This window comes from Chenopodium quinoa, unplaced genomic scaffold (assembly GCF_001683475.1).
Source record: "Chenopodium quinoa cultivar QQ74 unplaced genomic scaffold, ASM168347v1, whole genome shotgun sequence".
NCBI lineage: Eukaryota > Viridiplantae > Streptophyta > Magnoliopsida > Caryophyllales > Amaranthaceae > Chenopodium > Chenopodium quinoa.
In genome coordinates, this window is record NW_018744304.1 from 1,111,173 (window position 1) to 1,183,261 (window position 72,089).

General features: G+C 39.2%; 2 protein-coding genes across 3 annotated transcripts; one reads left to right on the forward strand and one right to left on the reverse strand.

Annotated features, from left to right (window-relative positions):
- Positions 1-23,028: 23,028 nt before the first annotated feature.
- On the forward strand, positions 23,029-35,784 carry LOC110695615 (MACPF domain-containing protein At4g24290-like). Of its 2 annotated transcripts, XM_021872827.1 has the most exons (8): positions 23,029-23,336; positions 23,432-23,716; positions 28,658-28,896; positions 30,744-30,945; positions 31,072-31,140; positions 31,248-31,434; positions 32,293-32,459; positions 34,597-35,784. In XM_021872827.1, the coding sequence occupies exons 2-8, from the start codon at positions 23,444-23,446 to the stop codon at positions 35,266-35,268; spliced, it is 1,809 nt and encodes a 602-aa protein (XP_021728519.1). In that variant the 5' UTR covers positions 23,029-23,336; positions 23,432-23,443; the 3' UTR covers positions 35,269-35,784. The 2 variants fall into 2 exon arrangements, with proteins under 2 accessions (XP_021728519.1, XP_021728520.1); XM_021872828.1 differs by lacking the exons at positions 23,029-23,336; positions 23,432-23,716 and adding an exon at positions 24,989-26,424.
- A 22,338-nt stretch (positions 35,785-58,122) lies between these two features.
- On the reverse strand, positions 58,123-60,209 carry LOC110695805. The gene is made up of 2 exons (XM_021873035.1): positions 59,643-60,209; positions 58,123-58,382 (listed from the first exon to the last, which is right to left on the reverse strand). The coding sequence occupies exons 1-2, from the start codon at positions 59,988-59,990 to the stop codon at positions 58,242-58,244; spliced, it is 489 nt and encodes a 162-aa protein (XP_021728727.1). The 5' UTR covers positions 59,991-60,209; the 3' UTR covers positions 58,123-58,241.
- Between the last annotated feature and the right edge of the window lie 11,880 nt (positions 60,210-72,089).

Sequence of the window (72,089 nt, forward strand, 5' to 3'; positions counted from 1 at the left end):
CACCTCTTTGTGACAATTATCAAGGTGTATGCTTGGGGTGTCATCAATACAAATGGGGCATGCTTTTTTTCCTTTGTTCTTGTAACCAGACAAGTTGCCATATGCAGGAAAAACATTAACGGTCCACATAAGAGCTGCATGCAATGTAAAATTCTCATTCTTATGAGCATCAAAAACGGAAACCCCTTCGTCCCACATCTTTCTCAAATCATCAACAAGTGGCGCAAGATATCAAAAGTGAAAGCATTACGTATTTTCACTTCATGCACAACCACGGAGGCAAATTGTAGATCACTAAAAGTACCAGCCATGTGCTGTGTTGGGTACTAAGAGTGCCAAATGGATTCATCCTGTTCGTGCACAAACCATGCCTTAAATTTCAGACTTCATCACCAAATTCCCTAAATTTCATATCAATGTTCTTCCATTGCGGGGAGTCGGCTGGATGCTTCAGCATTTTGTTTTTCTTTCTTCCCTATGCATGCCACCTCAAGTTTTTAGCGTCTTTTAGTGTTGAGTATAGACGCTTAAACCTTGGAATAATGGGAAGATACCATAACACCTTAGCAGGAGGTCCCTTCGTACCAGCATTGCAACTCTTGCGCTTGTAGCGCGACTTCTTGCATCGTGGACACTCCTCCAATTGTTCATATTCATTTCGATAAAGAATACAATCATTAGGACATGCATGTATCTTCTTATACTCCAAACCAAATGGACACATGAGCTTCTTTACATAATAATAAGACTTAGGAATTTCATTCCCGTCGGGAAACATCTCACTTAACGCGGTCAACAAAGAAGTAAAACTACTGTCCGTCCACCCATGCTTCGACTTAATGTTAAAAAGTTTTAGCACGGCTGATAGTTTGGAGTATTTTTTTGCACCTAGGATACAAAGGCTTTTTAGAAGCCTCTGATAATGACTCAAACACGTCACCTTGAAAACCACGCATCATCTCATCCACCCCTTCATCCTCGACCTTATCCACATGATCATCCTCAAATCCATCCTCATCACCATTATCAATAATATGTACATCATTCCTATATTCCTCGTCCACACGAATGCCATTGCTTCTATCATCATGCACATCATTCCCATTAACATCCCCACTGTACTCTCCTTCTTCACCGTGCCGCATCCACACATGGTATTTAAGCCTAAACCCACGAGAAATTACATGATCTCTACTGATATCAACACTATTGACCACCTTCACATTATGACAGTCAACACAAGGACAATAGAGGCAATCGACACCCATTCTGCGCTGATAAGATGAAGCCCTCTCGCAAAACTCTTGAACCCCATCAAAGAATTCCAATGTATCACGTCTACCATACATCCAGCCACGATCCTTCTCCATTAAGTAAATTGTCTCTAAACATGGAAACATATTACGAATAATGTATAATTGCTACATCTTTTATATATGTAAATCAAATTCAAACACACACCATGCATATAACATTCATATAGATACAAAAATGCATATATGCTTCTAAAGGGTCCTTATCACTCCAACCTAACCCATCCTTGAACGTTTACTCTCACTAGTGAATGTATGTCGACTTTCCAATTTTAAGGAAAATCCGGCAGCATTTCCCCCCAGTTCTCCAAGTACACAACGTAGGTAATTACTTACCCACATATGTACCCAGAGAACATGGTTATTGAGGAAATGGTAAGCCAAGATGTTCCTTAAAATTGAAAAAAAAGACATACATTCACCACCTAAATGAGAGTAAACGTTACTAGGGACTATTCAAGACTTTCTTCTAATGAGAAAGCCTTGAACGGGTATCTAGGCATATGATGATGCAACCATTTCATATATTTATTGTTGTATTTATTTGTCATTATATAATACACAAGTTGTAATAGCATGAAAAAACTTTTATTAAAACAATAAAGAGAAAGAAATATATATAGCTTAGAGAAGTTTATAATTCATACCAATACAATGGATGTATTCTTTCTAACTTCCCACTTGAGCTAAATATGTAGTCTTCAAGCTAAACTTGAACTTCAATTCACATATGAATCTATAAAAACGCAAAAAGAAAAAACAAAACAAAAAACAAAGTTTAATAAGTATGTATGAGAAATGGATAATAAATACAAATAGGGGCATATGATTAAGGAATGAGAGAAAAAATGGAGATACTCTAAAGTTAGCAAGCACATGTAAAACTATGCCTAAATTATTCTGCTTACTAGCATTTATACCTTTCTAATTACTTTCCTTGTCTTCTAAATGTGGCTTGTTGTACAAGCATCCTTGATTACACCAATAACCCAACTCTTAATCCTACCATTTACACCTAATTGTCTCAAGTTTACTTATACAATTCATCCAAACTGCGAAACTATAAGCCTTGAACTTCATTGTTAATGTTTATGACAATTATTACACAACAAACAAAGTAACATACCAAAGTTTGACCAAGACAAACACTGTTGCTAGACCCTCCCACCTCCACCCCTTCCTTTGACTTTTGGCATGGCTCGTTAAACAAAGAGATTTAAAAGTACCAATAACCAGACCCAGTACTTTAAAAATCTTAAAGTTAAAAACTAAGGTCAAAAAATATTTGAAACAATAAGGGGTTACAGCTCCTATCAAACCTATCTCATCAATAATCAATAGCATACACAACTCCTAAACTTTGAAGTAAGGAAGAGAACAATTTGTAGAAACTTAAGGAGAGCCCAAGACATTAGGCAGAGTACCAAACCAAAAAGCAAAATTACAAATTGGAAAGTTGAGACCATGATAATCAACTGCACAAACAGCCACCTTTAGGTTCACCGCAGTGCAAGCAGAGTTTGGCAAGCAACACTTCCTAAGTTCTTATAGGTACTATCTTCTAAAAACAGAAGGGTTGAAATGTACCCGAAACTGGCGCCTTAGACCAACCGTGACAAGAAGGTCGTTGTGGAGGGGGAGCAATGCGCATCTATTGACAAACCCTAGATTACAATAAACTTATAATTACTAAATTGAAAAGCAAATCCTCAAAAAAGTCAAGAGTATGAAGGAATTCATCAATGCAGTAAGTAAAACCTAAGCTAGCTACTTACCTTGAAGCTGCTTTAATGGAGGAGAGATGGGTATGGATTACGAACGTCCGGTAACTACTTCAATGGAGGTGAGAAAGCTCGCACAGCCCTTCAATGGAAGTGAGAAAGCTAGCTAGGAGATGGAGGGAGAAGAGAAGAGGGAAAATTGTGTGGGACTTAAAGACAAAGCGAAGGAATGAAGAAGAAAGACGTTGTTGAACCTAGCTATAGCAAACCCGCGTTTTTTTTTTCAAAAATGGCACCAGTTCAAACCGGTGCTAATTACCTTATATAGCACCGGTTTAAGGAGAACCGGTGCCAACTCCTTCCCGTACTTTTTTCTTTTTTTCATAAGTTGGCACCGGTTTGAACCGGTGCTAATTAAATTCTTGGCACCGGTTTTGGTTAGAACCGGTGCCAACTCTGAATTTTTAAGTCCCGCCCATTTATTTTGGCACCGGTTTTCAAGAACTGGTGCTATAGGGGGTGCCTATTTAGTTTTTTATACTAGTGAATGTAGATAATTTAAAGAAGTATTATTTTTGAATGATGTAATGGCCGAGAGCTGCTAATAAAACTTGTAAATTTGCTTCACTTATATTGTAAACCGAGGGGCATGCCGCCTGCTTCATTAGCAGTCGGCTACTCTCCATTTTGCACCAATTGAGGGGCATGCCGACTGGTCAAACTATCGGCTACTCTCCATTTTCTCCAATGTGTACTGATTCAGAGGGGCATGCCACCTGTAACTTTACAGTCGGCTACTCTCCATAAAATGTGGCCGCCTGAACCAAAACAGACGGCTACTCTCCTAGTAGTTTAAGATAACTTAGCCTTTGTTCGCCATGAACTAAACGAGGCCTATGGCCGGATGATCAGCTCAGGCGCCTTGCCGACTGATCCTCTCTATTAAACTAATACGACCTGTCCCAACATCATAGCAGGCGTCCGGCGACATCCCTCCGGATGAGATTCGTCGCAGAGAGCAGCTCCCTTTTGGGTGGAATAATGCTCTATAAACTAAGTACACGACACCTAAATGACTGTCCCTAAGGACACCACGTAGCCGTTTTGAGACAAGGATAACTCTAACACTAACCAAGCAAGTGTTAGCAGTTAACATCCGAGTCGGATGACCGCCTGTATTACTTGGGATAAGTACAGGGGGTACCTCTTGAGTTAATAGCCAACAAAAATTGGCGAATCAAGGGGATCAGCCGGCCTCCGCCGCCTGGTACCTTTACTACTCAAGCAGGAGTGGTGACGACTGGGTAATCTCAAAGATTACTCATTGTCACTCTCTCATACTTAGTATAGAACCTAAAAGGTATGATGAGTCCGCCTGTTTTTTGGCAAATAGGAACTCTCAAACCACTACTCCTACTAAGAGAACACCTTTTGAGTAAATAGCCAAGCAACACTAGGCGAATCAAGGGGACCATCCGGCCTACGCCGCCTGGTTACTCTACTACTCAAACAAAAGTGGCGGCACCAGGTAAACCCGCGTGGGTAACCAGTCATTCCCCCAGGTATGGAACCAAAAAGTTCGAGAGTCGACTGTTTTTTGGCAAACAGGGGCCCTAGAACACTTCCTACTTGATCAAAAATTAGAATTAATTGTGGCTATACTCATAAACACAATTAATTCAAACAGGCGGCTTGATAAACCAAGCGTCCAACCACCTAGGTAACGCCCAAACAAAGAAACCGCCCTATGATAAGGCAAGCCTAATATAGTTAAACTAATTGGCACCAAGCTACTACGACTAATAAGGCGGCCCATAAATATTAATTTGCAAAGCAAAGATAAGAAGACCTAATGTATTTACTATAAAATGCGTTCGGATCCGACTAGGTCCATGGAAGACTGGTCGCCAATTCTGAAACAAAGACAACCAGTCGCCTAGGGGCATAAGCAGTCGGCACCAAGAGTAGTCGGCACCTGATAAACCTCCATCCTAGCCTACTACACCCTGCAAAAATTTTATCAAAAATTTTATCATTTCAAGACAAACAAATAACAAGCTAATACAGTCAGATATGGCATTCAAGCAGATATTAAGGATCCTCTATACTTGACAAAAATAAGCATAAACAAGATGGAGAATTAGTGATCAAAGACGACCGAACAGTCGCCAAATTAATATTAACAGCCGGCCATAAAGACCGGCAAAATAGTCATAAACCTCGCCCCCCTAGACGGGTAAAGTTGATACAAGAACAAACGGCACACAGGCCAGAGAAAAGTTTGAAAAATAAAAGCTTTAAACATTAGGAGGGGTTTCGGAATCAACTGCCGTCTGATCGAGCTCAATTATGGGCGCCGAATCCTTCAAGGCATCCTCTTTGTTTGACTCATATTCAGGGGCAGGATCCTTAGGAGCATCCGCCTCCGTTGGCTGGTCTACCATCTCCTCCTCCTCCTCGCCTGAGCTGGAGTTGGCCGCCTCCTCCTCTCTTTCATCCACGTCAGCCGCCTGCTGCATGATTCTTCTATTGTACTCTTCAATACAGGCGGTGAACTTGGAATCCCATTGGGCTTAATCAGATTTTGGGAAGAGGGTCGACCAGGTCATCTTCATAATATTGGCTAAGTCCTCCATCATGGCCTGAGCTAAAGTCAGCTTCTCGGTTCAGCCTTGGCTTTAAGCTCTTCTGCGATGGCTGCCTCCTGCTTCTCTAAGCGTTCTTTTGACCTTGTCCAAAGCCTTCTGGAGACCTTCAGCTTTATGGGCAATATTTTTAAGTGGCTGCAACTCATCCCAAAGGCTTTTAACCGTCTTCTCCAGCTCTTGGTTCTGTTTTTTGGCCGCCTCCAATTCGTTTTTAATCTCTGAAGTGGAAGCCGCCTGATAATAAAGAATATCAATTGTCAAAAGTTCATTTTGGGCAATTTGAAACATTGCCTTGTCAAAGTCAGAGGCGGCCATGGCTTTGGCAGCTTTTACCTCTTTGTTTTTGGCACTAATCGGCCTACGGAGGCCGTGTACACAAAGCATAGTCTGAAAAAGAACACCAGGCGTCAGATTTGCAAAAAATAGGCGGCAGGCAAAGTCACTCAATATTTCAAAAATACTAAGTCTACCTCAGATAGGAGACCCATGATTTCGTCAAGGTCAAGGGTGCCGACTCCCTTGACCGCATCCCTCTCCTCTAAAGGGATGGCTTTCACCATAAACTTGGCCATGTTGTACAAGCCTGGTTCTATATGGCCTCCTGTATCCAGAAACAATAGGTTAGAGCAAAAGAAAAATATCAAAGGAAGAAAAATTAAACAAGGGCCGAGGGAGCCGGTTATACCTCTTGGAGGCCGGCTGTCCCTTGGGACATGCGTTTGTTTTCCCCCACTTTGTGGCGTGCGCGGCTGTTTTCAGCCGTCTGCTTCCTGGCGGAGCCAGGCGTACTCACAGCTGTCTGTTTCCGAACCTTTGAGTCCGGCTGCTGGGAAGAAGAGGGTTTGGACGAGCCCGCCTGCAAAAATACAAAAGGTTAATATCGGCAAAAAGAGAACTTCAAGGAAAAGCTCGAAAGATCAGAACTCGCCTTGGGCATCTCCTTGGTAGGAAACTCAGATGATGGCCGCTTGAGGCTCATAATGGAGGACTGCAGAAGGGCGGTCGCCTTCTTGGATGCGGAAATGTGGTCCATAGCTTCGGCTGCAAATATCCATAGCAAAGAGTTAGAAAAACTTAAAATAAATCAAAAGATGCATATAGAAGCACAAGGGGCCGGCTACCTCTGGGGGGGCGACTGCTTAGGCCACAGGCGGCTAAAAAATACTCGTCGTAAAGCCATTTAAATTTGGGGATGCAGTTCAAAGGCACCTGCTCCCGTACCCCTGTAGTAGAGTTGGCCCTAATCTCTACTTTGAAGAGTCCTCGATCAAGGATCTCTTCCCTTGATTGACGAGGAATAGGCGGCATGCTAGGGCCGCCTGCTAGAAGAGGTGGATCCCTATTCCACCAGTTGTATTGCTTGTTTAGAAATTTATGGGGATTGTAGATGAGGAAGAAAGTGTTTCTCCAATCTTTCCACTTATTTTCCTTCCCCCTAGTCATCAAATAGCCCTTGTGGCTTGTTATTTGGTACTAGCTGGTACCGCTTGCTTTAGGGGTCCGGCTTAAATAATTCATATGTGTGAACGCCTCAAAATTGGGGTCCACTCCATGAATTTCTCATCCGGATACATAGCCAAGGATGTTGAACCAAGAATTTGGAGCTAACTGCCAAAGCCCCACCTCGTACCCGTCGAGGATTTGTTGAACTGCCGGATGCAGGGGAAAACGGAGTCCAGCCTTAATGGCCGCCTAATAGCAGCCAAAACAGGCGTCCCCGTAACTAGACCCTGCGGGCCAGACGACTGTATCTTCAGCATCCGGCACAAATAAATTAAAATTCGGACCCATCACATGGTCCGTTAGAAAAGTCTCTATTCGCTCCTTTCATGGCCTTGATTCGACCTTTTAGGACGTGACAGTAATAAGGGGTGTTCAACTCCTTAAGGGAGGCGGATGGTTCTGACCAGTCGACTCCTTTTTCAACTGAATGATATAATCTCGCCTCATGTAAGCGAGAATGCCTTTCTTCCGAACTTGGAGAAAGACGGCTTGAAGAGCTGGATTCGGACTCACTATCAGAAGAGTCCGACTCCCCTCTCCCTGAGGGGGCCGACCCCTCTTCTTCAAAAGGGGTCGACTGCTGACCAGCTAAGTCAACAAAAGCATTATAAGGGGCCACCTTAACCCCCTCCTCAGAGCCCCCTATGATAGAGTCACCTGGGGTACCAGTGGTATCAGGCGTCTGGTCCAATAGCTCACTAATTTGGACTCGGAATGAAGAGCAATCAGAGTTTTCAATCCTCTTTGTTCTTTTAGTTCTTGCCATACTGTCCTGCATTGATACAAAGACAGTTGGATTCCGGGACTTGCGCAAATATTGAAGTACCGTAGGGCAGTCGGCACCCCTAGCCTTAGACTCAGCCGTCCTCGGTGACCGGCTGATTGCTAACCTACGCTGTGCCCGATGCTTTTGGGATCTTATTTTCACAAAAATAAATAAATAAATAAATAAATAAACTATAAACAAACAAACAGTTACCTAGAACTTAAGTTCTGAGAAGAAGCTTGGTCGAACAGGCGTCTAATAAAAGCAGGCGGTTGGTAAAATCACTTGTCTAGAAAATCAGAGCTCAAGTTCAGGGGTCCGAGAGTTCTCTTTCAGAAGTTTACAAAAATGTGAACAAAAGACTTGGTCAACATGCCCTTATATAGGGTTATTCGAGAATTTGAAGGGTCACGCCCTAATTCAAAAATAGGCGGGAAAAAACAGGCGGCCTATCGCAGGCCGACATCTGTCACAGACCGTCGCCTAGTTACGAGTCGACACCTGTGAGGGGCAAATGATTAGGGGATTTTCCCCGCCCAATCACAGTCCGCCACATGGACCAACAAGGACCTGACACGTGTCAAGTAGCAATTAATCTAGCATAGACCAATCGCGCCACGCCACGTGGCCTGCTATCTGCCCACTAGAAGAACGGCCACCAAGGCCCGGTTTCCGAGAAAGGCCCAATCAGCCCTAAGTTGACCTAAACCTAGTATTGGGCACGCTTCCCAAGACTATAAATACATTCATTAATCCTCAGTAAAGGGGATTTAGAATTAATTACTCTCACCTAGAGAAGCTTAAACACACGTGTTTTCTGATTGCTAGACCTGACTTAGCAATTAATTGCACTTCCTGATCAATCCTCCCTTAGAGGAACCAGATCACCCTTTACTTTCCGCACCTTTTTACTCCACATACAAGTACTAACTTGGTCGTCGAAGGCGAAGCTCTCACCACCCGGAGTCTCCGCTGTTTTACAGGTACAGGTGCACGGATCCAGCCCCGGAATTGTAACTCTCCCACAGGACATCAAAAAACCCCAAAACAGCTTGAGTTACATGTAAACCTATTTTCCGATGCCTAACTTTGTTGAATTCATAGCATGTTTGATCCTTCCCCCTAGTGCTTGTTTTAATTGTTATTTCATTCCCTTTAGTCATCACTTTACCCACCATACTTCTTGATCGAACTAGATTAACATTAGGTGATAAATAGCGGTGCTTAATCGTTTCCTTGTGTTCGACCCTTCACTTGCCTCTATACTCGTTTAGTTCCATGTTTAGGACTACAAATATCATTTGATAGAGGTATCTTAGTAACGACCTAAAATACCGCCTGTCAAGAGGCCCCAGCCACCATCAAAACCCGGTGGCCACCCGTAATGACCTCGATACAGATCCTCCTGCCAAATGGGCAGTCGACCATGGGGAGCGTCTTGGGGATACAGTGGGGCGGGGTGAGCAAGATCAACATAGGGGTAAGCTGGGTCCCCTCTATAGTCACTCCCGCCGGGCACATGATAATCGTACTGCCCATCCTCATCAGGGAAGCTGCGAACCTCCTTACCGGGCTCGAGAGGACCTTGCCAGTAAGGATAGGTAGGGAGGTTGTCCCCCCCCCCCCTCCCAAGAAGGAACAAGGTCATGCTAAGGCGGCCAATTGGGATAGTTAACAGGGGGCAATCTCACCTCTGTTCATAGCGGAGTCATACAGGGCTTGCTGCTGCAGGAAGTGGCCCTGTTGCGACTCATTATAGCCTCGTACACCGAGGCTTAGCTCTTGTATTCTCCTTGCAATATCAGCAAGCTCGAATGTACCTATAGTCTGCTGGGTAACCGGCGGCTGCTGATGCTGCTGCTCTTCCTGAACCACCTCCTCATTACCCATCTCTACCGCATCATCCCCATCAACACCAGGCACTCGCCCGCTATCTCTCAGAACTCTCCACACATTAGGGGACTAACGCGTGAGGGAAGTGAAGTGAAGCTTAGGGAGGAAACAATGGCGGGCTCCTCTAACTAACCACCTAAAAGGTTTGGGGTTTTTTGTGGGCATGATAAAATCAGAACGGCAAAGCTGGTCCAAGTTAAGGTAAATATCCCCACTACTACCTACGGTCGTGCATAGAGTTAGAAGGTTTGTGTAACCTAACTTGGTAGCCAATCTAGTGACCATCGCGCCGCAATGTATCTCCCCTGACTTTTTCCCTTTTGCTATGGCTTGACAAGTTTGCATAAAGAGGAAACCCAAATTCAATCTCCGTGCACACTCTCCCTTTGTGGCTATCCACAAGCAAAGGACCTCTTCCTTGGTCAGCTTACCTAGGTCCTGTTTACTAATGGTGGAATATCCTAATAAACGGTGCAGGATCCTAAGGGCAGGATGCCAAATCTCACTGGCTATAGAATGCCTGGTTTGAAACTCATCTTTGCCTGAAATAGAACGCCACCAAGCGAACTCACTATACTCCCCAAAGTGCTCATAAAGCGGGTAGAGGAAGTCTGCATCCGAGTGAAATTCTAGGGCTCAGTTAAACTGTGCTAGTGACATGGTGTGTTGGTTGTTAAAGAGTTGGAAAGATATCCAAAAGTCATTATCTTCTAGTGTATCAACTTGGAAAGACGAGAAAAACTCTAAGGTGGGTTCTTGGTAGGTCATAAATGAAGAGTTTACAAATGATCCTATTCAAAGGTTATCAAAAAGAATCCACAAGTCATCATTTATCCCAAGTTTTATCATATCTCCCCGATGATAATGTCTAAAAGGTCGCAACTTTCTTTTTTTCATATTGAGGAGTGGCTTTTGTTTAAGAACTTCAAGGTGGGTAGGGTATTGGGTTGGTCCGACTCTGGGTTTTAAGACGATTGCCCCGACTTTGAGGTTTTTCTCTTTTTCCCAATCCTTGTACTCATGACTCCCCTCTTTTTTCTGTTTTCACTCCTTTTTCAAAGTCAACTCCTAACTATTTCCAACCTTAACCTCCACAAACCACAATGTACCTATTTCACAGCAATAATAATCCAACAACCACAACCAAATATATCCAACAACAATTTCAACAATAGTCAACAGTTTCCAGCAATATTTTCAACAATAATCAACGAAATCTCGAAAATAACTAAAGATAACCAAAATCCTAGCTTTAAAATTAATCAAAAGAGATAAAAATAACAAAGGGATTTTGAATACCTTGACCTTTATGCGAAAAATTGTTGTTTTGATGTTGAAGATTTTGAATAGCAAAGAAATTCGTTGTGGTTGGTGTTGATGATGCCCATTTGCTTTTTTTTGGTGATGAACGAACTTTTGGATGCAAGATTGCAGCGTTGATGATGATGAATGATTTGTGGCTGATGATTGTTCGATGATGGGGATGGTTGAAGATGATGACGAACGTTGATGATGATGATGAACGGGATCTTGAGAATGGGTCGTGTGTGTTAGAGAGAGGAAGGTTATGTGGGAGGTAGGTTATGTTTGTGAGGGATGAGGGAGTTTAGGAGACGAAGCCAAAACCGTAAATTTTGGGAACCCAGATTGGCGCGACTGCGCCCGTGATTAACACGCCCACGCAATACATAGACGCGCCCGCTCCAATTCAAGCGCGCACACGGTGTTCAATTTTAGCGGATTGCGCTGAAAGCGCGTCAAAATCGCGCAGATCCCTGGATTGTGTGAATTTTTGGACCAAAACATTAGCGCGCCCGCGCTATCTTCATTTCGCAGACCGCTCCTAAATCGCGAAAAAATGTTCCAACTCTTTGGATTGTGGAGCTTTTCAAACCTTGATTTAGGCGCGCCCACTCCATAGTTTGCACGCCCGCGCCACTTTGTTCTCGCGGATCACTCTTCAGTCGCAACCAAATCGCGCAACCTTTCTGCCTTTGGTTTGCATTTGACCTCAAATTCTCAAAAAATTTCATTTTGCTTCAACTCTTAACTCTATTTTCTCAAAAACACACACAATCACACCTACATCACAATGGAGCAAGAAAAGTGTTAGATTGATCAATTTAAGTGTTTCAAAAGAAAATAAAATCAAACTAAGTTAGAGATCGGGTTGCCTCCCGGAAGCGCTTTGTTTCACGTCGTTAGCTCGACATCCTTGAAATGAAATCAAGGGGACTTGAACACATCAATAAGTGATAAATTTTCTTGTTTTGCGATTGGTTGACCCTCAAAATATGGCTTGAGACGGTGTTTATTCACTTTGAATGGAGGGTACTTGTCATTGAAGATCTCGATTGCACCGTATGGGAAGACCTTGGACACTTGGAATGGGCCGCTCCATCTAGATTGTAGCTTTCCGGGAAAGTGCTTGAGCCTTGAATTGTAAAGTAGGACCATTTTTCCTTCCACGAACTCTTTCTTGGAGAGCTGCGCGTCATGCCATGCTTTGGTTCTAGCCTTATACAAACTTGCGCTATCATAGGCATGTGGAGCTCTTCTAACTCATGAAGATCTAGCAACCTTTGTTCACCCGCGGCATGGAGATCAAAATTGATTTGCTTAATGGCCCTATTTTCCTTATGCTCCATTTCAACCGGGAGATGGCAATTCTTCTCATACACAAGCTTATAAAGAGTTGTCCCAATTGGAGTCTCAAAGGCGGTCCTATAAGCCCATAATGAGTCAATGAGCTTACTAAACCAATCCTTCCTTGTTCTAGCAACGGTCTTCTCCAAGATGAATTTCAACTCCCTATTTATGATCTCCGCTTGACCACTTGTTTGGGGGTGGTAAGCAAGGCCTCGCTTGTGCGATACGCCATACTTTGAAAGAAGCTTGTTGAATGTATGGTGCTTGAAGTGTGAACCTCCATCACTTATGATTGCCTTAGGAACACCGAATCTAGGGAAGATGACTTTCTAAAACAAATTGACAACCACCTTTGAGTCATTGGTGGGAGATGCCATAGCTTCCCCCCATTTGGAAACATAATCAACGGCAACAAGAATGTGCCGGTTCCCTTGAGATGAGATGAAAGGGCCCATGAAGTCAATTGCCCAAACATCAAAGATTTCGAGCTAAAGGATCGGATTTTGAGCATCTCGTCACGCCCTGAGATGTTTCCCGTCCTTTGGCACTTATCACATGTCTTCACAAAGGACCAAGCGTCCTTGAACAAAGTCGGCCAAAAGAGCATCGATTGCAAGACCTTAGAGGCGGTCTTTTGGGCACTCATGTGTCCATGACAAGGGGATGAGTGGCACATTGAGAGCACACTTTGGAATTCTTCATCGGGAACACACCTCCTCAAAGCCCATCCACCCCTCTTTTCATCAACGTTGGATCATCCCATATGTATTTCTTGGCTTCATACTTAAAGCCTTCATTGTTGTTGAGGAGTGAAAGTTGGTGATATATCACTACATGCAAGGTAATTGATGATGTCGGCAAACCAAGGGGTTTCCTTGGCATCAAGAGCATATAGCACATCGTCCCTTAAAGCATCTTCAATCGGAAGGTCATCTTCAATCATTCTTGTGCTTCCCAATCTTGAAAGATGATCGGCTACCACATTCTTAGCTCCCTTCTTATCTCTTAATTCCAAATTAAAGTCTTGAAGGAGAAAAACCCATCTCAACAACCTTGGCTTTGCCTCCTTCTTGCTCATCAAGTACTTAAGAGCCGAATGATCGGTGTACACTATTGTCCTAGACCCAATGAGATAGGGCCTAAACTTCTCAAAAGCATGAACAACCGCTAGGAACTCTTTCTCAGTTGTGGTGTAGTTCTTTTGCGCATCGTTGAGAGTCTTGCACAAATAGGAAATCACATGTAACCTACCCTCTTTTCGTTGCCCTAGAACCGACCCGATGGCCTCATCACTTGTATCACACATTGATTCGAACGATAGCGACCAATTGGGTCCTTGTACAATTGGAGCGGAACAAAAGGCTTCTTTCAACCTAAGAAAAGCACTCAAGCAAGATTCATCAAATACAAAATCTTTATCTTGTTGTAGAAGAGATGTGAGGGGCTTAGAAATCAAAGAAAAGTTCTTGATTAAGCAGCGATAAAAGACGCCATGACCAAGGAAAGACCTCACTTCTCTCACATTTGTGGGAGGGGGAAGCTTCTCAATCACATTAACTTTTGCACCATCAACTTCGATGCCCAATTGGGAGACCATATGGCCAAGAACAATACCAATCTCCACCATGAAGTGGCATTTCTCCAAATTGAGCACCAAGTTGGCACTCTCACATCTTTCTAGACAACGAGATAAATTCAAGAGGCACATCTCATATGTACCTCCGCCCACAGAAAAATCATCCATAAAAACCTCCATCTCTTCCTCAATCATGTCACTAAAAATTGACATCATGCATCTTTGGAAGGTAGCCGGAGCGTTACAAAGACCAAATGGCATCCTACGATAGGCAAAGGTATCGTAGGGGCAAGTGAAAGTGGTCTTTTCTTGATCCTTTGGGTCTATTGGGATTTGGAAGAATCCCGAATAACCATCAAGAAAGCAACAAAATGCATGCTTTGTGAGCCGCTCAAGCATTTGATCGATAAACGGTAATGGAAAATGGTCTTTGGAAGGGTTTAGGGTAAAAATACCCCTAAGACACGTGGCCCAATAAAGGCTTGCCACGTGTCAAGTTTGCAATGGTCAGCAAAGGCCCAATCCCATTGCGACACGTGTCATTGTACCCTAAATGAGGTATAACTCTCCCCTACTATAAATAGTAAGGGCAGACCTCATTTATGGGGATCGAATCATTTTCCAACCACCAACCAAACAAAAATCCCCTTGCAAACGCTCTTAAATCGAGAAGCATTTATTGTCTTATTTCCTCATTAAGAAAGATACTAACTTAATCTTCGGAGGCGGAACACCCCATCCCCAGCCGGAGTTTTCCGTTACTTGTGCAGGTATAGGCAAAGGAAAGAGAATACTAGGAAATTGTAACTCTCCTGTAGGACAGATAAAAAAAACCCCCAAACAGGAAGTATTAGCATTCAATTGGCGATAGGCAATACACATACGCCAACCCGTCACAAGGCGGGTTGGGACCAATTGTTGCTTGTCATTGACCATTACCGTCATCCCGCCCTTTTTGGGCACTACTTGAACCGGGGACACTCAATCACTATGAGCGATTGGATAGATGATCCTTGCTTCAAGCAACTTAGAACCTTCCTTCCTTACAACCTCTTGCATGGAAGGATTAAGTTTCCTTTGCCTTTGCCTACACGGCTTAAAACCCTCCTCCAAATAAATTTTATGCATGCATAGAGAGGGGCTTATACCCTTGAGGTCCTCAAGGGCATAACCCAAAACCTTTCTATGCTTTTTGAAAACATTAAGCAATAGGGAGGTTTGCTCATCCGTGAGGCTTGCATTGAAAATGACCGGAAAAGATTCATTTGCATCTAGGAAAGCATACCTCAAGCCCGAAGGTAGAGGTTTCAAGTCCACCTTCGGTGCTCCCTTACCATTGGAGACCTCTTCCTCTTCCGCTTGGAAGACTTCATAAGTTGGGAGTATCTCTTGGTCGGTTGTTGCCTCCACTTTGTCATCAAGCATCTCCTCCTTTTGATCACCTATCTCATTCTCATTCAACAAAAAATTCTCAAGTGGATCGTTAGAGGCATTCACATGAGGGTATTGAAATTCATTCATCAAAATTTCAAAAGTATCTAACCTAAAGCATTCATTATGCGGAAGGTTGTTTCATGACATTGTTCAAAACAAATTCAATAGAGTTACCTTCAAAGTCATTTTACCTTCTTTAACATTAATGATTGCTTTAAAGGTAGCTAGAAATGGTCTACCCAAAATTATAGGAATCCTCTCATCCTCATCCATCTCTAGAACATAAAAGTCCACCGGAAATGTGAACTTACCAACTCTAAGGGGAATGTCCTCAACTTTCCCTATGGGCAATTTAGTGGACCTATCCGCTAGTTGGAGGGTGATGTTGGTAGGTGAAAGGCCTCCTACATTGAGCTTTTGGTAGACCAAGAAGGGCATAATACTTACACTAGCGCCTAGATAGCATAACGCCTTTCCTAAGTGAATCTCATTAATGGAACAAGGAATGGGAAAACTACCGGGATCTTACAATTTTGTTGGAAGCTTGCTAGAGAGAATGGCACTACAATTTGCGGTCAAGTTTACAGTTTCAAATTCTCTCTTCCCATTCAATAGGTATTTTAGGAACTTAGAGTAGTGGGGCATCTCCTTCATGGCATCCACAAAAGGTATCGAAACATGCAAACCTTTGACTACTTCTAAGAACTTTCCAAATTGGGCATCAAGCCTAGACCTAGCAAACCTTTTGGGGAAATGGCAATTTCTCATTCCTAGGTTGTCGATTTAGGGGCAAAGGTGTTTGATCTTTGTTACTCTCTTTCGTTAGCTCCTTCTCTTTTTGATTCTCACCCCTCTCATTTTCTTTTCCTAGGACCTCACTCTCTTTAGGTGGCTCATCCTCATCCTTCTAGTTCTATCCTTACATTGGAACTCTTCTCATCATTTGACTCACTCTCAAGGACTTTCCCGCTCCTAGTAGTGATAGCATACATAGGTTTGGGGTTGACACCTTGATTAGGAAAAGAGGGAGAGGAAGAAGGGGAGGATGAAGAACTAGGTCGGGCTATTTGAGAGATTTGGGTCTCTAGCATTTTCATATGCGCCTTAATTTGCTTCTTTTCCTCAAAAATCTGGCGCCGTCTGTGGGGAGAGTACTTTCTAGATGACTTCAGAACCTGTACTGCCAGGTAGAGGTAGCCAACCTGCTGGTGAGGCTGAGGTCCACTCGAACCAAGATACAGCCGACAACTATGAGGTTGAAACTTACACAGCCGCCGATGGTTCTTTTAGAACCAAGCATACTGATCATAGTTCATTTTGAACTGATCATAGCCTTTATGTAGCGAGTGGAGAATGATGTCAATTTCCATCTCGGTTGAATACCCAGCATCTAGCCTTTCCATGTTCTCAAATAATCCAATCATTTTAAGAACATGCGAGCTTACCGACTCTCCTTTATTGAGCTTGCTCTCAAGGATTTGCCTGTGGGTTTCGAACCTTTCAGTTCGGGCCTGCTCTTGAAACATATTCTGAAGCTCAGAAATGATCTCAAAAGTCGTCTCCTTTTCAAAGAAGGTCTTTTGAAGGTCCGGAGACATAATGGCCAACATGATGCATTTGACATCCTGATTGGCACTTTGCCATCGGTTAAGGGCAGCCTGGGTGACCTCCTCATTTGGAGCTCCAGGCATTTCCTCATCAAGGACGTATTCCTTTTGCTCTTGCATGAGAACAATACGCAAATTTCTTTGCCAATCAAGAAAATTTGGCCCGCTCAATTTCTCCTTGTCGAGAATTGAGCGTAAAGAGAATTGGTTGTTGTTTGAGTTACTTACAGACATTGTTCTACAATTGAAAGAATTTGAAATGAAAAACCATTCATATGATCAATAAGTTTGAAATTTAAAAGCGTTCATGCAAATTTTCAATCTTATTGAGCATTTTATCCACGCATTAATAATTTGTCCCTTTTAGGCGAGAATAAAATGATTCCGAGATCCCAAAAATCAAAAAGTGATGCTTTGGCTTGTCTTAACACTAGATATTTTAGGGTAAGTAATCCAATTACTAATAGCTCTAAGCTACTCTCAGTTTGATAAAATGTCGCATCTAATGCATTCTTGACAATTTATCTCTTTTGCCACGACATCTAAGGACTCCTTACTGATATCGTTGAGCTTAACCACGACAACTTGTATACCTAGTATACCTTACGTTCCTAGGGAAGTAGTGATGCCTCGCTTTGGCGTAGCCCATCACGTACGCACATTAGTTTGGTAAGTGTTGTTCTTGGAACGACAAATTTTAGCTCAATATTTTAAGGGACCTAGGGTTTCTATGTTGGTTGATTTAAGTGAACTTAACTAATCATCGCAACATTTGAAATCCTAAACATGCATCTATCATTCACAATATATATAACAACAATATATAAGGCATAACTTTGATGCATTTGGCAACTAGCATGACCCCTTGAAATCTTCAAATCTTCAAGGGTCTTCATCTTGGCTCGTCTTCATCGAAACGCAGTCTTGAGACATCTTTGCCAAAATAAAATTACTAGCTACTAATACTAAGAGTAATCTAACAAAAATACTTAACGGTACGCAGACCGTATTTAGATTTAAAAAAATACATAATGGAACGCAATCCGTATTTTCTATCCTAGTCGGGTCCCACTAGGTTCCATTTTTCTCAAAACCTGTTTTGAAACAATCTTTTATTCACCCATTCACTATTTGTGAATGGCCCATGCATTTTACGAGATAAATCAAGTAAACACGCAAAACTAGTAACTAACTTAGGTGGTTAATCCGATTAACGCGCCTAATTAAAACTACTCAAAATTGTTTAATACATTATGTATTACTAAGGTGCAATTTGTTCACATAATTAGCTAAGCTTCCACTAAATTCCGCATCCAACTTAATTAATCCAATTAATTAAGCCAGTTAACCCAAATTTGTCAAAATCAAAAATTTTGCAAGAGCCGGAAAAATCGAGGTCTAACCTCGTTAAAATAATTACATAAATATTTTAAAACGGCAAAAAAAAATTTCGCAAAACACATAGCCCGAAATTAAGCCAAAACTGCCCACTCGTATCCTAGCGAACTGTGCACCATGGCTGCTAGGCAGCCTAGTGTTGCGTGTGGTGCTGGCTGCTAGCAAGCACGCCTAGCGCAGCATGCTCTGCTAGCTAGCACAAGCAGCACGCTAGGCATGCTACGCATGCTAGCTGCTTGCTGACGCAGGCAGCAGTGAGTTGGTTGGCTGGGGCTTGCTGCCTCACTGCCCAGCAACAACATAAGCTCGCCAGCAGCCTGAGGCCCACGCACCCAGCATAGGCAGCACGCAACAGCAGCCCTTGCCACACATTGCACATCAGCATCATGGCTTGGCCCCTGTGTGCACCATAGGCAGCCACATGCGGGCTGTTGGGCAGCCCGGCTAGCCTTGGTGACGCTTGGGGTTTTGCCTCGATTTGCATGCATTTTTCTCAGGATTTTAATCCCGATTTACGTGCGACGTAAAATTAATCTAAATTTATTTTAATATTAATTTAGGGCAAAATGAAAATAAAATAAGTCTAACTTAATTAAATTCAATTTTAATGGTGCACAAGCCTAAATTTCCAAAATCTCCTTGGAACATTTTAGGTCTTTCTTGATGCTTAAAATTGAAAAGGCTATGTCCATAATTAATTTAACCAATATGTAAATTAATAATGGACTTGACAAATAGGGAGTTGGAAAAATAAATTAATCATCCAATGATAAAATTTTCCAACTTTTATACTTGTGTAAATTAAAATAACAAGATTACATCTTCCAACATGAAGATTTATCAACATTTACTCACAAGCATTTGAACTCCAAGGATTTTAATCAACCAAATATGAAAAATCCAAAATTAGTTCAACATGAAATTTAGGGTTAAAGTTCCAATCATTTAAACATTTAAAGATTAGATCTTTAACATACTAGGAACTTAAATTTTACATATTCACAACAAGTATTCACATATTAATGCAATTTATTTGCATAATTGTGAAAAACAAGTTTATGTGAAAAAGAACATATCAACTTAAGCACATATTATAACTCCATAATCATGCTTAAAAGATATTTAAATTGCAGTAGATTAGGGATGCAATAATGCATGTAATCTACCCTTGACATGCTTGCATTAATCAAGGCACAAAAGATTTAAAATTTTCGTTGAAAACGAAAAAAAAAACCTCAAAAAAATGGGTTTCTGGTTCGAATTTGGCTTCTGGACAGCCCTCAAAAGGGTTGAAACTGATTCAGAAAATGTCGATTCCACTCAAAAAACACTATTTTTGAGCCAAAATCTGGGTTCGACAGCCAAAACGAAAAATACGAGTTTTAAAATTAATTAAAACAAGCTTCTAATCCAATTAGAAAAGCAAAACCAGAATTCAAATCTACTTTAAAACACCTTAATTAATAAATAATTGCAATAATTAAAAGGAGCGCGGCTCCGATACCGCTGTGAGTTTCGTAGTGACCCTTACTACGCGGAAGGAAACCCACCAAGACCCGCCCCGATAACTAAAGCAATTAAAGCATGCAAAACATAATTAATACATAATTAAAAGAAGAAGGGATAAAGAATTATACCCTAGACGCGTGCTTTGCTCGCTAAAAGAGCTCTTACTTCAACCTCGCAAATGCAAGGCCTCCGACGGTTCGTACCCTTGATCCCGACCCGATCGTCCTAAGTCCCGAAGGTTAGTCGGGACCCGAACAAAATATAAACTTTGGAGTTTTACAAACTTAAGGTATTCTCAACAATGGAGATGCCTATATAGTTCCACTCAAGTGTGTTCTTTCCCAAATGCCAAAGCCTTGGTATTTATAGGGAAATGAACCCTTGAATTTCAATCTCCCACCAATGTGGAAGAATTGGTAAATGTGATCATTTATTTAATTCTAAATTAATTAATTAATCAAAGCAATCACCATGCAACAAGTGGCAAAAGGGTAGAGAGGTTTGAGTGAGGACCATGTCCCTTGGGGGGGGGGGACCATTGCCTTGCTCCCCAAGGCATGGCTCTAAGCCTTGGTCCCCACCTTTCACAAACCGGCATCACCAAGGCAGATGGGCTAGCAGCCAGCTAGCACGCCAACACGCACCAGTTTGCATAGCCCCCAGCCAGCACATGCGTGCTGCTAGCAAGCCACGCATGCTGCTGTGCTGGGCGAGGCCCCTCGCTGTTGCTGCTGCTGCTTGCTGCCTGGCGCTACTTGCTAGCTCGCTGTGCTTGGTGCTGCCATGCGAAGGCATGCACGCAAGCACACAGCTATGCGAAGGCACGGTGCTGCATTGCGAGGCTACTGCGATGGTGCGATAGCCCTAGGCATACACTCACGCACACACACGCAAGTGCCTAGCACTGCGATGGTGCTGTGCTTGCGCGATGGCAAACATGCCAGTGCCTAGCACTGCAATGGTGTTGTGCTGTGTGGAGGGCTGCGATGGGCGATGGGCGATGCTAGGGCGCTAGTGCTAGCTAAGTTGGGCCTTGTGATAGCACCAGGCACGCAGCACTTGCGAGTGTGTCTAGAACGCATGATGTGCCTAGCACCCATGCCTTGTCTAGCACACATGGTGCGCCTAGCATTTATGCCTAGCCATGTATTGTGCATGCTAGCTCGAGCTAGCCTAGCGTCCACATGGTCAGGCCATAGTGGTGCTACAGCTACGCTTAAACTTGTTGCTTGTGATTTTGCGACGCTCGGTCTCGACGCCCTAGGCTCGATATCCGACGTCTGTGTTCGTAAAACTCCGATGACTCATTGAATACTTCGGATTAATTCGTCGTCTCGGATCGGTTGTTCGATTGGGTTCGACCCGAAGGGTTCAGTTAAGATTAAGCTGTAATATTATTTATACCTTAATATTACTAATCGGAAGCGACCTCCACCTAGGCATTTCGATCACTTAACCTTACTGAAGAATTAGCTCTGTAATAATTATGAACCATCTATCAAAATAATACACTTGTTGGAAGGACACCATTCCTTTCACTTTAGGCCTTCACACTTTATTTCCTAACATTCTTACACTTCCCTTCCTCATGACCGAACTGCTTACACACATTGCATTTAATGGGTTTCCACTCAAACTCCACTTTCTGCTGGCACAAGCTTCCCTTATTAGATAGAAACTTAATCATGTTAGTTAATTCACCATCAATATCTACTTCAATCAAGAAATGAACAAAATTAACCCTCTCTTTCAATCAAGTAGCATTATTGGGTTTAACAAGCTTGCCAATTAAAACCAACAATCTTCTCCAAACAATTCTTACCCTAATATTTCAAATGCATACCAGGCAATAGAACCCAGACAGGAACCTTAGTGAATTCCTCACAATTCACCTCCATCCCATCCTCCCATTGCTTCATGAAAATAGGGCGATTATCAAACAACATATAAGACGCACTTAATGCTTTTTACTTTGATTCCACATTCAAAAACCTAATAAGGAACACCCCTTTCTTAAAAGGAATGACCTATCAATGTTCTTAGCCCCCCACATTCTATTGCAAAAACCCGAAAATGAGTTCACCTAAGGATTACCCCCAATCACAAAAGTAACAATACCCATATTCCAATATGCAATTTCACCAAAAACATCATCAAAAGACAATTGCAGCATAGAATTGCTAGAAATTTAACTTTCAGAAGAAATTTAGCTTATTGTATATGCCATGTAACTAAAATTGGTCAAATCAAGTAAACTTTTCCCCAATAAAAGAAGTATAAATAGATTCAACCTCGAGAAAGAAATGAATCAAAACTCGTACTCCTTTCGTCCCTTTATTTTTGCCCCATTGCCATTTTTTGGGTCAAACTTTGCAAACTTTGACCATAAATTACCGTTAATATATAAAAGATAATATAGTCATGGGCGGTCTTGTTAGATTCGTGTTATTGTACATTTTATTAATATCACGTTTTTATAATTTTTACGTGTATGGAAATAAAAATATATACGTTTTATGACGCATTTTGGAAACCATGCACAGTAAAATGGGGCAAAAAAATAGGGACAGAGGGAGTAATCCACAGTGGCTAGCTGCATATACATGTAGTTAAAGGTTGCCACGTCATTATTTCTCAAGGTACATGATTAAAGCTACAACCTTTACAATGGCAAGCTACTTTTTTTGTAATTTTATTACGTCCCACAGGATGACATAAAATAAATGTATTAACAAATACATAAGATATATTAAACAAATAATATAATAGCATTGAGTGAAGTGAAACTACATAACTATATAAAGCTATGTAATTTGGCTTAGTTACAAGAGGTTGTAGCTCCACAATGGCTAGCATGTAGCTCCACAATGCACAACCATCGTGGATGCTTTAATATTCATGCTTTTTCAATATTTTCATCCTTGATCCTAGATTTGACCATCCCAAGATTTGACCAATCTATCCCCCCTTTCTCACTCTCCCCCCAAAAAATCAATAAAAAAACACAAGTAAAGAACAACACCAACTCTTTGCAATCTTTGGTGAAACACATCAATTACTATGCAGCAGTTAGCAGCCTCTTCCTTTCTTCAACCCCTTTTTTCTTCCTGCTAATGTCTTCCCAATTGCTAATTTAGGGTTTCTTATCTTTCTCTCTCCTTTTTCCGCCATTCTCAGGATTCGAGCTTTATTGTCTCTATTCTCCTACAAATCCCTAATTTTGCTCCTCTATCGTTTTCCCCAATTCATATTCGAGCTTAGATTTTCGCAGTATTACCGCTTCAGTCCTCAATTTTCGGCTATATTACATAGGGTTTGGGTATTGAAATTCACTTGAAATGTTCAAGGTTGAACTCTAAGAAGTTGTTAAATTAATAATTTTTTTTTTTTTTTTTTTTTTGCATGAAATTGGAGTATTTTTGAGTGATGCTTGTTCAAATGGCATTGAAATTACCGGCTGCGAAAGCAGCTGAAGTGGCGATTGGATCGATTGGCCGTGGATACGATATTTCGGCCGATCTTCGGCTTAAATTTTGTAAAGGAGATACTTTGGATTCACATTTGATTGTAATTGATGAAGATCATAGTCAAGAAATTGCTTTGCCCGGTGGAATTAGTGTACCTAATGTACCTAATTCTATAAAATGTGATAAAGGTGAACGGACGAGGTTTAGGTCTGATGTTCTGTCTTTTCAACAGGTACTGCTGCTAATTTTATTGTTTTTCTTTGATTTGCCCGCCTCAGAGTGATTGAGCTTGTTTTGTTGCTTGCTTGCTTGCCATTATTTGGTTGTGTAAGAAGTAGTGACACTTTCTCAGTAGGTATATTCCTATAGAACACGGTAAGTGAAAACGTCAACCAATTATAATTTAATTTTTACTGGAATTTAATTCATATGTAAACCTTATTAATTTTACAGTATTATTTATGTTTTCTAGTGTTTGGATTCTTAGGATTGGTTTGAAATTTATTATTTGTGCAGTTGTGTTCCCTTGTCGCGAAGTTTAAATATGGGTAATGATGGAGGAATCTGGTGAGATTATGAAAGTTAGTGAACAAGAACTAGTAACTTTGTCAAGCTTTTTCCTTTTCCTTAAATTGGATATGGAGATTTCAATCTCAGCTTTATTTCCTTTATTTCGACTGCTGTCTGGTTAGTAGGGGTGAAAGTTCGGTTTTCGGTTTGGATTATGCCCCAAATCGAAACCAAACCGAAATAATTCGGTTTTAGTGTTTTCAATCCAAATCCAAACCGAATTGAAATTCAGTCCAATCCAAACCGAACTGAATTTCTAATACTGAAACCGAATCCAATCCATAAACCAAATTTTTTTACATTTTTTGAGGAAACCGAAGTTTTTTTACTTAATTTCTTTATGTTTGTGATATTTCTTAGCAAAATTTATAATTTTAAGGACAAAATAACAAGATCTAATAGATAAACCGTCTAAAATATTTAACAAATTCAACTTTTACAGGCTCAAATTTGCCAACCAATATTCTCAAAAATAATCGAGATACATCATACATAAAAAAAAAAAAAATTAAAAGAAAATAAAACTTCAGATCTTGTACTCTTATGCTTCCTCGCATACAAGTATAACCTTAATGAAATTAAGTCTTCGTATTCATCTTCAACATCACCCAACAAATTGAAAAAAAATTGATATATATTTAAATTATAGGAATACCCATTGAATGAAAAGAAGAGAGAGAAGATTGTATTTTATGAATAAAAGGAGAATAGGAGGGACGGCATGAGAGAGAAAGGAGGGACAAGATGAGAGAGTGATGATAGAGAAAGGCTGAATGGGGCGGATGAAGGACAAAAGGATTTTAGGGTTTCTAATTGTTATATATATATATATATATATATATATATATATATATATGTATGGGAAGCTATGGGCTTTAAATTGGGCCTTGTTTACACACTTTACAGATTGAGCATGCATATATGCTAGTAGTATATTTCGGTTTGGTTCGGTTTTTCGGGTTTTAAGAAGCCCAAAACCGAATCCAAACCGAAAAACCGAATTGGCAATTTTTCCAAACCGAATTAAAAAAAATCCAATCCGAATTGTTAATTCAGTTTGGTTGGTTCGGTTTGCGGTTTTTATCCGTATTACTTTCACCCATACTGGTTAGTAAAGGAGTTTAAGAACGAACACATGCTTTAGTTTTGCACCAAATCAGAAATCTGTAGTACGATGAACTTATGATTATATTCATGACAGTTGTGCTTACGACATGTGATTACCAATTTCTACTAAAGAACATAATCATCAGACCCACTACACTAGAGTAGGTGTTTTTATATAAATATCCCAATTACAGGAACATACTCTTGAAAATAAGAAGGGCCAGTTTTTATTATGCATGAATCTAATGAACAGACTAATGAGGATTATACTTTCCATGTATGGTAGTTTAAGAGAGTGTGTTTGTTTATAAAATTGCTCTTACCACATGCTTTACCAGGAAGTTTGTCCTACAATACTTGGCTGTCAATGTAGTATGGCCAATTAATATTTTATATACTTTTGGTCTTTTGGATGAGACGTAGTATGGCCAAATATTACCCATTAAGTATAGCCAAGGAAAATGAGCAGTTAGCAGCCTAGCAGAACATATTAAATATAGAAAATTGAGATCAAAGAGTTAACTAAATATTAGATCAACTGCTAAGATTATGAAGTCACTTGATGTTGAAAGAATCCAGGGATAAGCTTTTTCGCAAAAAAAATCCCCTCATTTAAAGAAATAAAGATGAGAGTTGAATATTAGCTGCCGGCTTCGTTTACTCCAGCAGAAGAACATTTCATATATTTACATTTTTTGCTCATTTAAAAATTTCTGCATTGTTTTTTTCTATTATATGGTAACCACATGATGATCCACATGAAGGTGGCTGCCGTATTGCTTAAGCTATAGCAAATGCGTCTATTATCTGTCAGTTGGCCACTTTTTAAAAGGACTATGTTCAGTGTACCTTGATAAAGCTTCCTTGCAGCTAGTCGAGTTGCCTTACATGATGGGGTTCATGTTGTCAATTTCTAAGTATAAGTTGATGGATGTGAAACGATTTCCCTGATTGGTGATGGATTTGAAATCCCCACTTTTTTGTTGGCTGAAATTGATGTCCATGTAAGATCTTTTATATTTTGCAGGCATTAAGTTGATGACACTTAAATTTTTTTAATCCTGTAGAAATATGCGTCTAATCATCTGAGCATTTTCCTAATTCATTCAACTTATATCTCCTCACAAACCACCTGTCCACCTCCATCTCCTTTCCTTGCTGATGCAAAAAACAGTGGAAAAAAGCTGGAAATTGAAAGGGGATGTAGAATGATTGCCTTTATTGGTGTTGGATACATCAAACTTATGTATCTCTGTGAACAAGGTCAGCACCATAATCTTCCTAATCCAATTTCTACTGCTACTTGATGGTGCTTTTCGCTGCTGCAAAGATGTCTGATATTGGAATTTGATTACGCCAGCTTCTTTACTTTGGTATTTTCATGACCTAGGTTTGTAGTATATACACCTTAACTGAACTTAACCAAATATTCTGATTAACTAGTGAAGGAGTTTACTGAAAATAAAGGTACATTTAGGGTTGAAATAAGTGCACCCTGGAAACAAAGGTTAAACGAAGCTGGCTTTGCACTACCCTAAATTCTTGTAAAAAATGAGACTTATTTTATCTATAATTTTGATGCAAAACCCTTGCCCTCCTTCTCGCCAAAAAAGATATAGTGTTCACGTATGCAGTATGCTGTTAAAATCTTGGACAGCTATTTTGCTTTCACTTGAGCCGGTTATAAAAAAGCTAAAAGTACACCAAGGAGTTTCAAACTTCCCTGTGCCTAAGGCGTGCCTCGGTGTGGTATGTTAAAGTGAGACGCATATAATAAGCAATATAAAAAAACTGTTGTGCGCCTTTAGTTGTGCCTTGGTACGCCTTAGTGGCCTTCAGATCGCCCATGTGCCTTAGCCGTGCGCCTCCATGGGCCTTAGCTGTGCGCCTCCATGAGCCTTAGTTGCTCCTCATCAAAATCGCCTCGCCTAGACCACAAAATGCGCATGACCCCTTGTGCCTCGCGCCTTATCTTCAAAAACTGATTTTGAGATACATGAGTTTCATGTTGTTGTGTTTCTCATAAATGAATGGTATTTGTTTTTTGCAACTCCTTGCAATTCTTGGTATGGTATTTAGTTATTTCATTTTGATTAGCATTGCTCAAACATATGCTAAAATAAATATGTTTATTTGTCGAACATGGATATATAACTATGTTGGAGCTTCAATTGAACATTTAATTCAAAAATAAGACATAGTATTCAAACATGATAACCTACTTCCTCCATCCTTTTTTAGTTAACACGTTTCTTTTATCAAGTTTGCCACAACTTTACTGACAAATATCTCTAATTTTCGACTTGTAAATATTAAAAGTTGATATTATGAATATGTACTGGAGACCGTTCTAACAAAGTCCCACATAGCTATATTTCATCATAACTATAAATCACAAAGTTAGTCAAATTAGAGTTTGGGAATAGTGTCAAATGTCAAAATGTGTCAATTACAAAAGAATGGAGGAAATATTAGGGGTTGTTTGGTTGGACCTTTTGCAATGGGTTGGAATGGAGTTAAAGTCCATTCTATTCATTTTATTGTTTGGTTAGTCTTTTTAGCTATGAAACCTCATACCAAGAGGGTTCTAATTCTACTTTTTCCTCCTGGAATCTCATGCCACCTCACCCCGTAAGATTCAAAGTCCATTCAATTAATGAGATTTAGAAACCATCGAGCTTATAAACCAAACAACTTCAGATTAATAGGGAATGTATAATCCGTGCCCCCTTAGTATAAGATTCCATACCAATTTAATCCAAATTAACGAACCAAATGACCCCTTAAATTGTGACCAAAGAAAATTCTAAAGATCCCACACAAGCTTCAATGTTAAGACTTTTATTGATCACACATTTTACTTCAGGCTTCTAATCTAACATCTCGTGTGATTCACATTGAAGTAAATACTTCAGATAAGGAAGGTGTGCAATGAAGTACTTCAAATTGAATTCCCCTTGTGTTTGCAAATTGGAGTATTATTTGTATTAGATATATTGAAGAAGCATGCTTATCATCTTTAAACTTTCTTTTTCAATTCAGAAACTCTGAACATATCCCTGTTATTTCATAAATAAGTGCTTCCCAATATGGTATCTATGGTATTTAGGTTCAAAACAGTGCTAAAGATACTGGTTGAGAAGAATGAGATTGGAGACCTTATAGCATATGAGAGGAAAAAAAAAGTTTCAGTTGATACATTTATTGATCCTAAACATAGGGACTTGTGTTTAGCGACTGAAGTTTTTAGATACTCGTAATACCGCCATTGAATGTCAATTGTATTTTTATATAAATATTTGATAAATCATCTGTGGTTGCCACGTGTAGCATCATTGCCTCTTAATATGTATGCTGACCAGCTATCATATCTTTATGGATGATTTGTTTCTCCTCCCCCACCTCCCCTCCCTTTTGTGTGCTAGAAAAGAATATGACATGCAATGTATTTTATGGCCGTGTTTAGATTTTTCATATTTCCGGGTTATCTTGGCAGATGTCTGAACAGTTCAACCAAGAGATATCATTAACTGGTAAAATACCCTCTGGCCTCTTCAATTCTATGTTTGACTTTTCGGGATGTTGGCAAAAGGATGCAGCCTACACAAAAACATTGGCTTTTGATGGGGTTTTCATTACCCTGTATACTGTTGCTTTAGAGAAAAGTCAGCTAGTATTGTGTGACCATGTAAAACAAGCTGTCCCCTCATCATGGGAGCCTGCTGCACTGGCTAGGTAAAGTCATGTTCATTTATTATGCTATCATCTCTAGTTTGATAGGTGCATCCTTTTCACCTCGAAATACTTCAATTACTTATTATATTCAATTACTTATTAGATTCAATTCAAATTTATTGTTAGCTTGATATTGAACTTGAGTTTTGTTCAGTGGATGGACATATATGACAATGCCCATGGTGAATTTAGTTTTTCTTCATAAAAATTCATTACTATCTACAGGGTTGATATTGGGGGTTACAGAATTTTTGTAAGATAAACTCATATTTTGGGACAGATTGCATGATCATGGACATTAGCATGGTACTTTCTTTGCAAAATTCAATTTAAACTTTATTTTCGTTATTATCATTTATTACCAATAACCATATGGCCTATACATGTAAATTTTGTTTTGAATTATATTAATTAGCCTTGATATGAAGTTGTATGATTATATTTGTGGGGATGTACCTATATAAAATATCAAACCTTTGATAGTTTAATATATGGGTTCTTCTAAGGTGTACCCTTGTATATTTTTCTAAAATTCTATTATCATTGTGACTGTAAAAGTGTCTCGGTGTTGTTATCTCTGTAGTAATAAATTTTGTTAGTGTATCTCATTTTAAGAATTAAATTTCACGTAATTATGCTAAACTCCTTGTTTAAAGTGTGAGAAATTCAGGTCTAACTTCTTATCTAAACTCATTTTCCCAACCTACATAAGAAACCTATCTAGTTTTATTGTTTTATTCCCAAAAGTACTATGGAAAATTGCAAGACATTTACAAAATGGAGTTTATTAACAGAGAGATATCCCTAATCATAAGGGTACCATAGAGGCTTTTAATAAATGTAGGGTACAACGATGATATATGATAAACACAAGGGTATGTTGTAGAAAACCCCTTATTTTCTTTATCAAAGGTAAAAAAATAAAACAGGACAAAAGTCTGTTTTGACCACTGTTGGCAAGTGCACTGTCCTTTTTGAGCATAATTTTGTCATTGTTATTCATACTAAGCAAGCTCATTTGGTGTAATGATTGTATGGCCATGAGTTTGGATTTTGGGAGGATGAAGCTTTGAGTTAATTGTTTAATCGAGAACACTTTTCTACTATATTTAGTGACTTATCACTGTAGACTTATCTTAAGAAAGGCATTTTGCTATGCTTTTTGATAAAAGGTTTTAGTGAGCTATGTAAGTTTTTGAATTAGAATAAAAACAACATATGCTTGCTGATCTTTTCTTTTAAATGATGAAAGTTAATATCAAAGTGAATTCTGCCCTCCACTTATTAACATATCAAAGTTAATACCAAGGCATTTTGAAAGTGGTTTTTATTCCATGATTTGATGTGAAAAAAAGGTATTGGAGGTTTATAATAAATGGTCACATTGGCCCCTGTTGAATTATTCAGAGGTTACCTTACCTTACTTATATGAATAAAAGAGATACGTTCAACCCTTCATTTCTGATTCATTAGAAAGCCAAAAGGTTTGAAACAGTGTCCCAAACAGATCTTTCTCTAGAGTTGTTATTCCTTTTTCTACTTGATAATGTCTTGTTTAAAGATATTAGTTTACATATAGTGGCTACATTAAGTTTTTTTTCCTCCATGGCATGCTTTCTTCAAGGCCTTATCTTATGAAGGCCACCTTTCAGTTGGTAACATCTATTTTTGGGTTGGAGTCCTTGGAGGGCTTATTTGATTTTAATTAGAATTTGAGTTGAAGGATTTCATTAAATTGTGCTAGATTTTTTATAAAATCATTCCTTGGTATAAGTCAGATATTTTTCATGATGTGTTCTGCTACTCCATGATATCAGCCTTTGACTTGTGTTTCTGAACTACTTAAGGTTCATTGAAATGTTTGGGACACACATTATTGTTGGAGTAAAGATGGGAGGAAAGGATGTTGTATGCGTAAAGCAACAGCATTCATCACACCTTCAACCTGCTGAAGTGCAAAAAAAGTTAAAGGAGATAGCTGACAAAAGGTTTTTAGATGCAAATGGGCAGTACGACATGAATTCTGGTCATATTTTTCAGGATGGAAAGGTTTTCTTCTCTATCATAAAATGTTTTAGTGTTTGGTTGCATTTTGATGTCTTTCTTGCATTATTTGAGCTAAGTGTTATTTTGGTTGGAAAAAAGTTATGTAACTGATTGATACTATCTCTGCAGTTTGATGTTCGGGAACAACGTCTGAGATTTGCTGATATGAGTCCTTCTTGTTCATATTCACACAAGGAGGTATTTGTGTAGTGCAATGTGCCTTGGTATTATGGTCTAAGTTTCTTTGATGGTGGAAAATCTTAAAATATCCAGTATGTCTTTTCAACCTTTTTCATTTGTTCCAGGACATTACTACCATCTGTAAGAGGAGAGGAGGAAATGATAACAGGAATATTCCTCATCATGAGTGGTTACAAACTGTACAATCTGAGCCAGATGTAATTTCCATGTCCTTTATCCCGATCACATCTCTATTGAATGGTGTCCCTGGGAGTGGGTTCTTAAGCCATGCAATAAATCTTTACTTACGCTGTAAGTTCATGTAGCATTTGATCTTATCACTTTAATGCTGTTGGTTGATTTGTAAGAAATAGATTTATGTGAAGTAATATGATAATCATTTTCCAACCCAATCATTGCTGTGTCGAGGCTAAGTCAAGGGGAAACATTGCCCTAATCTTAGCAGATCAAGGTAGGCTACCCTTGCTTTCCATTACCTGGGAAGTTATTTAGCTGGATTTTTAACTTTGTTGGTGTTACCTAGCTGTTTGTTGAACTCCCCCTCCCTAATTAATATATGGCAGGAGTGCTTGCTCTCAGAAAAGGTTGCCTTGTTATTTGCTTGACTCAAAAAATTCTGCGTGTATGCTCTCTACGAGATACATTGTTTATAAAGGTCAATATAGAAAAAAACTGACATCAACTCTCCAATAATTTTTGTTGTTTTAATATTATTATGACTTTTGAAGGAGTAATTTATAAAGGAAGCGACTGTTTAAAAGGATATAAATGGTATCTAAGCTTGGGAGATTTGCTTAGTTTTTTCATTTTTTTTTATTTTTTTATTTTTTTAAATTGTAGATTTTGGGTGCATGAAATGATAAATTCCTAGTAATTTCGATTATATCTAGGGGGTGGGGCACATCTAGCCTATTGCAATGTTGAAATATGCAGCAAAGATTTTCATTTATTCCGGAACTGAAAAATGACTTTTAAGTTTATTTATGTGCTCGGTGAAGATCATGGTTTGCTTAATCCAAGTTAAATTATACCATTAGAAACCTATCTAACCTTGTGTTGGTTACCTATGAGCAGACCAAGGCTTATTATATCAGTTGCTCATGAAGCTGTTTAAAGTCTTGTTTTTTTATTTGTTTGGTATATTTGCAGACAAACCACCGCTTGAAGAGCTTCATCAGTTTCTGGAATTTCAACTACCAAGAACATGGGCACCTGTGTTCAGTGAGCTTCCCTTGGGCCCTCAACGCCGGCAACAAAACTATGCCTCTTTACAGTTCAGTTTCATGGGCCCAAAGCTTTATGTGAATACCACACCGGTACTTTTTCTTGACCGTTTTTAGTCTTCATCTTTATGTGATTTGAAAGCAGACATTCTTTGCTTTATAGGTGTTTAACCATCAGGGTTATCGTTTTATTTTGCATTTACAAACCCGGTGGGGTAGCTAAAATTTACTTATCAACAAACAAGTTTTGAAACAGGATCTTAAATTAAATTGTGGATCACTGGAGGTTCACCATCAATTCAAATAGGCGCCGAACAAATATTTCATGTTAAGAAGATAGGATACTAAGCATTTAATGTTATACTCCACCCGTCCTTTTTGTTTGCATTATTTGCTTTTTCACAGTCTCCAAAAAACAAGTTTGACCTCTGTTAACTTTAATTGTGTATTAGTAAAAGGAAAAATTGGTATTATTAATCCCAACTTTCGATTAAACCTGAATACCAACTTTAGGGGGTATTGACTTTTATCGGGCCTAACCGGTTATCAAACCTGTTATAGCAAGTTAATTGCCACGTGTCTAACACCCTATTGTTAAAAAAAAAAAAAAAAAAAAAAAAAAATTAACTACCCCTACACCGCCGACAACCTTCCCCTCCTTAGCCCCACTGCCAGCAGCTACACCCACGAACCACCCCCACTTCCACTGTCGAAATTTTTCCCCTCCCTAGCCATAATTCCCGACAGCGACACCTTGCCCACCCACGAACCCCACTGCCCAACCACAACCACAAACCTCCACCTAAAATCCCTCCCAAAACCCATACCCGTCGAAGATGGCTAGCTTTCTTGCTTGCTTTCCACTACCTGTTTGAAGTTTCGCACAACCCACAAATCTCCCCCGCACGGAAAGGGTAGGTTTGGGTTGGGCGGGCGACAAAAGCAGGGGTGAGGCTGGGGCTGGGGCTGGTTCGCGAGCAGGGGTTGGGGGTGGATGGGAGTTCGTGGGATGGGGTTCGCGGGCAGGGGTTTAGGTTGGTGTGGGGTGGGGTGGGGTTGCTGGATAGGGTAGGGTCGCCCACCGGGTAGTGGTGGGGGGCGGATGCGGGCTGGTTGTTTTCCGGTAGGGGGGCTGGCTGGGAAGGAGAGGGGTGGTTTGGTTTTTTTTTTTAGTTTTATTTTTTTGGCTATTTAATGTGTGACATGTGGCAATTTATAAACTATTAAATAAGAGAAAACTCCCATTAATCTCACAAATAAACAAAATAAGTTTATTCTCAACTAACAAAAGGGAAAAGCTGAATTTTAAATTATAAAATGTTGTACTGATGGAAAAAGTGAAGGAATGTGTTAGAAGGTTGGTAAGAAGGTGAAGATGGTGGTCGGTTTATTTTCGGTTGTGGGTTGAAGGAGGAAGGAGATGGTGATTGTGGTCGGCTTCAGTAGTACTCCGTTCACATATGGGAAAAAACAGAACTTGGGTTGGGTTTAAAGACTGTCAATTCTCTTGGTAAACGGATGTTACATAACTTTTATACCTTTACAGAAATACCCCAACTAAAAGCACGTAGAGTGACCAAAAAGCCCCTCGGTAAACAAAATTTGTTAATCGAGGGTATAAACATGAATTCGCTAATTAGAAAAAATCACCTTTTCTTCCGGTCATTGGTCATTTGTTGAAAGAAAACACCCCCAAAAGTTGGGATTACTCAAGAATAATCGATAGTTAGTATTAATTAAAGTAAATGGCCCAAAGTTGGGATTAATAAAACCAAATTTTCCTTGGTAAAATTATAATAAGTTGATTTTATGTAATCTTATATTCAAATGAATCTGTATTTGGTTATCGATTATTAAAACCCAGCTTTTCGCACTCATATATAAGCATTCTATAATACTCTCTCTGTTTCTGTCTTGTATACTTCATATTTGTTTCGAATCTTGCAACTATTCACATTTTAAGGGAATCTTCAAATTATTTCCAACAAATAAGACAAAACATAATTGTGTGGAGTCTTGTATGATTTATATCAATGAGTGCTTTACAAAAAAATATCAAATTTTAATTTAGTATTATGTAATAAAGATATTAATGTTTAAAGATGTGCATTGACTAACATGCTGTCAAGAACAGGACTGTTTAATTGTAGTTTTCAGTAAGGCGATTTTAAATTTACTCCCTTGGAAGCAGGTGTTTCTTAATTTGTCTTGCCTCTGAATTTGGTTGCAGGTTGATGTAGGTAAGAGGCCTGTGACTGGCCTACGACTTTATCTTGAAGGTAGGAAAAGCAATCGTGTGGCCATCCACCTGCAGCATTTGTCATCTCTTCCTAAGATTTTTCAATTGAAGGATGATTCTACCGGAAATTTTTTGCAAGAACAATATGACCGGAGATTTTATGAGAAAGTTGGATGGAAAAATTTTTCTCATGTATGCACAGCACCGGTTGAGTCCGATGAAGATCTTCCAATTGTAACTGGAGCCCAGCTGCAAGTTGGTGATTATGGTTTCAAAAAGGTACTCTTTCTTAGACTCCGTTTCTCCACTGTTCTGGGAGCCACACCGGTAAAAAACTCAGAGTGGGATGGATCACCAGGTTTGGGCCGCAAGTCAGGGCTCATATCAACCTTAATTAGCCAACACTTCACGACTGTGGCAAAACCGCTGCCACAGCCAGCTGATGTGAATATCAATTCTGCTGTTTATCCTGGTGGTCCTCCTGTTCCAGTTCAAGCACCCAAGCTTCTGAGATTTGTTGACACCACAGAGATGACAAGAGGTCCACAAGACACTCCAGGCTATTGGGTTGTTTCTGGTGCAAAACTTGTCGTTGAAAAGGGTAAAATCTCACTTCGCGTGAAATACTCTTTACTTACTCCTATTTTACCTGACGAGGATTAGTCGGAATAACTGCATAGTAGTCTCCTTACTGGAAATTGGGTGAAAATCTCTGGGTTAATCATTTGAAGGAAAATTTGTTGTGGAGTAAATGAGGTGGAGTTTTCACGATTGCTTGTGTAATTTTTTTTGGATGCAAATCACCGTGCAACAGAATGTGAAAGGTGGTGGGCATTATCGGCAATTTTTATGGTGATTGATCCGTGAACTTTTGGTTATATCCTTTTCACTTCACCCAACCAAAAAAAAAAATTAAATAAAAAATTGTAATTGTAATGTAATTTGTTAATCTTCATTTATAAAAAGGATAAAAGAGGCCGGGTATTTGCAATTGAAGTGCTTGTGTGTATGCTTGACTCTGTTAACTATCTTAACTAAGGCTGTCTTTGGTCCAAACTAAAATCAGACTGGAAATTGATAATTTAAGACTTAGAGATCAGACTGAACATTGGACCTGAATCTTGTTGAATTGTGTGAACCCTTATAAAAACCTATATTGAACTTATAGGTTATTCTCTCCGTCTAGAATAATCGACATGTTTGAGTGTTTGACCTCTTTTCACTTTTTATATTCTAACTTTTACTCTGAGGTTATTAGTAACGTATTTAAAATAAATTTTATTATGAAATAAATTTTACTTTTACTCTAAATTTGTTAGTAGCGATGATGTGGTGAGTTTGGATGGAAAAGACTTGACCACGAGTGAATGTTTTAAATATCTTTGGTCGATCATCTAGAATAATGGTGACATCTATCAAGACGTGGCCCACAGGGTTGGGGTGGCTTAAATGGAGAGCGGCCACGAGAGTGTTATGTGATCGAAACATTTACTTACAGTTGGAGGGAAAATTCTACAGAACTGTCATAAGACCAGTGTTGCTCTATGGTACTGAATGTTGGGCTTCTAAACAAGGAGCACATTAAAAAGATGGAGGTTACGGAATTGGGGCATGTTAAGGTGGATGTGCGGGAACACTCTGAAGGATAGAATCAGAAATGAGGTTAATGCAAGAAAGTAGGCGTGGCAGGCATTGCAGTTAAACTAAGGGAAAATCGTCTGCATTGGTTTGGGCATGTGAGACGGAGACTCGAGGGTGCACCAGTTTGAAGAGTGGAAGAGTGGGACCATGAAAGGGTTAAACGAGGGAGAGGAACCGAAAATGACTTGTTTGGAAGGAGTTAGGAAGGATATGAAGTATATGGATTTGCATGAGTATGAGGCATTAGGTCGTAAGGGATGGAAGAAGAAGATTTTTTTCGATGACTACACGGAATAATCACTTTTGGTTCATTAGCCGACCCCAATTACGGGATTAAGGCTTTGATTGATTGATTGTTAGATATATATAAAGAAAGTTAAACTAGTACAGTGGCATATGTGTCTAGTTTTAATGTGTTAATTATTCTAGGAATTTTTTTTTTCAATTTTTTGTAAAGGTAAGGAGGACTTTGACCATATCTCAATTCTCATGGTTTTTTGGTTCAGTATTTGTGGGCCATACACTTGGGAGTCGAGGGGAGGGTAAGGGCCCCCAAATACACTCACTTGGTAAAAACATTACTACCTCCGGTTCAATTAAACTAAACAACATGCAAACCTCCATTAATCAATTTAATCTCAGCAATCAATTAACCTAAATCCACAAATTAATCTCAATAATATAATCAATCAAGTATGCTTTACCCAAACCCTAGCAAGAGGATCTACTCACTAATCATCATCATTCAACCAAACAAGTAATTACAAAGCATTAACCAAAATTGAAGAATAACTACACTAATCAAAGCATTAAGCAACAAAACTAAATCAACATGAAATTAAAGAAAGGAAATAAGAGGAGAGAGAGTGTGTGAGAAATGCTCATTGATTGATTATGAATCGGAGATTTTCAATACAATTGTCATCGTTGAATCTTCAAAATCCAAATTCTCTCTTTGATTTTCCTCACTTTCTCTTTCTAAAACTACTCATTATCTAACCCTAGATCTAGAGAAAGAAACTCTCAACTAAGCTAATTATGTGGCAAAATATCAGCTAAAACTTATTACAAAATCGAGCTTTAAAGTATTTATAAGAAGTGGGAAAAACGAGCTCGAAACAACCCGAGATGCAGGGCTGCGCACCCCCGCACGCCTGGGTTGCTCGAAGCTCGGCAGCTACCGTCGTGCGCTTGCATCATGACCCTTGTGCGCGCCCACCGAGAGGATATCTTCCCCTCGAGTTATGAACATGCATGAGAGCGTAACATCTTCATGATAGTCACCAAGTATGGTAGTCCCTAAATGCCATTTTTGTGGATTCAACACCACTCGACTTGAGAGCGCAGATTAAAAATGCAAAAGCTAGAACTTGGAGCTTGCATTTTTTGTTGATTCTTGAGTTCTCCGAAGGTTACGAGATTGTGCCACGAGACTCGTTTGCCTCGAAAAACACCAAGATAATATCTAGAGAATCAATCATAGCCTACAGACAATGAGAAAAGAACAAGTAAAAGAGAAAAGACGAAAATAACCCAAAGCACGAAAACACAAAATAACCAATAATGAAGAAACTAACGAACAAATGAATAAAACTAAGCAATTATTAAGAAAGAAAGCTATAAAAAGAAGGGGAAAATAACCGAAAACACTACCATATGTGTGCCTTAAATAATACTCATCACAATCTTTCCTGTGATAGGGAGACTTTTGGATTCTAATGATCCTTCCCTATAATAGGGGATTATTAAGGCCGTATACCTTACCTTATTAAAAAAATTTAAAAAGTAGCACACTTGTTTAAGGACTAGTGAGAGTTCGAAGGAGTTGTTGTAATTTGTGTAGGGTTTTGTAGTGACCCTCACTACGGCGAAGGAAACCCCCCAAGACTCGCCCCCAGAATTAATGCAACTAATACAAGCAAAACATAATTAAAACATAATTAAGAGTAAGGATAAGAAATATACCCTCGATGTGTGCTTCGCTCTTACAACGAGCTCTTACTTCAACCTCGATAATGCGAGGCCTCCAACGGGATCGTACCCTCGAACCCGAACCGATCGTCCTAAGCCTCGAAGGTTAGTCAAGGCCCGAACAAAATATAAACTTGGAGTTTTACGACTTTCAAGGTATACTCAACAATGGAGTTTCCTTTAATCTTCCACTCAAGTGTGTTCTTTCCAAAATACCCTAGCCTTCGTATTTATAGGGAAAATAACCCTTGATTTTAATTCCCCAACCAATGTGGGAGAATGAGTAAAAATGATAATTAATTTAATTCTAAATTAAATAAATAATCAAATCAATCACAACACAACAAGTGTCAAGGGGAGAGAGAGAGTTAAGTGAGGACCAAGAGTAGGTGGGGGGACCATTGCCTTGCTCCCCAAGGCTTTGCCCAAGGGTTGGTCCCCACCCCTCACAAAACCGCCTCCAAGCATTAGGTGAGCTGGCTGCTTGCTTTGCTGGCCAGCTAGCATAGCCAGCCTAGCATGCACAGCGTGCATCTGCCAGCACGCATCAGCCAGCCCTCCCAGCACTTGCGTGCTGCTAGCGAGCCACGTATTGTGCTGGGCGCTGGGCGCTGCTTGGCGAGATGTTGTGCGAGGCTGTCAACACTGGGCATAGGCACATGCACGCACACACAGGCTCAGGAACCCGCATACGCATGCTTGGCTGCCCGGCTGCTGAGCGTAGGCTAGCATTGTGCTGGCGCTTAGGCCACGCACATGCGCATTGCGGAGCATAGCGTGCTGCTTGGTGCTGCCATGCGAAGGCAAGCACGCAAGCTAGCACGTATGCTGCTGCGATGCAAGGCATGCACGCATGCCAGCACACGGTGCTAGCGATGGTGCTGCCATGCTAGGCATGCATGCATGCTAGCGATGGTGCGCCTAGCACACCTAGTGTGTCTAGGCTTGCGCCTAGCCATGCTTGGTGCATGCTAGCTCGAGCTAGCCTAGCATCCACATGACTAGACCAATGTGGTGCTACGGCTATGCTCGTACTTGTTGCTTGTGATTTTGCGACGCTCAGCCTTAACGCCTTAGGCTCGATATCCGACGTCTGTGTTCGTAAAACTCCGACGACTTATTAAATCCTTCGGATTAATTCGTCGTCTCAGATCGGTTGTTCGATTGGGTTCGACCCGAAGGGTTCAGTTAAGATTAAGCTGTAATATTAATTATACCTTAATATTACTGATCGGAAGCGGCCTCCACCTAGGCATTCCGATCACTTGACCTTACTGAAAAATTAGCTCTGTAATAATTCTGAACCCTCTATCAGAATAATACACTTGTTAGAAGGACACCATTCCTTTCAATCTCCCACTTGTCCTTCCGGACAAGTGTGCATACAGTGTATAGCCCATTTCCTATGTCGCTTAATGTCTCTTCGTGAACTATAAGGTAAGATTCATCGTCATCCTTAGTACGTTCAGATTTCTAAAATCCATCTGAGCACGGCCATGCATTTTCACAGTTTCGCTCTTCGAGCGGCCTTGTAAACAACAAAGACATTTTCCCTATTGCTAATAGGGGGGATATTCCCAGTCTTGCATTGTAAGTTTCTCTTACTAAGAGGACCTAATCTCCCGAGTGTTCCCGATATGATCCCTAGTTACGGCAGACGTTAGGCAACATCAAAGAGACTAGTAGTCAAACAAGAAAACTTCACAATACTCATGGTCGAGGAAACGAGTTCCGATAGCTATAATGAGAAATGTACTTATGACAATTTTGAATCTCTTAAATTAAAGTACTCTCATAGGTGTATCAAGTGCAGTTCCAAACTGGCACCTGTGCAAATGATTTATAACCATCATGTCCTTGCAGCACAAGAAACGGTGCTGTAAATCATACTACACACTAATCTCTGGTGGTCATCAATCGTCCATCATTTAGATGACCTTGATTAGGGATAATTTTCGATTTAAATATTCAATGTTCACTTAACAAGTGTTTCTTTATCCAAGACATGGTCTTGATACCCTGTTTTGAATATTTCCATAAATCGAATGGATTCATTATTTAATTCTAAACCACAATTAAATAGTAATGGAGTGAATGGTAATTTTTGCCTAAAAATTAATTACTCCATAAATGAATGGTTTCAATACAGTGTCTTACATTAAAACCTCTAGTTTAATTAAAACACATGTACAGGGAATTTCAAAGCCAGTCTCCGACGTGCTTGATTCCCATTGCCTCAATGTGCTTGTTGTGTTTCACTTGAGGCAGAGGTTTAATCAAAGGATCAGCCACATTATCATCCGTGCCGATCTTGCAAATTCTGATTTCACCTTCGGATTTCCATTCCCTTATCATGTGAAATCGTCTTAGGACATGTTTGATTCTGGTGCTCTCTTGGCTCTCTAGCTTGAGCGATAGCTCCATTGTTATCACAGTAGAGATCTATCGGACCCTTGATGGAGGGTACAACACCAAGTTTGCTAATGAACTTGCGAATCCAAACAGCCTCCTTAGCGGCTTCTGAAGCAGCCAAGTATTCGGCTTCAGTTGTAGAATCTGCAGTGGTGCTCTGCTTGGCACTCTTCCAGCTAAATGCTCCTCCATTCAGATAGAATATTTACCCTGACTGTGACTTGAAGTCGTCTCTGTCAGTCTGGAAGCTAGCGTCGGTGTAACCTTCAACAACCAGGTCTTTGTGGCCACCATAGACCAGGAATTTATCCTTGTTCCTTTTCAGGTACTTCAGGATATTCTTGGCCGCAGTCCAATGCACCTCTCCTGGGTCCAGTTGGTATCGGCTCGTAGCACTCAGGGCATACGATACATCTGGCCTGGTACATATCATGGCATACATGATCGATCCAATTAGTGAAGCATATGGAATCTGATCCATTCTCTCTCGCTCAACATGTTTATGTGGACACTGTTCTTGCTGAGAGTTACGCAATGGGACATGGGTAGATGCCCTCTTTTAGCATTCTCCATGTGGAATCGTGCTAGTACCTTATCAATGTAAGTACTCTGGCTCAATCCAATAATCTTTTTAGATCTATCCCTGTAGATCTTGATGCCCAATAAGTACTGTGCCTCTCCTAAGTTCTTCATTGAAAAGCACTTTCCCAACCAGCCCTTTACGGACTCCAGTAATTTTATGCTATTTCCAATGAGCAGTATGTCATCGACATATAGGACTAGGAATGCGATGTCACTCCCACTGACCTTCTTGTAGACACAAGATTCATCTGGATTCTTATTAAAACCAAACTTGCTGATGGCTTCATCAAATCGCAGATTCCAACTCCTGCTAGCTTGCTTTAGTCCATAAATGAACTTCTTAAGCTTGCATACCTTTCCAGCGTTGCTTGGATCAACAAAACCTTCTGGCTGTGTCATGTACACAGTTTCTTCCAAAATCCCATTTAGGAAGGCGGTTTTGACATCCATTTGCCATATTTCATAATCGTAATATGCAGCAATCGCTAGGATAATCCGGACAAACTTTAGCATTGCAACTGGTGAAAAGGTTTCATCATAGTCAATCCCATGGATTTGTCTATAACCTTTCGCCACCAGTCTAGCCTTGTAGATCGATACATTTCCATCTTTGTCTGTCTTTAGTTTGAAGATCCATTTGCAACCAATGGGTGTGTAACCCTCGGGCAAATTCACCAAGTCTAAGACTTGATTTTCAGACATGGAGTCCATCTCGGATTTCATGGCTTCTTGCAATTTAGCAGAGTCGGGGCTTGTCATAGCTTGCTTGTATGTCGCTTGCTCATCTCCAACCATAACTAGGATGTCTTGATCATTGGTTAAGACAATACTAAGGTATCTGTCTGGTTGAGATCTTTGCCGTTGCGACCTACGAAGGGTAATGGGTTGAGCATTTACATTGTCTGTTTGATTCTGACCAATCTTCTCAGTTTCTTTTAAAGCACTTAGATTGTCAGTTTTATCAGGTTAACATTGTTGCTCGTCCTCTCGAACTTCATCGAGTTCCATTTTCCTCCCACTTGTCATTTTGGAAAGGTGTTCCTTCTCCAAAAAGACACCATCACGAGCAACAAACACTTTGTTCTCGGATTTATTGTAGAAGTAATACCCTTTGGTTTCTTTTGGGTATCCCACAAAGAAACACTTATCCGATTTGGGGTGAATTTTGTTGTAAATTAATCGTTTGACATATGCTTCGCATCCTCACATCTTAAGAAAAGACAACCTAGGAGGTTTCTTAGTCCATAATTCATATGGAGTCTTTTCAACAGCTTTTGACGGAGCTTGGTTCAGTGTTAGTGCCGCGGTTTGTAGCGCATGTCCCCAGAAAGAGATAGGAAGCTCACTAAGACCCATCATTGATCGAACCATGTCTAACAAGGTTCGGTTCCTCCGTTCCATTGAGGAGTTCCGGGAGGTGTCAACTCTGAAAGAATACCATTTTCTTTCAAGTGATCGTCGAATTCATGGCTCAAATATTCGCCACCTCGATTCGATCGAAGTGCTTTAATTTTCTTGCCAAGTTCATTTTCAACTTCTTTTTGAAATTCTTTGAATTTCTCAAAGGATTCAGATTTATTCGAAATTAAGTAGATATAGCCATATCTACTAAAATCGTCGGTGAAGGTGATGAAATATCGGTAACCTTGTCTTGCGGGTGTTCTCATTGGTCCACATACATCCGTGTGTATTAGACCTAATAAGTCACTTGCCCTTTTTCCCAACTTGGAGAATGACTGTTTTGTCATCTTGCCTAATAGACATCCTTCGCAATTTTCAAACGACTCCAAGTCGAATGAGCCAAGAACACCTTCTTGTAGAAGTTTCTTGATGCGTTTGACGTTAATATGGCCAAGACGACAATGCCACAAGTAGGTTTGATTCGACTCAATGGTCTTAGCCTTTTTTGGCGGTATCATCAATGTTATAGACTCCTGGGCACATAAAGACCATTTTCTGAATATGCCTTACCATATAAAACATTATCGAAATAAAATGAACAACTATTGTTCTTAATTCGAAATTCAAAACCTTTGGCGTCCAACGCCGATATAATTTTTTTTTAATTTTTTTTTTGGTAAATAGAAGAATTTTATTACCAAAAGGGAGAAGATTACAACTTACAAGGGTAGCTAAGTTGAAATCTACAAAGAAACCAAAGAAACAAACCAACAAACACCACAAGACTCCAAGAGCCAAACAACCCCAACTAGGGAGAGAGAACCAAGGCCACCTTCTAGGAAGGGTTCCAAGGTACACCCTACCTAAACTAAACCTGGTCTATTAGCCCCTTTGTGCCACCTTCTAGGAAGGGTTCACCAAGGGAAGACAACCTTATGCAAAACAAAAACACCAACTGCCCAATAGGCATACAACCAAACAAAAAACAAAATCACAAAATCAACAACTGCCTATCCTTAACAGAACATCTACAAGCAACTGAAAACACAATATCCTTAAACACAACATCAGCAGACTTTGATGTTCCCGTGAAAATCACAACATTTCTCTATAATCAGATGTGGTAGACTGATTCAGCAAAGCATATAGCCAACAACCAATTTTTTAACTCTATTCTTTCTGCATTTCTTGGCTATCCAGTCCATCTCAACATCAAAACAGCCAACACCTCTCTGAAATCCAAACAACCCTAAAACCTGAAACCAGATTGTTCTGCTGTAAGCACAGTCGAAAAACAGGTGTTGCACAGCTATAAGCTCTGATTTCATAAAAAACAGACAGGGTCACAAGGAATATTCCAATGATGCAACCTGCCTTTAGTAAGAAGCCTGTTTTTAATAGCTAGCCAGGTAATAAACAAGCTTTTAGGAGTAGCCCAGTTGTTACATATGACCCTTCTCAAAGTGACTTTAGGAGCTTGAATCATGATGACATTGTACATTTTCTTAATCTTGAACCTACTCCCCTGCATCACCGAATCCCAATTACCAAAATTATCAATTATACCCCTGCATTTCAGAATTCTTTTGAGCACCCAGGAGCATTTCTTAGGAATGGGCATACCCCACCAAGGCTTATCTTTGAAGTAATAAGTATGGACCCATTTAACCCATAAACTATCAGCTTTGTGAGCTAAATCCCACAATAGCTTAGTAATAGCAGCCATGTTCCACTCTGGAAGGGAAATCAGGTTCCACCCACCACTGACTTTGGGGAGGCAGACTTGAGACTAGGAAACCAGAGATTTCTTGGAAGGGTTTGCCTTCCCAGTCCGCAGAAACACCCTAAATCTAGACTCAATCTCTTTTAAAGTTTTCTTAGGAGCACAAAGATCTGAGCCCAGTAGGTTTGAACACCAAACAACACACTCTTGATGAGCTGAAGCCTTCCAGCATAAGAGAGGTTTCTAGCAGCCCACCCATTAATTCTAGCAGTCACTTTATCAATCAAAGGTTTGCATTGAGCAATGGTTAACTTTTTAGAAGAAAGAGGGACTCCAAGGTATTTGAAAGGAATTGAACCAAGAGCAACACCCAACATAGACCTGAGACTAGCTTGATCAATATCATTAATACCCCCAAAATACACTTCACTCTTATCAAGATTAGCTGATAGTCCAGAGGCCTCAGAGAATTTAGTAACTTGGAAAAGGAGAGAAACAGAACCCATATCAGCCCTAGAAAACATCAACAAATCATCATCAAACATAAGATGAGTAAGCTTCATCTTCTCACATCTGGGATGATAATTGAAGTCTGGATTCAAATGCAACTCTGACAAACATCTGGAGAGATACTCCATTCCAATTGCAAACAAGAAAGGAGAAATGGGGTCCCCCTGTCTAAGACCTTTCATGCCTAGGAAAGGAATAGTAGGAGCTCCATTAATCATAATGGAATAGGATACAGTAGAGATACATTCCATAATCCAAGCAATAAACTGCCTAGGGAAACTAAGCTCTGCCATGACTAATTCCAGGAACCCCCATTCAATTGAGTCATAAGCCTCTTTTAGATCTATTTTCAACGTACATCTAGGAGTAACATGCTTATGACTGTAACCCTTAATCAATTCTATTGCAAGAAGGATATTATCCCCAATATGCTTACCAGGGATAAAACCAGCTTGAGAGTCATCAATAACCTCACCAATAACCAAGGCCAACCTTGCTGTTAAGATTTTGGAGATCAGCTTATAGAGGACAGTACATCAAGCAATTGGTCTAAACTCCTTAGCATACGAAGGATTTTGTACTTTAGGAACTAAAGTAACAGTAGTACAGTTCCACTGTTTCATCAATTTATCAGTAATGAAAAATTCAAGCACAGCTTCATAAACATCATGCTTTACAATACTCCAAGTCTTCTTAAAAAAGAGAGAATTGAAGCCATCTATACCTGGAGCTTTTGCTATATCAATCCCATTAAGAGCTCTGTCAATTTCATCAGTGGTAACAGGAGCAATAAGAGAATTTTGAGATTCCCGAGACAACTGCTTACCCCTCCTTACTGTGTTAATATCAATACAGGGAAGACAAACAGCTTTAGAACCCAACAACTTTTTATAGAAACTAGTAAGCTCTCCCTCAATTTCTTTAGGGACTCTAAGCAAATCATCCTGCTCAGTGTATAGGGTATCAATCCTATTCCTGCTTTGCCTATGCTTCATTACAGAGAAAAAGAACTTACTATTTCCATCTCCAAGTTGAAGCTAGTCAATTCTAGATTTTTGCTTGTAAATACTCTCCTGTATACCAAGCCATTGTTTGACAGTTGCAATAGCTTCCATTTTCGGAACATGGAGATCAGTATTATTCACATCTTCAGAAATTTGCTGTTGAATATGAAGGAGATGATTATGAGCAACCTCAATCTTAGCATTAACATCACCAAACTGCTGAGTATTCAGATGCTTCATAACATTCTTAACTTGTTTCAGCTTATACCAAACTCTATTCATTGCTCCCCCCCTGCTATAAGCATGCCAAGAATTCTCAATAGTGTTCAAGAAACAACTATGAACAACTAGACAGTTCATGAACCGAAAAGGTCTCCCTTTTCCAGGTTGAGAAGAAAATATATCATAAGCAATGGGGCTATGATCAGAAAGTGAGGGAGGGAGAAAGATAGCTTCAACATGACCATAGGTGTTTATCCAGTCTTGATTAACAAAGCCCCTATCAATCCTCGAGAGAGTCCTAGGGCCAGAATGTGCTTTGTTAGACCAGGAATAGAAAGCTCCCTTACTTTTTATTTCAACAAGAGCCAATTCATCAATGCATTTCTTAAAATCCCTTGTCTCATAGTCAGAGACAGCAGCCCCATTCAGTCTATCAGCAGAAGATAGGATAGAGTTAAAGTCACCTGTACACAGCCAAGGAAGAGCACTGGGAAGATTCTTAAGATCAGACCATAACTGTTTCTTATCATGAATAGTATGAAGGCCATAAACAAAAGTGACCAATAACTGGGTCTGCAAATCCTTCGAGCACATTAAACAATGAACAAGTTGATCTGTAGAAAACAGTATATCAAGGGTAAGAGAGTCAGCCTTCCAACCAACCTAGATTCTTCCTCTAGGAGAGTTAGAATAATTGCAATACCAAGACCAAGCAACCCCAAACTTTTTCTGAAGATTCTTACTATTTTTCTCCTTCACTTTAGTTTCAAAAAGACACACCACATCAGAATTTTGCTGGAAGAGTAGCTGTTTAACCACAACTATCTTCCCAGGGTCATTAAGACCCCTTATATTCCAAGATAGAACAATCATGACCCTAGAGAGGGATTACCATCACCCCCGATAGGATTATTATCTCCAATTTCAAGGATCTTTGTCTCCTTCAAACTCAAAGGCTAACAAGAATTGGAATTGCTAACAGGATAAAAAATCTGCCTATCAGCCTTCTGTTTGGTCTTCTTAGCAGCTACTTACCATTCCTCTGGTTTTTGAACCTGTGGTGCTGGTGTAACTTCAGTAGTAGCTATACTAACACCTACCTTGGCATTAGGCAGAGGGTCAGTCTGTTTTGGAACCCACACCTTCTTCTGAGCTGGTTTTTGTCCAGGCTGACTAGCCCCGACTCCCTGTTGTTGTGCCTTTTTTACAGGAGCAGAACAATCATGCCCTACCTTATTACACCTTTTACAGAATGGTGGGCGCCATTCAAATTGAACCTTAAGCTCAACCAACTCCCCAGCAGGATTTTCAATACACACAGAATCTGGTAGAGGCTTTGTAACGTCTATCTCCACCAGAATTCTAGCAAAGGATACTCTCAATTGTCTTGAAGTGCATTCATCTGCACATAAAGGGAAACCTAGAGTACTTCCAATTCTACTTAGGGTATCAGCTCCCCAACAATTCAGAGGCAAGTTAGGTAGTTTCACCCACAAGGGAATAATTCTCAAAACCTCTGAATGAAAATCAAACTTATCATTCCAAGCCTTAATTATAGCTGGCTTGCCAAAAAACATGTGAAGACCAGTACTTAGTATTATGTTTTTATCATGAATAGATTTCATATTGATAATAAAGTACCCCTCATCATGCCAGTAATGTCTGGTGTACTTACACTTGCCCAATTTTCAGCAATAAAACGATGAACAACAGAAATTGTAGGGGAATATCCAATAACATAAAAAATCAAAGCCTTACCCCATTTCTTACTCCCATCTGAGAGCTCAGAGGCCTCAAGCTTAGCAACAGACCTCCCATCTACAATTTAAGAGGCGACAAAAGATAAAGTCACTCCCTTAGCATTCAATTTGCCTCTATAAGTCTGATCTTCAGGCATTACTTTGGAACTTTCTCCATCTCCTCAGGGCCCTTAGAGCACTCCTGAACACAAGTAGCAGGTCTAATCGAATTTTCAGCTTGATCAGAAATCAATGGAATAGTAACCGCTGAAACCCTCGTTACTATTCCATTGGAATTACCTTGAATTTGAGAATTAGAGCTTATGTAAGAGCTTTCCAGCCTCTTTAAATCACCTCGGGAAATCATACCAGCAGCTAGATTGACTAGATGAGGGGGAGGAGTCACGAGTTCATCTTCTTCAGCAATCGAAATAAGCTTAGAAGAAACCCCTGATTTCCCCAAATTATCTAAAATTCCACTAACAAAAGCTTGATTAGGGTTTTGCGGAAGAGGATTTGATTGTTTTTTCTTGCGAGGCATGGTGAAACTTAGGCTAGATGAAGAAAACCTACCTAGCAGAAGGAAACCACCATGGGACAGCTAGAGAGAAAAGTCAACGAATGTTTTAGACTTTGATTTGATTCCCCAACGCCGATAGTGAAATAATGTTTTTGGTAACTCTAGGAACATGATAACAATTGTCAAGTATAAAATAAGCCTAGAGGGCAATGACAAACTGAGAGTTCCAACGGAGACGACAAACATTCTTGCTCCATTGCTGACCCGTAGCTCGACTTCTCCCTTCTCTAGCCTCCTATTTATCCTTAGTCCTTGAGCATTGGAACAAAGGTGTGAGCCACATCTGGTATCTAATACCCATGATGTTTTGCTAGCGAAGTTTAAGTCTATAACAAAAATACCTAATGAAGAAGCAATAGTGTCGTTCTTCTTATCTTCCTTGAATTTGAGGCAGTTCCGTTTCCAATGTCCCTTCTTCTTGCAGTAGAAACATTCTGAATCGGATTTGGAAGAGGCTACCTTTTTGTCCTTGTTGCCCTTGGCAGTCTTAACATTAAATATTTTAAGGTAAGCAATCCAATTGCTAATAGCTCCAAGCTACTCTCAGTTTGATAAAATGTTGCATCTAATGCACTCTTGACATTTTATCTCTTTTGCCACGACATCTAAGGACTCCTTACTGATATCGTTGAGCTTAACAAGACAACTTGTATACCTAGTATACCTTACGTTCCTAGGGAAGTAGTGATGCCTCGCTTTGGCGTAGCCCATCACATACGCGCATTAGTTTGGTAAGTGTTGTTCTTGGAACGACAAATTTTAGCTCAATATTTTAAGGGACCTAGGGTTTCTATGTTGGTTGATTTAAGTGAATTTAACTAATCGTCGCAACATATGAAATCCTAGACATGCATCTAAACATTCATATATAACAATAATATATATAAAGCATAAATTTGATGCATTTGGCAACTAGCATAACCCCTTGAAATCTTAAAATCTTCAAGGGTCTTCATTTTGGCTCGTTTTCATCGAAACGCCGTCTTGAGACATCTTTGCCAAAATAAAATAACTAGCTACTACGGCTAAGATTAATGTAAAGTACAAAAATACTTAACGGTTCGCGGACCGTATTTAGATTTACAAAAATACATAAAGGAATGCAGTCCGTATTTTCTATCCTAGTCGGGTCCCACTAGTTGCCATTTTCTCAAAACCTGTTTGTGAATAGCCCATGCACATTACGAGATACATAATTAAACACACAAAACTAGTAACTAATTTAGGTGGTTAATCCGATTAACGCGCCTAATTAAAACTAGTCAGAGTTGTTTAATCCATTATTTCTAAAATGCTTACGAAATTAACTAAGCTCCCACTAAATTCCGCATCCATACTTAATCAATCCGATTAATTAAGTCGGCTTAACCCATTATTTGTCAAAAATTTGCAAAAATCGAAAAAATTGAGGTTTTAACCTCGATAAAATAATTACATAAATATTTTAAAACCGGCAAAATTTTGCAAAATACATAACTCAAAATTAAGCAAAATAGCCCACACTCTTGCTTAGCGGGTGCGCACCATGGCTGCTAGGCAGCCCATGCCTTGTGCTATGGTGCGTGGTGCTAGCATGCAGCGCCCAGCACAACAAGCCACGTTGCTAGCACCAGTAGCCTGCCTAGCATGCTACGCATGCCGGCTAGCATGCTACGCATGCCAGCTAGCATGCTGGCGCCTGTCAGCAAGTGGTGCGTTGGGTTGGCGCTTGCTGGCATGCTGGCCACCAGCATCCTCATGCAGCCCAGCATCGCAGCCACTGCCCCACGCACACAACACTTAGCATCCCTTGCCACACTGCCTTGCACACTTGACGCTCAGCCCTTGCATGCACCATAGGCAGCCTACATGCGGGCTGCTGGGCAGCCCGACTAGCCTTGGTGATGCTTGCGGTTTTGCATCGATTTGCGTGCAATTTACTCGGGATTTTAATCCCGATTTATGTGTGACATAAATTAATTCCAAATTTTATTTTAGAATCAATTTGAGGAAAAATAAAATAAAATAAGTCTAACTTAATTAAATTCAATTTTAATGGTGCACAACCCTAAATCATCCAAAATTTTCTTTTGAAATAATTTAGGTCTTCCTTTATGATTAAGATTGAAAAAGAGCTATGTCCATAATTAATTTAACTAATATGCAAATTAATTAATGGATTTGACAAATGGGAGTTAGAAAAATAAATTAATCATCTAATGATAAAATTTTCCAACTTTTATACTTGTGTAAAATAACAAGATTACATCTTCCAATATGAAGATTAATCAATTTTTACTCACAAGCATTTGAACTTCAAGGATTTTAATCAACCAAAAATGAAAAAATCCAATATTAGTTCAATCATGGAATTTAGGGTTAAAGTTCCAATCATTTAAACATTTAAAGATTAGATCTTTAACATACTTAGGAACTTAAAATTACACATTCACATCAAACATTCACACATTAATGCAATTTATTCGCATAATTGTGAAAAAACAAGTTTGTGTGAAAAAGAGCATATCAATTCAAGCACTAATTACAACTCCATAATTATGCTTAAAGATATTTATAAAAAGCAATAGATTAGGGATGTAATAATGCATTTAATCTATCCTTAAAATGCTTGCATTAATCAAGGCTTAAAAGATTTAAAAATTTCGTGAAAAACGAAAAAAACCCCAAATAAATGGGTTTCTAGTTCGAATTTGGCTTTTGGACAGTCTCAAAGAAGGTTGAATCTGATTCATAATATCGATTCCACCCAAAAAACACTATTTTTGAGCCAAAATCTGGGTTCGACAGCCAAAACGAGAAAATACGAGTATTAAAATTAATTAAAACGAGCTTCTAATCCAATTAGAAAAGCAAAACCAGAAAATAAATCTTCTTTAAAACGCCTTAATTAATAAATAATTGCAAAATTTAAAAGGAGTATGGCTTCGATACCGCTGTAGGGTTTCGTAGTGACCCTCACTACGCGGAAGGAAACCCCCTAAGACCCGCCCCCATAATTAATGCAACTAATACAAGAAAAGCATAATTAAAACATAATTAAGAATAAGGATAAGAAATATACCCTCGATGCGTACTTCGCTCTTACAACGAGCTCTTACTTCAACCTCGATAATGCAAGGCCTTCAACGGGATCGTACCCTCGAACCCGACCCGATCGTCCTAAGCCTCGAAGGTTAGTCAAGGCACAGACAAAATATAAACTTGGAGTTTTACAAATTTCAAGGTATACTCAACAATGGAGTTTCCTTTACTCTTCCACTCAAGTGTGTTCTTTCCCAAATACCCAAGCCTTGGTATTTATAGGGAAAATAACCCTTGATTTTCATTCCCCAACTATTGTGGGAGAATGAGTAAAAATGATAATTAATTTAATTCTAAATTAAATAAAGAATCAAATCAATCACAATGCAACAAGTGTCAAGGGGAGAGAGAGAGTTAAGTGAGGACCAAGAGTAGGTGGGGGGACCATTGCTTTGCTCCCCAAGGCTTTGCCCAAGGGTTGGTCCCCACCCCTCACAAAACCGCCTCCATGCATTGGGTGAGCTTGCTGCTTGCTTTGCTAGCCAGCTAGCATAGCCAGCCCAGCATGCACAGCGTGCATCTGCCAGCACGCATCAGCTAGCCTTCCCAGCACTTGTGTGCTGCTAGGGGAGCGAGCCACGCATTGTGCTGGGCGCTGGGCGCTGCCTGGCGAGATGCTGTGCGAGGCTGCCAGCACTAAGCGTAGGCACATGCACGCACACACAGGCCTAGGCACCCGCATACGCATATGCATGCTTGGCTGTTGGGCTGCTGAGCGTGGGCTAGCATTGTGCTGGCGCCTAGGCCACGCATATGCGCATTGCGGAGCTCAGCGTGCTGCTTAGTGCTGCCATGCGAAGGCAAGCACGCAAGCTAGCACGTATGCTGCTGCGATGCAAGGCATGAACGCATGCCAGCACACGGTGCTAGCGATGGTGCTGCCATGCTAGGCACGCACGCATGCTAGCGTCTAGTGCTAGCGATGGTGCGCCTAGCACACCTAGTGTGTGTAGGCTTGCGCCTAGCCATGCTGGGTGCATGCTAGCTTGAGCTAGCCTAGAATCCACATGGCTAGACCAATGTGGTGCTACGGCTATGCTCGTACTTGTTGCTTGTGATTTTGCGACGCTCGACCTCGACGCCCTAGGCTCGATATCCGACGTCTATGTTCGTAAAACTCCGACGACTCATTAAATCCTTCGGATTAATTCGTCGTCTCGAATCGGTTGTTCGATTGGGTTCGACCTAAAGGGTTCAGTTAAGATTAAGCTGTAATATTAATTATACCTTAATATTACTGATCGGAAGTGGCCTCCACCTAGGCATTACGATCACTTGACCTTACTGAATAATTAGCTCTGTAATAATTCTGAACCCTCTATTAGAATAATACACTTGTTGGAAGGACACCATTCCTTTCACTTTGATCAAAATGATAATAAAAAAAATATGATTAATACTCCTTCCTTCTTTTCTCAATTGAACATCATTTTTTTCTTTTTTATTTTTATTTTTGGATATAACACAATATATAGATACATCCATTCTCTTTTTGCCACTCTCTCTGTTTTTTTTAAATGCTACACTTAGGTCTACACATTTACCGAGGTATACCTTTTACTATCAATATCTTTAATTAACTAGTAGTAAAATTTTCTAAAAAATTATTTTTAAAAGCACACATTGTGACTATATCCAAGATTACTATGTTGCCCTTAACTTAAGTGGAACGAACTAACGAACTCCACTTCTATATTACATGCTATGATTAAAGGTTGGGACATATACAATTTTGTAAATTCCTTTCTCTCCCTTTTTATTGTTTTGTATGCTACTCATCCGTGTTTAAATAAATAAAACAGGACTTTTACGGAATTTTTGAAAAGTTAGTTGAATTTATTTTATAATAGGATAGTGAGGTATAAGTCTGAGGAGAGAGAGAAGACAATAAGGGATTTTGTGAGGACCATAAGTTAGTAAAAATTAGAGAAAATAATATTAAAAAATAGAGAGAATTTATAAAAAAGAAAATGTTTCATTTATTTAAACACTCTCACAAAAATGAGGGGGCTGTGAGGAATCGAAACCCCATCACCTAGGGGAAACCATCCCTACATCTCCTCATTCCTCTTTTAAGGCCAACTTATGGCACGTTAGTTTTTGGGTAATATAAATTTGTAATAAATTATTACTCATTCAAGCTAAGCTCATCAACACACTCTGTTTTTTCATCTATTATATTAATTTAAGATTGTTTAGTCATTTTATTATTTTATTTTATCTGTAACAATAATATTATTTTCACTCACAAATGAAGGCTTCACTTGAATCTTAATTTTCCAATACTTTATTTAAGACTACCAAGACATGTTTACTTCAAGGTTACGAAATTCTTTTGTTAGTTCTTTAAACTTGGTATGACATATGCCATGCCAGGCCATGATATGTCAGCAAAAACAAAGTAGGACTTAGTGCTAGTCTTGTTCTAAGAGTTTAGCCAGCTAAGTTTAGTTAGCATAAAACGATTAATAATCCTTGATATCTAAGGTGGTGATAGCTAGTGTTTGGTTAAACTAAATATTACCCACGTTTTTTTTAGTAGACACATTTCTTTTATCGTGTTTGCCAATGCACTATTTAACGATTAATATATCTAATTTTTGACATTATAAAATTGTAAAAAGTGAATTTTATTAATAAATATACATTGAGACGATTCAAATAAGATCTCACCTGATTTTGAAAGGAATGGTGTCCTTCCAACAAGTGTATTCTTCCGATAGAGGGTTCAGAATTATTATAGAACTAATTCTTCAGTAAGGTCAAGTGATCGGAATGCCTAGGTGGAGGCCGCTTCCGATCAGTAATATCGAGGTACAATTGATATTACAGCTTAATCTTAACTGAACCCTTCGGGTCGAACCCAATCGAATCACCGATCTGAGACGACGAATTAATCCGATAGGATTTAATGAGTTGACAGAGTTTTACGAATACAGACGTCGAACATCGAGCCTAGGGCGTCGAGACCGAGCGTCGCAAAATCACAATTGATAAGTATGAGCGTAGCCATAGCTAGGCTAGGCTAGCTCATCATAGGCACTAGGCGCGCCATAGCAGCCCTAGCATCATGCCTAGGCGCTATCGCAGCCTTAGCGTGATGGCTAGGCACCATGGCTGGCTATCGCTAGCACCAGGAGCGCCAACACAACCCTGGCATCATGCCTAGGCGCTATCGCAGCCCTAGCATGATACTGGGCGCCATCGCAGTCCATCGCAAGCCAGCAGCATCACTAGGCGCACCATGCGTGCCCTAGGATGGCTGGGCACCATCGCAGCCCAGGCAGCATCACTAGGCGCACCATGCGTTCCCTAGGATGGCCTGATGCCGTAGCAGCCCTAGCATAATGTTGGGCGCATGGCAGGACCACACGCACTAAGCACAGCTAGTGCTAGGTATTGGCGCATGCGTGGTGCGTGGTGCTTGGGCGAGGCATGTACGTGCATGGTGCACGGTGCATGGCCGAGGCTGATGCGTGTGGCTATGCGAGTGTGTGCGAGGGGCTAGCAAGCTAGCAACTTCAAGCCAAGCATGCGTGGCTTGCTAGCAGCACGCATGCTAGGCATTGCGTGCGAGAGAGGCTGATGCGTGACGCGCATGATGTGTGAGTGTGGTGCGAAGCGAGAGGCCAGCATGCGTGGCTCGCTAGCAGCACGCATGCTGGGCCATGCGAGCATATGGTGCAGCGATGATGCGTGGGATGCTAGCACCAGCGCCAGCACGCACCAGCCAGCACCAGCGCCAGCACGCACCAGCCAGCACCAGCGCCAGCACGCACCAGCCAGCACCAGCGCCAGCACGCACCAGCCAGCACCAGCGCCAGCACGCACCAGCGCTGCTGCTGGGCTTGTGCTAGCATGCTGGGCTAGCTGGCACATCTAGCTGGCCAGCAGCCTTGGTTGAGGCAGTTTGTGAGGAGAGTGGGGACCAAGGCTTTGTGAAAGCCTTGGGGAGCAAGGCATTGGTCCCCCTCCACCTCTCCACGGTCCTCACCTAATACTCTCTCTCCTTTGACACTTGTCGAATTGTGATTGCATTTATTTATTGATTTATTTTAGAAATAAATTAATTAGCAAATAAAACATTCTCCCACATTGGTTAGGGAATGAAATGCAAGGGTTCATTTCCCTAAAAATACCAAGCTTGGGTATTGGGAAATGAACAACCTTGAGTGGAATTAAAAAGGCAACTCTAAGAAAAGAGTAAACCTTTGATTCGTAAAACTCATAGTTATTTTGTCCGGGTCTTGACTAACCTTCAAGACTTAGGACGCTCGAGTCGGGTCGAGGGTACGATCCGTCGGAGATCTCGTCTTTTCGGGATTTTGAAGTAAGAGCTCTTTGGGAGTGAAGCACGCGTTAAAGGTATAATTCTTGTCCTTAATCTTGTTTGATTAAGTTTATTACGCTTGTTTAATTGCTTTAATTAAGGGGCGGGTCTTGGTGGGTTTCCTTCCGCGTAGTGTCGGGTCACTACGAAACCCAACAGTTTTATTGTAGCTATAAATCTCAAAAGTTAGTCAAAATGTAGTTTATGAATAGTGTAAAAGTCAAATGGTGTCAACTAAAAAAATGGAAGAAGTATGATTTATAACCAAGTAATTGGCACATTGATAATTATAATATGATATTGAATCACACTTACTAAATCAATGGAATTACATCAAACCACACCCATACAAACATACTAAGATAAGCTTGGTTTAGTGGGAAACCTTGAGGTTGGTGTTTGAATTGTCACTAGAGAAACTTTGAGTGTGGGGATCCTTTACCCTTCCCCCTTACATTCAAAGTGTATGATTCACAAATACTAGTCCCAAAAAAACCGTAAGAGTTGAGGTTTGATCAAATTCCTTCACCAAAAAAAAACATGTATTTAAAGGCACTGATATATAAATACAGATTGAAAATGGTACAAAAAAGGAAGGGTAAACATCGTATTTTAAAGTAACAGTGAAAGTGCAGAAAATACAAGTTTATCTTGGTGATGAACAAAATTTGTTTATCACATGCTATTTTTATAAGTAAACTAGTTTTGTGCCCCGTGCGATGTCCGGGTTAATTATTAAATTTTAAGATTTTTTTGTTTTTTTTAATTTATATGTCAAATTTTAAAACATATTATTGATACAAACAGTGTTATGTAAGAGGCATATATCTCTTTTGATTTACGATATTATAAAATAACTTTTCTTCCTAAAAAAGCTATCTGTATTTTGCTTACTTGACACCATACGTGTCATATTAATGTATAATTATCGACGATATTAGTTAGATGGTATTTATATTATTTCAATGTACTACGCATGAATTAATGATCACTTAATAATAATATTTGTACCATAAAGATATATATAACCATTATTGGTTTTAGTATCTACAAACAACAATATATAATATAATATAACAATGATATTCGATTGTGAGGTTTTATTTTTAATTGATTTAAATATGTCATTAATTGGTCATGTTTTGAACTACTTTTTAAAACGAACTTTATGATGTAAATATAACAGATTATAACATATTATTTTTTAAAAGTTGTAGCTATTTTATACAGATGAAATATTTTCGCTGATATATGGTATCATGTGTGTAAAACTAATTCTTATTTGTTGTCTACGTGACGTGACACTTGGCAAAAAACCGAAATGCCAAGTTTCAATGTCTCATTTTAGTTGATTAAACAATGTAATAAATGAATCCGGTTTTGTACAGATTTTTAAAATGAATCTTATGATATAAAAATAACATATTTATAAGACATTTTTTTTTTGAAAGTTTCAATCTTTTTTATTCATATAAAAAATTAGAAGTCCTATCGGAAACAAAACTCTAAATAACTATTTTATCCTAAAAACTCTATCTTAAATTCAACTTTTTTATTCTAAAAAGTCTATCTTAAATTTTCTTATCTAGTGTCAGAGGTGTCATATTAAAACTTATATGTCGCCTACGTGTAGGACACTTAGTGAAAGTTAAAACGCTAAGTGTCGTTGTCTCGTCGTCTAGCTAAAAGTTTACCTTTATATATTAGTTACTAGGTTTGTGCCTGGGCGATGTCAGATGGTTGATAAGATAAACCTTTTGGATTAAATGTTAAATATAGTCATATAATCCCTTTTGATAATGCATGATATTTAAACATACTAAACTGAAAATATATTTTATTGAACTGAAATTATTTTTACTAAACTGAAAGTATTTTACCAACACTAAAATTATTTTTCCTGATTAAAATTTATTTTTACTGATTATCTATTATTTTTGTAAATAAATTAAATATATTATAAATGGATCTTATTTTTATAAATTTTTTACAAACAAATTTTATGATGGACATAGAACTGAATTATAGGATATTTATTAAAAGTTATGATTAATTTCGTATATATGAAATATTAAAAGTATACTGATAATAAAACTTTATAAAACATTTTTATCTTAAAAAATCTATCCAAAATTCGCTTACTTAACATCATATGTGTCACAATAATACTTATTTGTCACTACGTGGCATGACACTTGGCGAAAAACTGGAATGCATGTGTCGCTGTCTCGTGGCCTGGCTGCGAGACCAGCTTTATTTATTAGTGATATAATAAATAAGTGTTTCGCCAAAAGTGGGCTCCACAGTTGATGGTAATTGAATAAAGTTGTTGATTTATTTACGAAAATGTCATACAATAAACATTTTTGTTTATCTTCTAGATAAATTGTGGCTAGCTCGAGAAAGTATGAGAAAATAATACGTGCACATGTATGTTATACTAGCAATCGAAAGAACGATGGGAGTTCCAGCGAAATCCTTCCCTTGGATAAGGAAGAAGAGGAGCAGGTTGAGCTAAACAAGTTGGATACTTTTGTCCTGGCATTACTACCGAGTAATTTGCTGCGTATGTTGGCATCACCTGTTATCATTACAAATCATATACTTTTCTCATTAGTTTTGACTTCGCTTGTTTACAAGTCAGGTTTATAATGGAGTAAGTGTTCTTCTCCTGAAAAGGTTGAACTAATGCTACCAAAAGAAATTTTATTAGGAATTGATAAAGAGTAGTGTGCTAATAGAGTGATAGATGAGTTTTGATGTCATAGAGCGATTTTTCGAGATTGTTGAGTTTGGTGCATATTTGTGTTTTTCGTGTGTCTATACATCATTCTCAACAAGTAAACATAAATTACTTTTCAAAAAAAGGAAAAAAAAAAGTTAGCATAAATTAGTAAAAATAGTTAATAATTCGCATCATATAAGCAAAAGACTAGAATGAAGCAAGCCTATGCAAAAGGAGATGCGTTGTCCCCACTAATAAAGATTGGACAAAATCTGTTAGTTGTTATTTGGTATTGTTTCAGATAAAACTTTCATATTACGCAGTTAAATTTAATGGAAGAAAAACTCCTTAAATTGATTTTACAAATAATTGTCTAATATGAAGTATGTACTACTTGGTAGGGAGTCCTTATTATGTGGACTCAATTAAGTATAATACTTAGTCTAGTGAAAAAGTTTTATCTCAAAACAATTTTGGGATAGGGAGTGTTTTATACTTTACCGATACTTTAAAAGAGCTTAGTTTGCTAACCTAGGCAAATTTAACTTATAAGAGAGTTAGAGCCGATAATGCCCTTCTCCTTACCTACCAAAAACAATATGTAATGTGAACCCTAGTCATAAGAAATATATATAAGGACTATGAGAGGTATTCTTCTTAAATACATGGTATATTCACTAATGAAAATAGATGGTTAAGATCAAGGGGATCTCAGAGGACGAGGGGAGTACCAAAGATGACTTGATGGAATGAGTGGACTGTGGACATGAAGTGGTTTGGTTTACATGAGCATATAATTACATGGATAAAAGGGACGAAAGATCATGGTAGTGAGTAAAGGTGATAAAATATGTATAGGTTCATGACTTCATGTTGCCGTTTATATATTTGCGCGCAATAGATGAGTAGTGTTAACCAAATTATGACAATTTTTTATGATGAATACACTCAAATATGATTCTTTAAATACAGTATGTATAATGAGTTATTTTCTCATTCATCCCACCAAATGCTCTTATTATTGATTTGAATCATACTCTTCCATTATTTATTTTCCTTTCATTTCTCTTATGATACTAAAGAAACTAAAAATTAAAATAAAAACAATGAGCATACCACATTGTGATGGTTTCTTGGTTTAGCCGAAGATCCAGACTCAATGCTGCTCCCATCCTGAGAAGACGATGATGAAGTAGAGGAGAGGGAAGGATCATTAGTTGGCCTATATAGGCGCTGAAGAATAGCCATTACTAGGAACATAGATATGAGTATAGCAGTTGCTACAAACCCAAATGAAATGGCATAAAACGATGTCGTTCCCCATATATTTTTCCTCGGTCCTTCTTGTTTGTAATTATAACTCTGTGTTATTTGAGGAGGGTTTGCTATATCTGTTGGAATATCTGAACTACTTGTGTAGTAGTTCCATGCCCTTCCTCTTCTTCCACCATCAAACTCGTTCATTTTATATGTATAACTATCTTTGTACAAAATTATTTTAATTAATAAAAATAATTATGATGAAATAAAATACAATCCTAGCCTATAATCTTATATTATCATGCAAAAATTTGCTGAAAGAAGTGATTGATTTTAGTTATGTTTTAAATTAGGAAGGACTAAATTAAATAACAAATTTATTAAGGTGTGGATTGGAACAAAGAGAAGAAGAAGAAAGCAAAATGTTGTGAAAAATAAAGTTGAAGTAAAATGCAAAAATTGTTTGATTAAGGAAGCATTTGAGTGTATTTAGCTAGCTAGATATCTTATCTGAGGTTTTTAAAGTATCCGAAATGCCATATTAAAAATGTAAAGCTAAAGTTGTTTAATACTTCTAATATAAGATTTGATGATTTAAATTAAAAACGGATGTTGTTACTTTATATGGTCAGTATCACATTGTCATATGCTTAGCTTAATCAACAATGTATCTTTTGTTCCAAATAACAACAAAAGCTGGAGAAGTTAGGGGAAAGAGAAATAAAATTATTTACAGAATACAAAACTAAGTTAGGGAAAAGTGAAATAAACAGAATACAAAACTTAAAGAAACTACTTTGCCTTCGGGAGTAAATGCTATGTGAGTCCGGGTACATGGTGAGACATATTTACCTAATTAGGTTAGGTCCCGTAATTTTCAATAACTACTCTATAATTATTAACACTATATTTAATTATAAAAAAAATCAATTTAAGTTACTACTTTGTAAAATGAATTAATTATGAAAGAGTATATTATTAGCAAAATAGATAATTTAAACGGAAATTTCACCATATACCACTGAGTTTAAGCTTAATTCACCGTATACCACCAAAAACTTTCTAATACACCATATAACCTTCAGTTTTATGGAAATGTCACAACATGCCATTAATGACCAACGGAGGTTAACACCGTTAGTCATTAAGGTTAATAATGCCACGTGGCAGCTTGTGATTTGTTCCCTTCTAAATAATTTAATTTAAAAATAATTATTAGATTAATTATTGAAAAAATTAAAAAAAAAAGAAAAAAAATCAACCACCACCAACGTTCCCCCAACCATCCACCACCAACGACACCCCCTGCCAGCCACCGCCAACGAACTCCCTCGCCGGTGCGGAATCCGACCAGGACCTCCGCCGACGCTCCTCCCCTTCCCCCGAACTATCGTGCCTCCCTCGAAAACCCCATTGAATCACCTCAAAAACCCCCCTACCTCCCTCGAAAAACCGTCCCCTAAACGCCGGCCGACGTCGAAACCCCCCTCCCTCGCGTCGGCAAACGAATTCGCAAAAAGGCCCGATTAACCCCTCTAACCTCCATCCAAGCCCCGATTAACCCCTCTAACCTTCGCAAAAAGGCCGAAAACCTCCATCCCTTCCCCAATTAACCCCTCTAACCTTCACCACGAAACTTGCCGAAAACCACCACCATGAAACCCCAAAACACCAAAATCGAAACCCTAGATTTTGGTTTTAGGGTTTCGGCATACGTGGTGGTTCAATGGGGTGGAGATTTCATCGGGACAGGGCGAATTCGTTTGCCGACGCGAGGGAGGGGGGTTTCGACGTCGGCCGGCGTTTAGGGGACGGTTTTTCGAGGGAGGTAGGGGGTTTTTGTGGTGATTCAATGGGGTTTTCGAGGGAGGCACGATAGTTCAGGGGAAGGGGAGGAGCGCCGGCGGAGGTCCTGGTCGGATTCCGCACCGGCGAGGGAGTTCGTTGGCGGTGGCTGGCAGGGGGTGTCGTTGGTGGTGGATGGCTGGGGAACGTTGGTGGTGGTTGATTTTTTTCTTTTTTTTTTTAATTTTTTCAATAATTAATCTAATAATTATTTTAAAATTAAATTATTTAGAAGGGAACAAATCACAAGCTGCCACGTGGCATTATTAACCTTAATGACTACGGTGTTAACCTCCGTTAGTCATTAATGGCATGTTGTGACATTTCCATAAAACTGAAGGTTATATGGTGTGTTAGAAAGTTTTTGGTGGTATACGGTGAATTAAGCTTAAACTCAATGGTATATGGTGAAATTTCCGTAATTTAAAATACACATATATGTATATTTATATATATTTCACTAAACCATTTCTTCTTTTAACCAAATGAATATCTTAAAACTATGTATCTAATTCGTAAATAGATTTACTTTTTACACACTATTAATCCATTCCCTCTAACGCGGTACTTATTTTTCTTCTCAATAATCAACTGGCTTAGAAAAAAATTCATATCTTTCCTAGCAAGCTTTTCAAACATAATTAAATACACAAATATTTTAGAAAAAATTAATCCTTGTTGTAAAAATGGTAAGAGTAGTATATAGCACTATGTATGTCACATATTATGTTAAGAATTTGATTTTCATTTTTTTAACTTTAGCTTGTGGTATCAATATATATAGTGCAAGGATACATTAAATCTTTTTAATCTTCTATTTATATATAATATTTGTTTCCTAAATAGTGTTTTTTTTTTGACACACCAGAAAATGACATGTATCATTGCTGGTGTGTCTTTTAGTATATAGTTATTGATTAGATGTTTTACACAATTTTTGGAACATTTCGACATTTGAATTTAGATATTGGATTTTTTGACTTATAACACCACAAAAAAGTTGGAAAATAGATTATGATACCAAAAAATAAAAAAGAAAATTATTACAACATCACAAAAAAACCAAAATAATGGATTTCACCAATACTTAACGGATATCATTCAAATATTCCTTTGTTGCACATAATAAGAAAATGAGGTAGTACAGATCGGAGTTTATGATTTTTGTTATTGTTTGATAAAGTGTGAAATTAATTGTGAGGTGCCTCAATTAATTAGAGTTTCTCAAATGTCTTTGGAAAAAAAAAAAGCTTTGTAAAAATATTTCAGAAATTGTTGGCACAAAAAAACGGGAGAACACATTTTTGAAGAGATGTATAGGTTTGGAACATGAACATACAATCATATGGACAAATAGGATTTGATTTTGGAAAAAGGGTGTGTGTTTCGGGAGTTTTTGAAATCCCTCGGGATACAAGTTGTGAATATGTCTAGACGGCCAGAGACAACTGCAAAACAACGAATATTCTGGTTGACGGAATATTTGCCTCCGATGGTCAAGTTAGTAACCGGAAAACGAAGATATTTAGATAGAGAAAGTAGAGAGAAGTTAGAGCACTTTGTATGCCTTTTTATGATATGTTTCAATCCACCCCTCCCATCATTAATAATTGGGGTATTTATAGGGGTGGGGATGTGTGCATTCTAGGGTTGGTACCCTAAAAAGGAGTGCACTAATTGGCGGTGCAATCAAATGAAGACACATTTCCTTTGGGGGCGCTGTTTCGATGCTTCTCTCGAGAATTGGGCCTCCTGATGTAATGGAGGCCTTTTCCCATTCAGGTGTTCTCATGTTTGCCACATGTCATCTTCTTATTAGGAAACATGTTGCCTTCTCATTGGGCCATGTGTCACTATAGGATTGGACCACGTGCAGGGATATTTTTATCCAAAACATTTGCCCCTCAGAGGGGGTGACTTGAACCACTTGGGCCACCTCTTCTAAAGTTTTGTTCGTACACCAATGTTTGAGTGCTCGAATGCTTTTGACTATCAGCTGGAAGGGGCGGACTTTAACGTCCATTTGAAATCAGGAAGCGCTCTTTTGGGCCAATCGCCTTTGGCTGTTCGACTGATCTCCACTTGAGCTCAAGCTTTGGAATCAGCTGGACAGGTTGTGCCGTCTAAGATAAGGTAAGACACCCGTCTTCCTTATTTTTCGGACCAACGATTTGAATCTGCTGACCTAGCCGTTTCTTTTGACTGACCGTTATATTAACCGTACACCTTCACCATCTTTATTGATGGAACAATTTAATAACCATTTGGGCTTCTTAGGTTAACTTTTTGAAAAAGAGACGTTTGGTCTCTTGGGCAAGAAAGGTGACTTTACCATTTTTCTCCCATAAATTTACCTATATATAGGACTTGTTTGACTTCACAAAAATACTTTGGATTTTGTGTTTTCTAGAGAGAAGTCAGAGCTTTTAGAGAGAGAAAGTGATTTTCTTCCCTAATCTTCAAGAGCACCACAGTGTATTGAGTTTTCCGGTCAATTTCTTGGTGTCGTGACTTAACCAAGACCTTTAAACTTCAAACTTTCCAAGTTTTCTACTCGTACAAAGGTAACCGTCTGTTTCTTCTTTGACTTTTTCTTTTCATATACTTATTTTATTTTTTTGAAACACGAACTGGCACAAAACTCGGATTCGTCCATATCTCCTCATAAGGTCGGCCGTTCGCCTGGGATTGAGGAGTTTAGAGTGGATGGGGCCGACTCCTCCTCTCTTTGGAGCGGCTCCATTTCTAGTGCGTATCAACTCACCCCCATCTATTCTTCTCTATCCCTACAGTCGAACATGGCGCGTACAAGAGCTACGTACGACCGAGGTGCGGCGAGAAATTGAGACAACATCCCTACCGATCCCTTGATCCCCATGAATCCGGACGATACGGACGTGGACTTCAGCAGGAGTGCCTGCTCGGTGGTGGAGGTAATTGTCTCCTCGTCCGAGAATAATTTACAAGGGGACCCTTCTAGGTCTTCCATTAGAGAGGTAGGGGCATCCGGCTGAAATCTGGAACAACGCCCTTCACGACATACCAGCTCAGCCAGGCTGCTATCCAAGCTGCCATCTTCTGAGAGGCACCCTTCTACAAATCGGGCGGACTCTTCATCTTGCCGAGGAAGGTATTCCCTTCATATTGGTGCGGCAGTTGCGACCAACCTGTTATCTCGTGATGGTCCTCCTTCGGGAATTCAGGCCTAAAGGTGAAAAGAAAAGAGGCAGCTTGTTGAGCCCGTCCTAGGCTCAAAAAGACCTTGGTGCCAGAGACCATTGTGCTTGTTGAGCCCGTCCTAGGCTCAAAAAGAGGCAGCTCAGCCGAAGCTACTAAATTGGACTCTGTGCCATCCTCTAAGTTAGGTTCGGCTAAGGACCTCGAACCACAGGCTGCTGAATAAGAGGCAGAGAATCTGGACGCTGATCAAGCGAACGATGAGCCTAATGCGGTCAACCTTAATGACCCTTATGCCTGCTCGATCGGCGATGTGGCTCTTGCTTTTCTTCATTCAAACTTTAAGGACCTTAAAAAGTTCCTCAAGTTTAAGAGGGGTTACCATATTCAACCGCCGAGGCGTTTTAGCTCGGTGGCCGCCAGGGAAGGCGAGGGGCCCAGGAGTAAAAGTTTCAAGATGTACTACGCTTTTTTGGAGGTGGGCCTCCGCCTTCCTCTTCATTGATTCGTCCAGGAGGTGCCGGACGAATATGATATTTTCCTTTTCTAGCTGGTGCCGAACAGCTGGGCTAACTGACAAGAGTTGAAACTAGGGTCGTTAGGCTAGTCTTCCCAAGTCAACAAAATTTTTAACCAAATCTACTCCTAGTATAGGGGCAAGTCCAAGTCGATCCACGAGGAATGTAGGGTCATTTACTATAGTCTATGTGTTAAGCTACTTCAAAAAGAGTGTATGAATATGTAGTCAAGTAAGCTAATCAAACAAAGCAAGTAATAGAGGCAAATCAATCACAAAGATGCGAGGGATTAGGTTCCACATGAAATCATGATAAAGGTGTCAAATTGGGGATTTAACCAATAAGTGTTGCAAGGACTAATGATAATTGCGTTCAAAGTGTTCAAAAGACTATCTAGACTAATTGTCAAGATAGGTTTCCTCCATGGATGACAAATTAGTAGAATCACAAATCAAACAAGATGAAAACTAATAATCTCAAATCGAGTGGTCATGTCATCAAGATCATCAATGCAATCAAGTTTAGAATTCTAGGTTGATCAATCCTACTATGCTAAACACATGCACAAATTCATTAATCAATTTAATTACGACAAAATATTGATAAAAATCCCCAAATCAACATCAAACTACCAATCAAACATGCTTCCCCTTCACCCTAGCTAAAAGACCTACTCACTAATCATCATAAATTATAGAAACTTAACAAAGTTAATCATCATCATTATCATAGTTGCAAATCAAATCAAAAATCTAATTAAACCAATTGAAAAATTTCAAGCACACAAAATCAAATTGAAGTTTCATCAACAACAAGTATTAAAAGCAAAGATTGAAAACAAGAACAAAGAAATTTACCAAACTTGAAGATCAAAAGAGAATCAAACTTGAAATAGATTTAATTGAAGATCAAATGATGGAGTTCTACAACTTCTCTCTCTAAAAATTAAGGTAATGAAGTATTAAAAGTTGGTTTCTAAAAAGGGAATTACAAGAGTATATATAAGAAAATAAGAAAAGTGTGTTGTGCGCGCCCTCTCCATCTAGCTGCGTGCCCATGGAAATAAGGGTACGGACAGCCAACAAACTTTGTGGGTTGTCGGGGTAAGTTCTGCGTCTGTGTCAATTGTAGGCCGCTTTTGCGGTATCTAGGGCTGCGCCCACAGCGAGGGCGCGTCAGATGCCCTTCTCTCAAGCTGAGCCAGGGGTGCGCGGTGTCTCCAAAATTGCGCGCCCTCTCCAATTGGGAACAATGCACCAAGATATGGAGCACCTGCGGCGTGTTGTGAATCAAGAGGTTAATTCTTCTTAAAGTGTCTAATACACTTTTAGAAGGTCCAAATAGGTTCATTATAGGCTTCTTAAACAAAGAAATAGGCAAGTAAAGGTCCACTAGATCAATTGGGAAGAAGGAAGCTTGAACACCAAGGATGAAGATGTGCAACAGTCCACTTCTGGCGACTATGGCGATTGCCACGCGCCGACTTGGGGCCCATGCGCCGGCTTCCTGACACCGGACTGAGACCAGCTACACGCCGGTCAAGCGCGTGTCACGTGGGGTGGCATGTGTGGTGGTGAGACGACGACAAGTTAAAATGGATGATTTCTTTTACTTTGTTTTTTCTAGAGTTTTTTGCTTGCAAGTTTTTACCTTTCACTTCAAAGGGTTTTTCTTGGTTTAAGCACTAAGGATAAGTTTTAATTTTTGTTATTTAGTTGCTATAAACTTCCTAAGGTTGTTAGGAACGTTTTTAGTTAATTAGAGTTTGTTTAGGATTAGTTTTTCTATTCTAATTAGAAGTAGTTATTCTATTCTAGTTAGAATTCTTAGTGCACAAGGTTAGGGGTTTGTCCTAGTCCTTGTAGGAGTAGAAGTGGTGCCTCTTATGCCTATAAATAAGGGGAATTTCGTGGCTTTTAGATATATAGAAACATCCGATTAATTTCAATACAAATTGTTTAACTTTGCTTAAACTTTGCTTTGCTAGTTTTCAATTCAAGGAGTTGTTTTGATAATTAGAACGTTCAATACTTAGTTCCAGGAGTGGTCTAGGTAGTTTGAGTAGGCATTGAATTCGTTCTAGGAGTGGTCGTTTTCAAAGTCATATCCGGTTCATTGTTCTTAAATTATTCGATTTTCTTAGGAAATTCGGAGGGCTTGTGTTACTTGTGTGATTTTAGATTCTTTATTAAGTTAAGGGGTTAAAATCCACATCACGGCAATTAGTGAAGCGCCAGCGGTGAGAGAAGTTGTTGTGCGCCCTCTTTGGAGACGCGTCGGGATTCCTTGCTTCTTCCTTGTAGCTCCTCTTGATCCCATCCCAAAGCTAACTCCTTAAGTACCTACAAAAGACACCGAGGAAAGAAAATAGGAGGGAAAGAGAACCAAATAGAAGGGAAACATAAGAGAATCTAAATAAATGAATGAAAAACACGAAGTAAGCAAGGAGAAAAGAAACTAAGGAAAATAGACTAAACCGAGTAAAGAAAGATACAAAAATAAGGTAAAAATGACCTAAAAGACTACCCTATGAGTGCCATAAATGTCACTCATCAAACTCCCCCAAGCTAAACTTTTGCTCGTCCTCGAGCAAAACAAAAGCAAACAAGGAAAGTGAAGGGCTTATTCAAATAAGAAATAGAAAGAGAGAAAAGAGAATATACACTAAGACTCACTAACGTAGGAATCACGGTTGTTTTTAACTACAACAAGCCCTTAAAACCCCAAAGTCGCCAATGAGGACGAGTGAGGTCTCGTAAGGGTTTCCAAAATAGTTTAACCCATAACTCTAGCAACTAAAGTCAAGGAAAAGCAATCAAAATCAAAAAATAAAAAACACAAAGAGCTCTTGAGTTGGACAATTGTAGAGGAAGCAAATTCCAATGAATGAGAGACTTCTTAGATAATATATGTATGCATGCTATAAGATGTCAATGGTTGATTGAAACACAAAACATGCTAAGCATAGAGAAATTTAAGAGACTCATTCCACCCTTGTCCCCACTAGTCTTACCGCGTTCTTTCCACTAGCTTCAAATCAACCCTCGAGTTAGCTTCTCATGATTCCTCGAAGTAACCGGAAAAATGTAAAGAAATGAAAAACATGAGAAGGTTATCCCGGCGTCTTAGCTATGCACATTCCTCTTTTGATAGGCTTGAAAATCATCTACCTCCACCGATGTAGACTCAACCCTCTAAGGTCTAAAGGACTTTGCAAGGTTGTAATGTCATGGCTTAGGGTATAGGTGGGGAGAAAATTTGAAAATTTGGTGGTAATTCCTAAGTGAAGCGAAAGAGTGGCCATCTCTCAAAAACAAACTTAACAAGTCACCAATTATCAAACAAAAAATCCATCTCCCCCAAGCTTATTCAACAAATACACCAAACATTAACTCACAAAAGTAAAGCAACGCTCCCTCAAGATTAAACAAAGCATTGTCCTCAATGCTTAAATTCGAAAAATGATCATAACAAGATATCATTGGTGCAATTCATGACATTTCACACTTATTGAACTATATTTTCTCTTCCTTCTTTTCACTTTATTTTGCCTTTATTTTTATTTTTATTTTTTATTTATTTTTTTATTTTTTCATTTTGCATTTCTCTTCTCTTTGTTTCTTTTTCTTTATTTTATAACACTCAAATTTCAAACATTTTGCACCCTTTTACATTACATTTCTTGTGTTTCTTGCATATATATCACAAACTTGCCATACACTTTGAACACAACAACCATAAATCCAAACGATTGAAAAAACAAGCATCCAACCAAAGTAAGTTTGAAAACTAAGGGTAAAGGTTGATAGGCTTATAATGTGGCTAGTAACCGAATAAATGGAAATAAGCTCAAAGGGGTAGAAAGAGGGTGAATGTAAAAGAAAACAAGAAAGTAACTAAATAAAAGGAACACAAAAGAAAATGAAAAGAGCCTTTTTCCTCCCCTAAAGTGGCTCGGTCTCAATCTTGGGTGCTAGCGGACAAACCACAGATTAAAACATGCATAGCCAAGGATCCCAATTTCCGCTCTACAAAGATGATAAAGGCTTGAACAATATACCTCACAAGGGATTTTTGTAACAAATACTAACCCAAAGGTATCAAATCCACTATGAAAAGCAACACCATCTTACCATTTTCAATGAACTAAGGCTTCAAGGAACCTAAAGTTCTTAAATCGGCTACCTTAGCATGAAAATATCCTAGAATCAACCACCAACACTCTCAAATTATGCACACATGTACCACTAAGAAGGAAATCATTCAAATACACAAGACCAATTTGAATTGCCCAACTAAAGAGTGATAGAAAAACACATTTTGCAAAAATTCCCTTGAATGAGGTTGCTTAAAAGAAAAAAAAAGAAACAAAGAAGGAGAGAGAAGTTAAAAGGAAATAAGCATACACAATTAAATCCCAATCGACAAACAATGATCGTTCGACCACAATGTCAGCGATCCCAAACACATAAGGTGTTATAAGCATACACCCTCGAACCTTTCAATTCCAACCTAAGCTAAAACCTAAACTATGCACACAAGAAAATAAAAGGAGAAAAGAAAGAAGAAAATAGAAAGGTCTCACCAAGCAATCCAAGTTAAGCAAAGAAAAGAAGCAAAAGGAAGCTTACACCTCCACTTAGCTCCAAGAAAGCTAAGCTTGATCTACAAGACAAGATTAGAAAAAGAAAAGAAACAAACTATACACAAAACACATGTTAGTAACTTCAAGATAAAGTCAAGTAAAGAAAAGAGAAAATTGAGTAAAAGAAAAATGAAAATAGAAAAAGTTAGAGGGTCGGGTTGTCTCCCGGGAAGCGCTTGTTTAAGGTCCCTAGCTTGACCCTTCCTCCAAATCACGGAGGGTCAAAGAAGTCCACCTTGTACAAAGTGGTGGAGAGAACAAAATCATTTCCAAGCTTAGGCACAATTATATCACAAGACTCATCATGGGGAAACGCTTGGACCGAACCAAAGACATTGGTCTTCAATTTCTTCTTCTTTGAAATTCTTTTTCCCTTCCTTAATTTCTTCTTCCTTCAAGTTAATAACTCCACATCAACAACACTTGAAAAGCCATTCTCATCATCCTTCAAAGAAAGCTCAAACCATGAAGGCATTTCAAACTCATCCTCAAGCTTTGAGAACTCCTTGACATCTTCACTAACCATCTTGATTTCAACATTTTTAGGAACATCATCACAAGCTACAAGAATGTTGTTAGTAGAAGACACAAACATGCAAGAATTGTCGCTGAAAGGAGGTGAATTGATGCACATGATTATTGCACATAAGATAAAGACTCATGCATTGACTTAAGCTTGACACTTGCCTTACTATTACCAACACACAAAGTAATGTGCCCCCTTTCACATCAATCAAGGCACCTAACGTGGCTAAGAATGGTCTTCCTAAGATGATGGGAATATTGTCATCTTTCGCAATCTCAAGCATAATGAAATCAACGGGGATAGTAAACTCTCCTATCTTAAGGGGGTCATCCTCAATCATACCCTTGAGAATCTTAATGGAGCGATCGGCCAATTGTAGGGACATGTTTTTCAGAAGTAGCTCTTCTAGCTTAATCTTCTTGAAAATGGAGTATGGCATGATGCTAACACAAGCATTTAAATTACAAAGAGCATTTTGGAACAATTTGCCATTGATATTTCAAGGTATGGAGAAATTATCTAGATCTTTCATCTTAGTGGGTAGGTAATTATGGATAAGAGCACTACAACACTCCCCAACATTCACCGAATCTACCACATTGCACTCTCTCTTGCCACTAAAAATATCCTTAAGGAACTTTGAATAATTTGGCATTTGTTGCAAAACATCGGTGAAAGGAATAGAAAGATGAAGTTGCTTAAGCATATTAATAAACTTCCCAAATTGCTCATCCATTTTATGCCTTAAGAATTTTTGGGGGTAAGGAAGTTTGGGTTTGATAACCTCATCTTGAATTCTCTCTTTCTCCTTGGCCTTCTCATTAGAACTCTCACTCGTCTTGCTAAACACATCATGCTCATCATCATCAAATGAATCACTCCTTCTCCTTTTCTTGACTCCTCTTAGAAACTCTCTCCTCTAACACCTTGCCACTTCTAGTGGTGATAGAATAAACCAATTTCTTTGGGTCAAGACCTTTGGAGGGTAGAGAAGAAGGTTTTTCACTCTCTTTCAAAGAGTTGGCTAGTTGAGTGATTTAGGTCTCAAGCATCTTGCTATGGGTCATCATTTCATTGAATTTCTTATCACTAACCGCCATGTATGTGTTCAAAATCTTAGTTTGATTTTCAATTATCTCTTCTAAATTAGACATAGAAGAAGAAGAGGGTTGAGCATAAGAATTATCACCTTGACCTTGGGTCGTTGGAACAAAACCGGGAGGGGGGCCTCTTTGATCATTGGTTTTAATGTTTCCCCTATTTTGGTCGTTCCGATTACCCCTATTTTTATTTTGACTACCAAAACTTTGATTTTGGTTACCATAACCTTGGTTTTGATTTTGGACACTATAACCTAGGTTGTTATAGTTACCTTGGAAACCTTCGTTTCCTTGTTTCCTATAACCACCACCTTGGTTATAATTGTCAAAATTTCCTTTGCTGTGATAATTCCTATTCCCTTGGCCTCTTTGATTATCAAACCTTGATCCATTATTGTTATACACATAGTTCAAATGCTCATTCTCATTACTATAAAAATCATCACATCCATCCACAAATGAATGAGGGCTCATAGAAGAATCATGCTTATA

Excerpts from the sequence above, each read along its gene's own strand:
- LOC110695615 (XM_021872827.1), top strand. The coding sequence starts at position 23,444 with ATGCTTGTTCAAATGGCATTGAAATTACCGGCTGCGAAAGCAGCTGAA. Across the intron at positions 28,897-30,743 it reads GAGCCTGCTGCACTGGCTAG|GTTCATTGAAATGTTTGGGA; the intron begins GTAAAGTCATGT and ends GAACTACTTAAG. Across the intron at positions 31,435-32,292 it reads AATAAATCTTTACTTACGCT|ACAAACCACCGCTTGAAGAG; the intron begins GTAAGTTCATGT and ends GTATATTTGCAG.
- LOC110695805 (XM_021873035.1), bottom strand. The coding sequence starts at position 59,990 with ATGAACGAGTTTGATGGTGGAAGAAGAGGAAGGGCATGGAACTACTAC. Across the intron at positions 58,383-59,642 it reads CAAGAAACCATCACAATGTG|GTGATGCCAACATACGCAGC; the intron begins GTATGCTCATTG and ends TAATGATAACAG.